Source organism: Giraffa tippelskirchi, chromosome 11, assembly GCF_054371585.1.
Source record: "Giraffa tippelskirchi isolate mGirTip1 chromosome 11, T2T-mGirTip1v1.2.pri, whole genome shotgun sequence".
Taxonomy (NCBI): Eukaryota; Metazoa; Chordata; class Mammalia; order Artiodactyla; family Giraffidae; genus Giraffa; species Giraffa tippelskirchi.
The window spans coordinates 22202414-22274502 of record NC_137285.1 but is presented as its reverse complement, the minus strand read 5'-3'; the positions used below and the strand labels follow the sequence as shown (position 1 = coordinate 22274502).

At 42.6% G+C, this 72089-nt stretch overlaps 1 long non-coding RNA gene across 1 annotated transcript; it reads right to left on the bottom strand.

The window, feature by feature from the left end:
• Positions 1-17440: 17440 nt before the first annotated feature.
• On the bottom strand, positions 17441-47482 carry LOC145526013 (uncharacterized). Its single transcript, XR_014068592.1, has 5 exons — positions 47316-47482; positions 46537-46687; positions 19241-19328; positions 18365-18404; positions 17441-17644 (listed from the first exon to the last, which is right to left on the bottom strand). It is a non-coding gene; the product is annotated as an uncharacterized LOC145526013 (long non-coding RNA).
• Positions 47483-72089: the final 24607 nt, after the last annotated feature.

The window sequence follows — 72089 nt, the reverse complement described above, 5'->3', positions numbered from 1 at the left end:
TCCTTACATCCTAATGGGAGGAGACAAGTCACCATAGGAATGTGATAGGAACAAGTCCCTTCTCAGATACCTTCAGCTCTCAGCCTGCTCACAGCAGGAGTGCACTGCTCCTGTGGTTGAGTGGCCCTGGGACTGGTTCTCTGACCACTTTATAAGCAAAAGTGATGTTTCTCCCTTGCCAGCAGGAACATTTCACTGTTCGTACAAGACCCCCAAGGATGAGTGACATTCAACATGGTAGCTGCTGCTTCAGCCCAGTTCCCTAGGAAATGATGGCCATCAGAGCCACCAAGTTGACCTGAGATGGCCTCAAGGCATGAAATAAGCCTGTGTAATTTAAAGGTACAGAGATTTTAAGGCTGTTTGACATCTTAGCATAAACTAGCCTGTTTAACTGATATAGAGAAAATGCAAAGACAAAGATGTGAAGGAGAGGATGATATTTTAGATACAGTCATGAAGGGAAGCTTCCCTGAGAGCCTGCTATTTGAGCTGCAGTCTCAGGGCCAGAGACATGGGAACATCAGAAGCAAAGGTCCTGGGGTAGAAAACGGCATGTTATGTCCCAGCAGTTTACAAACACACACCCTTACACAAAGACTCACATGGAGAGAGACGAGGAGGCAGGAGATGAGGAAGGGTTCACTGTGGACCCCCTGCAGGTGCATCCAGGAGATCCAGTCCATTGGCAGTTAAGTCCCTTTAGCAAAACATTGCACCATACAAGCACTGGCTGCATTTTCCAGAGAGCATGCTTCTTTGGTCCTTTTTTGAATGCAGATATCTACCACCTTCTGATTGACCACAGGCACAAATTAACAGCAAGATCAATCTCACCTACTAAAATCATTAGAGAACCAAGAATGGTGTTTCTCCCATCAGGTGTTTACCTCTCTAACTAAGGCCCTGAAACTTAGTCGCATTCCTCTGAGTACCCTGCAAGTAGGGCTTCCCAGGTGGCGCAGTGGTAAAGAATCCACCTGCCAATGCAGGAGATGCAAGGGACGCAGTTTCAATCCCCGGGTTGGTAAGATTCCCTGGAGAAGGAAATGGCAACCCACTCCAGCATTCTGGCCTGGAAAATTCCATGGACAGAGGAGCCTGGGGGGCTACAGTTCATGGGGTCACAAAGAGTCAGACGCTCTAAGCAAATGCACACACCGCCAGGTCACATACCTTGTTCATTTACATTTCAAAGTAATCCACTGAGGAAACTACTATGACAATCAAATGGCACAAAATAAAATTGAATTAGAAAAGTTCAGTGGCAAGCTCACGGTATCCAGGCCAATAAGTAGCTGAGCCAAGATTTAAAACCATTCTGACTTCAAAATTCATATTCCTTCTATTGTACCCCATTATCTCCAGGCTAGAATAGCATCCAACTAGGGAGCTTACTTTTCTGGTGCCACTGAAAACAATGCAGGATCTGCATACTTTCAGATGAATTCAACCAATCGATTTATCTCATCCCTCAAAAGTAGGGTGTTAACATAGCAGGCATAACCCTCTGATGGGGCTACTCTCCAGAGATCTAAAGTGAAGTGAAGCACAAGTCGCTCAGTCATGTCCGACTCTTTGCAACCCCATGGACTATACAGTCCACGGAATTCTCCAGGCCAGAATACTGGAGTGGGAGCAGCTTGTCCTTGGTCTCTTCTTGCTGACGATCTTTCAGCTCTACCATCTTCCACCTCCTCTCCCTCCTCCAGTCAGCGACTCTTCTTGCCTGTTCACTTGATGACACCCCTGGATACCAGCTGTTGTACTGGATTACTGTATTTTTCAAGGCACTGTACTGTAAGATTCAAGATGCTTTCTTTATTTTTTGCGTTTGTTTTTTACGTATTATTTGTGTGAAACGTATATCTGATTGTGTTAGTTGGGTACCTGGACTAACTCTGTTGGGCTTTCGAACAAATTGGATTTATGAAGACGATCTTGGAATGGAATACATTCAAATGTAGGGGACTTATCGTAGAGGATAATTGTTGCTTCACTCCTGCTCTAAAGCTTCAAAAGTATCACTGCCCTTCTTTGGGAGGAGTGATACCTTGGATATTTACAATTCTCAAGCCCAAACTAACCTATGAGTTCCTGCTTCAAAGCAAAAGAGAGGAAAATTGTGAATCTCCCTAACGCATTCCATAATATCCTAACCTTGAATTCCTCTCCCTAGTTCACTCTGTTTATTTGATATTTTCATCTGGGTCACAGCATCATTATGACTGAAGATGTTCCCTGAGTGCAAGACAAGGGGACTTTGATTCCTTGTATGTTTGCGTGGCCAGCACCCTTGCGCCCATCCCAAATTCTTCTCATAGTAGTTCCCATGTGAGTGTATAAACTAGCAGGATCCCACGGAGCCTTGGAGGGTGGGGCAGGGGGACAGGGCTTCCTCCAAATCATTTCCTGAGTTGTTTTGCAGGTGTAAAAAAACCTGCCCCTCTCCAACAGACAGAAGATGTTGACTACTTGATGACCATGGGCACCTAGCTCCAGGCCTCCTGGAACCTTGTTGTTGTTCAGTTGCTCAGTCGTGTCTGACTTTTGTGACCCCATGGACTGCAGCACGCCAGGCTTCCCTGTTCTTCATCATCGCCTGGAGTTTACTCAAACTCATGTCCATTGAGTCAGTGATGCCATCCAAACACCTCATCCTCTGTCGTCCTCTTCTCTTGCTTTCAATTCTTCTCAGCATCAGGCTCTTTTCCAAGGAGTCAGTTCTTCGCATCAGGTGGCCAAAGTATTGGAGTTTCAGCTTTAGCATCAGTCCTTCCAATGAATATTCAAGACTGATTTCCTTTAGGATGCACTGGTTTGATCTCCTTGCAGTCCAAGGGACTCTCAAGAGTCTTCTCCAACACCACAGTTCAAAAGCATCAATTCTTTGGCGCTCAGCTTTCTTTCTAGTCCGACTCTCACATCCATACATGACTACTGGAGAAACCATAGCTCTGACTAGATGGACCTTTGTAGGCAAAGTAATGTCTCTGCTTTTTAATATGCTGTCTAGGTTGGTCATAGCTTTTCTTCCAAGGAGCAAGCGTCTTTTAATTTCATGGCTGCAGTTACCACCTGCAGTGATTTTGGAGCCCAGAAAAATAAAGTCTGTTACTGTTTCCATGGTTTTCCCCACAGCCATGAAGTGATGGGACCAAATGCCATGATCTTAGTTTTTTGAATGTTGATTTTTAAGTCAGCTTTTTCACTCTCCTCTTTCACTTTCATCAAGGGGCTCTTTAGTTCTTCACTTTCTGCCATAAGGGTGGTATCATCTGCATATCTGAGGTTATTGATATTTCTCCCAGAAATCTTGATTCCAGCTTGTGCCTCATCCAGCCCGGCACTTCACATGATACACTCTGCATATAAGTTAAACAAGCAGGGTGACAACATACAGCCTTGACATACTTGTTTCCCTATTTGCAACCAGTCCCTTGTTTCATGTCCGGTTCTAACTGTTGCTTCTTGATCTGCATACAGACTTCTTAGGAGGCAGGTAAGGTGGTCTGGTATTCCCATCTCTTGAAGAATTTTCCACAGTTTGTTCTGATCCACACAGTCAAAGGCTTTAGCCTAGTCAATGAAGCAGAATTAAATATTTTTCTGGAATTCTCTTGCTTTTTCTATGATCCAACTGACGTTGGCAATTTGATCTCTGGTTCCTCTGCCTTTTCAAAATCCAGCTTGAACATCTGGAAGTTCTCAGTTCATGTACTTTTGAAGCCTAGCTTGGAGAATTGTTCATGATCTGATCACAGATCCTGCAACCTCCTCTCTCTCACCTGGCTTTTAAAAATGCTTTTGGAAACGCTTGGGGAGGTTGGGGCTTTTAGGGAATGAGCCACCCATCTCCTTGCATGGCCCTGCAGTAAACATTTCTCTGCTCCAAATTCCGACTTTCAGTTTGTTTGGCCTAACTGTGCGTCAGGCACAGGAACTTGCATTCACAAGTGGACTAAAAATAAAACACAGAGCATCTAAATGATGCAATCCCAACCATAATATATTTATTTTGCCTTTGTTCATGCAGAATACAAGCAATCTCAACCTAAAACAGTCTGGCCAGGGAGAGGTACAGGTGAAAGTTTTCAGATTTTAACAATACACTGTGGGCAATTTAAAGTCAAGGACAGTATTTCTTCGCAGGAAATGTGCTAACAAGCTGTGAGTTACTATCAAGCCTCCTCTGGAGTTAAGTCAGTTGGATGCCAGTGCTAATGTCTCCTTAGCAAGAAAGGACTCCAAGCATCAGGACGGAACCTCAAAGTGAAGGAGCCTTGCCCTTTTGCAATGATTAGTGCCTGCTAGGGCTCCTTTGTCTCCTTCAGGGATAGAAGACTTAGCAGTTAGATTCTGAACTCTGAATGCTGCCCTCTGAGCTCCTCTACCCAGGATGAGCTAGGCTGATGTGTAAATCACAGGGTGAAAAAGACGACTGTGTACAGATGGCCTAATCTCAGTCATTTCTCTGTCGGAAACCCGTGCCATTTATTGCTGATACATGCTGATAATCACATTTAAAACGTGATTAAACACCACCAGCCAAGAATGGCTATTATGCTTAACAGAATTATTAGCAAGAGAGTGGAGCTGCAAACTATGCGTGGGGTAAATGGATGTCTCAAATCACACTAACTGATCTATCGTCATTTTGTTTTTAGTGCAATGGTTTGTTACACATATAACTGATAATGCTAAATAGTGAATGTCAAGCTTCAACTGTTAATAGCCTCATTTAAATTAGATTTGTATTTATTGTTCTAATTATTTTCCCAGCCATCTGACCCAGGACATTTCCCTACACCATAGGGAAAGGACTATCTCTGTACCATAAGGATAATTAAAACAAGCTGATTCTTGAAAAGTCAAAATGAGTGCAGGAGGAAACTGGGCAATAGGCATTCTGCCAAAGCCTACCTTTTTCTTTCTTTTCAAGATCACATTTTGAAAACAGTTTAGAAACTGCAAAATAGTCACTTACTAATTAAATGGTCATGAGACCATAATTTCAATTATAAGCACCACTTCCAAATGGACAGTGTAATTGACAGGTCCTCCTTCCAAAGCATCTATCTGCCGAGGTTGATATAAAATCTCACTACTGGAACTTTCCTTGCAGTTCAGTGGTTGGGACTCCAAGCTTGCAGGAGACACAACGATAGATCAAGTTCTATCCTTGATCAGGGAATAGGATCCTGCATGCCACAATGTGGCAAAAATAATAATAATAATAATAAATAAAATAAAAACTCACCACTTCATCTTCCTACACAGCTCTCAAGGGTCTCTGTTTAGACTCACCACTTTAAACAAAACAGTTCCTGAGCACCTGGGGACAAATTCTCCCAGGCTAGAGGCAGCTGCCTGAAGAAGGAAATGGCAACCCATTTCAGTACTCTTGCCTGGAAAATCCTATGGACAGAGGAGCCTGGTAGGCTGCAGTCCATGGGTTCGCTAAGGGTCGGACATGACTGAGCGACTTCACTTTCACTTTTCACTTTCATGCATTGGAGAAGGAAATGGCAACCCACTCCAGTGTTCTTGCCTGGAGAATCCCAGGGACGAGGGAGCCTGGTGGGCTGCCGTCTGTGGGGTCGCACAGAGTCGGACACGACTGAAGTGACTTAGCAGCAGCAGAGGCAGTTGCCAGGAATGAAACTGCTCTACAGTAGAAATATATCCGTTTACAAATCGTAGATCACACGTATTACTGAAGGGTCCACCAGCTGGCTCCCAAATAGTTCTAATCCCAGCTCTGCTCTCTTCCATGTAGTGTGGATGAAGCTGATTCCACTTCTCTAATATAGGAAGGGGCTTATGGCCTTATCAAGCCCATGGGAGCATCCCACCCACCTGGGCAGGAGCCCGTGAGACCCTATGGGGACAGAGGATCATGTGCAGAACATTAAAAGAAACTTCCAGGAATTGTCAGTAGAGAGCACATCTCAGTTCATGGGGGATTTAGAGCTCCAGGGACCTGAGCCTGGAGCTGCCAAGTGTTGGTACATGAACAAACTCTGCCAGAGACACAGGAGGCACGGCCCAGGGATGGTTAAAAAGTTGGTCATGTTGTAAACATTTGAGACCCTGGACCTCTTATGCTTTCATTTTAGGGGTGTTTTGTTTGTTTTTTAAGTCTTTATTGAATTTGTCACAATATTGTTTCCGTTTAATGTTTTGTTTTTTTTGGCCATAAGACATGGGGATTTTAGTTCCCCAACTAGGGATTGAACCTGCCTCGCCTTCATTGGAAGGTAAAGTATTAACTGCTGGACCACCAGGACAGTCCCTGGGTTTTAGTTTTTAATGGACTTTATTTTTTAAGGGAATTTTTAGGCTGATGACAAATTGAGGAGAAAGTACAGAGATTTCCCGTCTACCACTGACTACACACCTTCACAGCCTCCTCCAGTTATCAACATCACGGGTTTGTTACAATCAATGAACTGACAGACATGTCACTGTCACCCAAAGTCCATAGAGTTTATCCTTATCTTATGTTCTACGAGTTTAGGCAGATATATAAAGACATGTATCTACCATTAGAGTATTGTGCAGAGCAGCTTCATTGTCCCAAAAAATCCTCTGTGTTCTGCCTGGCCATCCCTCCCTGCCAACTGTTGGCAACCACTGATCCTCTAACTGTCTCCATAATCTTGCCTTTCCTAGAATGGCATAGAGTTGGAATCACATATTATGTAGCCTTTTCAGATTGGCTTCTTTCACTCTAGAATTTGCATTTAAGCCTCCTGGATGTCTTTCTGTGGCTTGGGAGTTCATTTCTTTTTAGCCCTTAATACCATTCCATTGCCTGGATGGACCCCCGTTTATTTACCCATTCACCTACTAATGGACATCTTGGTTGCATCCACATTTTGGCGTTTATGAACAAAGCTGCTATAAACATCCTTGTGCAGGCTTTTGGGAGGACGTACATTTTCAACTCATTTATGGGCCTGGGCTTTGTAGTTCCACGAGCTTATAATGATCTTCATTACTCAATTCCTGAAGAGTTGAGTTCTCTGACATTTGTCATCACAGGAGTCCTGATTGCACAGTCACTTCCGAGGTTATATGTGATTTGGTCAGAAACTATCTGTGTGACCTCAGATGAATCATTAAACCTCACCCAACCTAGTCTCATCATCTTTAAGGAAGGTCAAGAAGATCCTCGGTCAGCGTATCACAGAATTGTCAACTTCAGAGACTAGCACAGAACAGAGTGACAGGCAGCGTCGGAGGCTGTGGCTCTCTGGGTGTTAAACACGCCCCACACAGCTGTATCTCACAGTCAGCCCAGGTTACACAGAGGCGGGACTCCCTGTCCATGGCTACCTGGCTACCAGGCGCCATCTGAAGGGTCTGGACTTCTGATCCCAGGCCTTCCATGCTGCTTCTTGATCGTAACAAGGCTTGTCCATGCAAAGGAGGTCAGTGTACTAGACCAGCCTAAAACTGAGAGGAATTGAACCAGTGACTATCCCTTTTGCTAAAAGGTAATAAGCTGCCATGGCCGTGGCTACTATGTTCAACAGACAGAGATAGAACATGACCATCATTGCACAAAGTTCTATCGGTCAGGGTTGCTCTGGAGCATCCTGGTATCATTTGAATCACTGTTCAAGCTTCTCTCTCTTTTTCAAATTATTTTTTATTGTGGTGAAAGTCACAGAATATAAAGCATACTATTTTAACTATATTTGACTGTACAGTTCATGGCACTAAGTACATTTACATTGTTGTGCATCCCTCACTATCATCCATCTCCCAAATTTTTCACCTCTCTAAACTGAAACTGTCCCCATTAAACACCAACTACCCATACCCCCTGCCCCCATCCCCTTACCCTCTGGCTGCTGGCATCTACCAATGTACTTTCTTACTATGAATTTGACTATTCTAGGTACCTTGTATAAGTGGAATCAAACACTGGTTAAGCTTCTCTTAATGTTGCTACTGTTGATACTCGACACCCGTGGGTATAAAAAGTGTTGTAAAATTCATGCTGCTTTTTAAGTCAGCATCGGTTGCTAATATAACATCAACTCAGCATGTAATTACATCGTAATATGTTTTAGCTAATATCTGGGGAAAGAAAATGATCAAGGGGGTAAAAATATAAGAAAAAAACATAATGTTCAGTGTAAAAGAAAGAAAGATAAAGATTTTTTAGTAATAATAAAATGGTTGCTTAATTCAGAAAGCTAAGACAAGTTGGAACATGAGTCTTCTAGGAATCACTTCTATTTAAAGCTTGACTTTCTCGCACACGTAACTCTGCGGAAAGGAATCTAAAATTTTATTCTATCAATAATTGCATATATCATGTTGAGACTTGGCAAAATGGTGCAAAATAACTCATGAGGAACATCATGAAACCAGTCTCCCTCACCACACCATTTTGTATTTGGGGATGGATGGGAACTTACTTGATATGGAGTGTTGAGAGTGTTTTGGAACAGGATGTCTGGGCACTTATTTTTTTTAATTTTTATTGAAGTATGGTTGATTTACAATGTTAATATCTGCTGTACAGCAAGGTGATTTAGTTATACAAACACACACACACATATATACATTATTCTTTTTTATATTCTTTTCCATTATGGTTTATCAAAGGATACTGAATATGGCTCTGTGCTATACAGTAGGACCTTGTTCTTTATCCATCCTACATATAAAAGCTGACATCTGCTAACCCCAACCTCCCACTCTACCCCTCCACCACCTCCCTCCCCTTTGGAAACCACCAGTCTATTCTCTATGTTTGTGACTCTGTTTCTTTTTTAAAGATAGGTTCCTTTGTGTCATATTTTAGATTCCATATATAAGTCATATCATATGGTGTATGTCTTTCTCTTTCTGGCTTACTTCACTTAGTGTGATAATCTCTAGTTGCATCCATGGAGCTGCAAATGGCATTGGTTCATTCTTTTTTTATGGCCGAGTACTATTCCATTGTGTATAGGTACCACATCTTCTTTATCCATTCATCTGTCAGTGGACATTTAGGTTGTTTCCTTGTCTTGGCTATTGTGAATAGTGCTGTTATGAAAATAGGGGGACTTGTGCATTTATTTAGCTTTGAGAAACTTACATTCTTTCAGTTTCAGTTAATACTGATAAGCTATTGACATATTTGGTAGAATTCAAACATAATTAACTGGGTATTTGGGATTTTAATCTGCTTCTTTTTTTAAAGTGGATAAAATGGACTTTGCTTCTGTGTGCTGTGCTGACCAGAACTCTAAGTAGAGCTTTGACTCTGATCTAGAAAGGGGCTGTTACCTTAATAAGAATAGAACCCCATCAGAGTTAGTAAAAACAAAGCATAGCATTTATTAACAGCATGCTGGGCTCGCTCATGAAATTGAACATTGTAATAATAAGGCCAGAAGTACACCTACCTTCAGAATGAGAGAGGAAGGAATTTCTTGACCTCCTTATAATGCTCTGCTTTTAACAATAACCTGGGATTTCCACTGTAGTCCATCTGCTTCTCTTTTTTTTTTTTTTTTGGCCACACTGTGCAGCATGCGGGATCTTAGTTCCGCAACCAGGGATCGAACCCGAGCCCCCTGCATTGGAAGCACAGAGTCTTCCTCACCAGGGAAATCCAGTCCATCTGTTTCAAATCATAACCTTGGGTGGGGAGCACTGGAATGACTGTCTCTCTCCCGGAGGCCATTCTGGGTAAAATAAATACGATATGAAAAGCAGAACTATTCTAATTTGCTAAAATGGGAAGATTTCCTCTTGGGCCAATAGTTCAGCTGAAAGGAAAACTCTAAGGGCAGCTCTTGGAATGCCCATGAAGTCAAGTCAATAACAGAGTGCCAGGAAGGTGTAAGAAAAGGGTGAAGATTGGTCGGGGGTAGCAATCATCTTTTTAAAAGAACATGACCATTTTGTTGCTTCCCAGGTAGCTTCCCTGGTACCTCAGCTGGTAAAGAATCTGCCTGCAATGCAGGAGACCCTTGTTTGATTCCTGGGTTGGGAAAATCTGCTGGAGAAGGGATAGGCTACCCACGCCAGTATTCTTGGGCTTCCCTGGTGGGCTCAGCTGGTAAAGAATCAGCCTGCAATGCAGGAGACCTGGGTTCAATTCCTGGGTTGGGAAGATACCCTGGAGAAGGGAAAGGCTACCCGATCCAGTATTCTGGCCTGGAGAATTTCATGGACTGCGTAGTCCATGGGGTTGCAAAGTGTCGGACACGACTGAGTGACTTTCACTTTCAGGTGGCGAAGTGGTAGAGAATCTGCCTGCCAACACAGGACATGCGGGTTCGATCCCTGTATTAAGAAGATCCCCTAGAGAAGGAAATGGCAACCCACTCCAATATTCTCGCTTGGAAATTCCCCTGGACGGAGACCATTTGGTTGCTTATATTTGAGGTCTGTGGTCTTACACCTCTGCTCCTCTCTCTCCTCCCCTGACTCCATAACTGAGGGACAAAAAGGATTTCTCTGGCACATCTATCAGAACTGTTGTCTGGCCCATTAAGATGCTGTGATGGTAGCTCCCTTTCTTTCTTCTCACAACATCCCTTCCAATGGCTGCTTTTAAAATTTTACTTCCTGTCTTGTATCCTCCAGATATTGTTTTATGCCTCTTAGACAGCTAATTAGAAGCATTTGATGTCTGGCAGAGTGTGACTTCATCTCTTCAAACTTGTCTTCCACCTTTAGATGAAAGTCTGAGCTTGAGAGGAAGAAGGGGAGAGACACTTTTGATGATGGCTTGATTCGTTTTTAGGCTCTGGTGTGGCTCCTAGGTTACTGTCATTTGATGCCCTAATTATGTTCGGAAGGTTCTGCAAAGTTGGTACAGTTCATTATGACTGATTCATGTGTGAACTTCATGCACAGAGGTAAGGAACAATGGGCCAGAAACTAGCCCAGATACAAGTTCACTTGTAGGAGTCCATCGGTGCTCTGAGCCGCTAGGGAGCTTTTAATGGAAAACCATCAATACTCTCTACAGGTACATCGTGTTCTCTCATCTTCACGCCTTCTGTCAGAGAGAAGTCCTCTGCACACTTACTGTGGGAAGGTGCATGAGTGCATGTCACACCAAATAGGTGTTGATCCTTGACTGTCTCATTATTTGTAGAAATGTTCCTGTGTGAATTTCAGGTCTTAATTTTCCTCTTTGGTCTTGTAATGGAGGTTTTGTTAAGATACTTAGGTTTTGGGACTTCCCTGGTTGGCTGAGTGGTTAAGACTCTGCGCTCCCAATGCAGGGCACTCAGGTTCAATCCCTGGTCAGGGAACTAGATCCCAAATGCTGCAACTAAGAGTTTTCATGTTGCAACTAAAGATTCCACATCTCACAATACAAGTAGACCCGGCATAGACAAATAAATAAAAATAAATATTTAAAAAAAAAAAAAAAGATACTTAGGTTTTTAAAAACTTTTTACATAGATCTTTTGTAAAGCAGACCAAAACCCTTGACATTATGGGATTCCATTAGCATTTTAAGAAACTATCAGATCATTATATTTTTTCCAGTTTTACAGAGATATAATTGATGTACAGAACTGTATAAGTTTAAATGTACAGCGTAAAGACTTGAATTATATACATCATGCAATGATGACCATAATAAGCTTAGAGAACATCTGTCATCTCATATAGACACACAAAAAAAGAAAAAGACATTTTACGCCTTGAATGAGAACTCAGGATTCACCCTTTTAACAACTTTCATATATAACATACAGCTGTGTTAGTTATATTAATCACGTTATGCATTGTTATTTATCACATGGTTGTTCCATTTTACATTCCCACCAGCAGCACATGGAGTTCTCACCCTTTAGTATATTGGCCAATGCTTCACACAGTCAGCCTGTTAATTTTAGGCAACCTAATGGATATGTTGGCTTCCCAGGTAGCACTAGTGGTAAGGAACCGTCTTCCAATGTAAGAGATATAAGAGACATGAGTTTGATCCCGGGGTCGGGAAGATCCCCTGGAGGAGGGCATGGTAACCCACTCCAGTATTCTTGTCTGGAAAATCCCATGGACAGAGGAGCCTGACAGGCTGCAGTCCATAGAGTCACAAAGAGTCAGACATGACTGAAGTGACTTAGCATACACACACAATGGACGTGTAGTGGTATCTTATTGTGATTTTAGTTTACATTTTCCTAATAACTCATACTGTTTATTCTCCTCATTGTTTGCGGCAGGAGGGTAAGCTAGACTCAGTTATTTATTTATTTAGATAGATAATAGACAGGCATACAGATAAATAGATGATGGATAGATAAGTAGATAGAGGATAGATAATAGATGACAGATTGATAGGTAGATCGATAAAATATAGATAGGTATATAGATGGAGAAACATACAGATGCAATAAAAAACATGACCTTCAAAGTCAGACTTGGGTTTGAGTCTTACCTCCAATACCCTACCTAATACCTGTGTGAACTTAGAAAGGTTACTTAACTGTCTAAGTTTCAATTTCCACATCTTTAAAATGTGAATCAAGTTAATGCTAACCTTAAGAGGTGGTTGGAGGAGTCAACTGAATATATATGTGATGCCCTGAGGAGAGCACAGACCAGACAGTATGTGCTGTGAAAATCCCACATGGTGGAATTCTCCTCCCGTGAGTACACAGGTTCAATATATGCAGCCAGTTGCACATATATACAATTTTTTGACTGGACATGGAATCTCTCAGCCAAGCCAAATGATCTCTAACAGTTTAAGCAGCCCTAGAGTCTAATGTATCAGTCCACCTGTGGTGCAGTCCCAGCAGTGAGTACTGTGATGATCTCTACCCAAATCAAGGCACATGAGTATATGCTGTTAAGATCTGGTTTGAGTGAAGAGTTGTATAATGCAGGCCTACTCGAATGAAACGTTAAGATGTATTGTTTACCTGATGACTTCTCTGCAGAACTCACCAAACCCCAGAGGGTACGGGGAACAAAATGACTGAATTACAATTAAGCTATGGAGTAGAAAATGTGGAGACAGCTATAACTCTAAAACCACCTTTACGCTCTCTATCAGAAGGAAGTCCTCTGAACACTTACTGCCGGAAGGTGCATGCCTGTGCGTGCACTCTGTCGTGTCTGACTCTTTGCAACCCCATGGACTGTAGCCCACCAGGCTCCTCTGTCCATGGGATTTTCCAGGAAAGAATACTGGAGCAGGTTGTCATTTTCTTCTCCAGCGGATCAAACCAGGGATCAAACCTGCGTCTCCTGTGTCTCCTGCATTGGCAGGCAGAGCTTTACCACTGTGCTACCAAGGAAGAAGCTACCATATGTGGATTTGCACTCTGGGCCCCTGAACTGGTGAACTGTAAGGTATCATTTGGCTCAGCCTCAAGATTTCATGACAGCTCTTGCAATTGGGCTCAGATTTTCCTTGGACACACACATTCAATCTTCCATAGAACAAGCCCCTGGCTTCAGTGTGTTCTAGGGGCTTCCACAGCCAGGTCTACTCTCAGTATCAAAGGAAGATGCCATCTTTGCCTCACAGAGATGCTCCATTTGAGAAAATTCCCCAAATTCAAAAGAATCACAGGAGAGGAAGGGAGAACTGACAAAGAACTTCCTGTCACCCTCAGACACTTTGATGTCATTCAACCTCACCTTCAAGTAGGGAAACCATCAAAATATTTCATGTGGCACAGCTGGTGTGCAAGTCTACTGGCTCCGAACTGTAGCTTTTATTTCCCAGTCAGGACTGCAAGGAAAATATTCAGGCTGACAGCTGACTGGGGTAGAAGGAGGGCCTTGCAATCAACTTTATGTCTGTTGGACAAGACTATGTCTTTCTCCTTTAATTCATTCTCCATGAAAAGGAGCATTTAGAGAAACTGACTGTCATCGTAAGGGGTGACTGGCTTCCAAAAGCGAAAAAACACTCCCATAGGAAAGCATAAACTTAAAAGTTATCAAGGGGGCACAAATCATTTTGTTTCTGTCTCATAAATAATTAATAAATCTGGAAAAGGAGCTAACCTCCGCAATGAGACCCCTCCATCATAGTTCGTTTTCAAGATGACATTAACAAGCATCTCTTACGTACAATTTCCCTCCACTATTTCTTGCTCTACAAACTTTAACAATTAAAGATGATTTTTAACTCTATTTTTTATTGAAGGATACTTGATTTCCAATGTTGGGTTAGTTCCTGATGTACAGCAAAGTGAATCAGTTACACTAAATATCTGCATACATGCTAAGGCACTTCAGTTGTATCTGACTCTTTGCAACACTATGCCCAGCTACCCAGCTCCTCTTTCCATGGGATTCTCCAGGCAAGAATACTGGAGTGGGTTGCCATGCCTTCCTCCAGGGGATTGTCCCTCCAGGGTCCCCTGGTGGAATCCTGCACCTAGGAATTGAACCCATGGTGTTTCCTGTGTCTTCTGCATTTGCAGGCAGATTCTTTGCCACCTGGGAAGCCCATATATACATATTTTGTATACATATATATTGTATTATATGTATTCTTTTTCATATTCTTTTCCATTATGGTTTATTACAGGATATGAATATAGTTCCCTGTGCTATACAGTAGGTCTTGTTGTTTATCCACGCTATATGTAAGAGTTTGCATCTGCTAATCTAAAACTCCCAATCCATCCCTCCCTTATCACCTCCCTCCTTGGCAACCACAAGTCTGCTCTCCATGTAAAGATGCTTTTAAGGTACACCTGATAAAGAGCCATCAGGCAGTAGCTCGTATATAGTGATTAGAGGAGAAAAAAAAGACATTTGCAATTAAATCCATTCGTACAATCCATTTCACAGGAGTGTAACTCTGCCATGGGGTGTTCCCATCTCTAAACAGCAAACTGGGATTTTTAACTTCTGCATGTCTTCCAGAAATGATGATGAAAAGATAAAATAAATTGTATTTTAATGCTGGGAACTTATGAAGCCATCCTGGTCTTGGCTACTCACTGCTGCTAGAAACTGCTTCCCAGGGAAAATTTGGTTGCACCAACTGCACAAAAGCTCTTATGGGAAACATGGATGAAAGCTCACAGCTGTGAGGCACAGTAAATGATGCTGAAGTCTTGATACCAGCACACTAACATACCATTCCCGAATGGAAAGAAAAGAAAGGATAACGTGCCTCAACATCCAGACAGCTATTTCATTAAACAGCTGCAGTCGGAGTGTTTTTATTAGAAAATGACATGAAATGAAACAAACAGAAATCGCATCACTTTGAATGGAGGACAAATCAGGGACAGCAACACCAGTGAGATTCTGCTACTGACTATATAGCCTTGTACAAGTCACTATGTGTTTTCCTGTGGCTTCTTATGTAAAATTCCTGTCCCACTCTGGTATGCAGAATAATGGCCTTCTGAGCACCCCCATCACAATCCCTGGGACTGTGAGTAGGTTACATGGAAAAGAGGAATGAAGGCTGCAGATGGAATTCAAGTTACTAGTCAGATGACCCCGAGATGGGGAGATTGTCCTGGATTATCCCAATGTAATCATTTCATCCCAATGTAATACATATTCCAATGTAAACAATTCATTATCCCGTGTAATCATTCAGGAGAGAGGGCAGAAGAGGAATCCAGAGTGATGCAATGTGACCAGGACTAGACACGCTATGGCCAGCTTCAGAGGGAGAAGATGAAGAATGAGAGCGGCTTATAGGAGGCAGAAGGGGCAAGAGATGGGTTCCCCTGCCAAATCGTTAGAAGGAATATAACCCTGCCAACACCTTGATTTTAAACCATGAGACCCTTATCGAGTTCTAGGCGACAAAACCATAAGGTAATTATTTGGTCTGTTCTAAACCACGACGTTTATAGTAACTTGTTACAGTAGAAAAGGAAATTAACACATCTGAGAATCACAAGAGTCTCTAGATGACAGCAGACAACACACACTGAAGAGCAGAAAGCATCAACAAGCTTTAATATTGTTATAAAGTAATATCCATTAGTGGCTGACACAAGGCTATAAATAAATATCTGTTGACTTATATAATGAGGTAAGTTACTTTATGTTAGGAAAGAGAGCCTCTTATGTAACTATGAACAGATATAAACAATTTTGCATTTGTCAGGAGTGGTCAGTGATGGTACCGCAGGCTCCCTACACATGTCGATAGAGGAGGAGGTGTGGCCTAACCTTGACCATGAACGTGGAGTAATATCCATGGGGTTATTTACTAGAAAATTTTGTGCTCTTTCCTAGATACTAAACTGGTGAAAGATAATCCACAGACACTGGTGGCTGTCTTTCAACACATGAGGAAACTACTTTAAAAAGAAGACAGCAGGGGACTTCCCTGGCAGTCCAGTGGTTAAGAATCGGCACTTTCGAGGCAGGGGGCATGGGTTCGATCCCTGCTCAGGGAATTAAGATCCCACCAGCTGTGCAGCCAAAGTATTTTTCAAAATTTAAAATAATAAAAAAGAAGACAACATAGAAGAAAGCAGAGCTCAGAGATGGGGAGAGAAAGAGTCAGAATCCTAAAAACATTCCTTGGGCGCCTGGGTCTACCTGTTCATGACACTATTATAGTCCCCCCTCGCTCTCACCTCAGGCACACACTGTCACCAGCACCCCTTGGGGGAGAGCAAGATAAGGAAACATTGAAAGGTCTTCCTGAAAAAGAGTTTCAAGAAAGAAGCAGCGAAGATTCCCAGAGGTGCTGGAGTGAGTGGTCTCAGGGGAATTCATTCTTGGACTCCTAGAGTTGTAACCGGCAGAATTAGTCTGGAAGATCAAGGGCGACTCCTTTCAGCCCCTGTCAAAGACGCTGGCTGCTGCTGCCTGAGGTTTGGTCCAATATCCAGTCTCTATTTTCCTACTTGCTTATGTATTTATTTAACAGGACAGTGTAGTGAATAACATAAGAGTATGAATTCAACCCCCAGGGCTGTTGGTAACTTCAACTTCTAGTGCATCAGTTTCCCCACCCATAAATGGGTTAATAATGCTACCTACTTCAAAACCCTATATAGCAGGAGGCGTGGGCTTAGCACACAGTAATCCCTGGATGCATGCTTTGGAGCTCCCAAAATTACAGGGAGGGAAAAAGCAGGAAACAGACCACTAAATATGCAGTTATATATTTTGACTTAACAAAATGATTAAATCAGATCATTCTTAAAACCAAAAAACTAATTTGGAAATTTAATTATTTTGAAGGACAGATCCCCTGTGGCTTACTTATTCTGTGATGTTGGAGTGGGAGAAAAAGCTAATAGCTTTCTAATTATATCAATTTTCCATTTTAAAAAATCTGGTTCTCATTTATTAGTCTGTCAAGGGATTACCAAGCTACTCACTTTATGCTCTTAATTCACAAGGCAGGAATAAATTAGTGCAAATTTATTAGATCCTGTTCCCTTAAATTTCCTTTCTAAGTTGAAGCAATTAAACTCATTCCTTTTTATGGAAGTTGTTAACAAACCCATTTATCAGAAATGGGGCTTTATTAAGTTTAGTTGGTAGTTTTCATGAAATAACCTAAGGAACAGTGTACAGATCTCCACACCCGACCTCATCAGCAAAAGAAATGATAAAAAAGAGAAACAAAAGCAAAAAATAGAGTTCATCCACATTGTTGCAAACAGCAGCGTTTCCTTTTGTTCTGGCTGAATAATTCCACTTGTAGAATCTGAAAAAAAACCAAACTCACAGAAACAGAAAACAGATTGACGGTTGCCAGAGGTGGGGAACTGGAAGGTGGGGGAAACAGGTGAAGGGGCCCAAGAATATAAACTATTATTTTGCAACATATACATATATAAAATCACTGCATTGCATCCCATATGGTGTCTATTATATATCATTTACACATGGAATGTAAAAGAAATGATACAAATGAACTTCTTTACAAAACAGAAATAGACCCACAGACATAGAAAACGAATTCATGATTACCAAAGGGGAAAGTGGGGGAGGGATAGATTAGGATTTGGGGATTAACAGATACATACTACCACATATAAAATAGATAACCAACAAGGGCTGTATAGCACAGGGAACTCTACTCAATATTTTGTAATAACCTATAAGAGAAAAGAATCTGAAAAAGAAATATATATATATGTATAACTGAATCATTTTGCTGAAACACCTGAAACTAACAATGTTGTAAACCAACTAGGAAGGTTTGATTGGAAGAATTTTCTTGTTCTGTTTGCAGTACGTAACTAAGAGGGGTGGGTATTGCCAAATAAAGAATGATACAAATATAAATGCAAAACAGAAAGAGACTCATAGACTTAGAGAACCAACTTATGGTTGCCAGGGGTGACAGTTAAGTTTGGGATGGACAAGTACACACTGCTACATTTAAAATGGATAACCAACTGTAACCAATGGATATACCTACTGTATAGCACAGGGAACTCTGCTCAATGACACGTGGCAACCTGGATGGGAGAGGAGTTTGGGGGAGAATGGATACATGTATATGTATGACTTAGTCCCTTCACTGTCCACCTGAAGCTATCACAACATTGTTAATTGGCTGTACCCCAATACAAAATAAAAAGTTTTTAAAAAGAAAGACTGATGTAAATGGAGTCCAGGAAGCTGAGCTTAAAAACCTACACACACACACACACACACACACACACACACACACACATTTAATGAAGAATGAAAAAGCTAAACCCACATAAAGACAAGAAAATAAAACCCATGGAAATGGATGACCTAGGATATCACTGACTAACCTGGGGAAGAGATGAGACACTGTTTTGAAATGCTCTGTGTAGAAACCATTGAATTTGATTGCTCAGAGTCACTTTAAGTTATCAAAGAACTCCTGTCCCAGTTCCGATCTTATTTACTCCCTCCTCCTGGAATGTTCTTCTTCTGAAATCTCTAAATCTGACTCCCTCTTATCATTCAAATTTCTGCTAGTAGGCCAGCATACTCAAGAAGCTTTCTCTGGCCACCCTCCTCATAGCAGGAACACCCACCCAAGTATTTCTCAGTGGAATTACCCAATTTCATTTGCCTAATAAAATTATACTTAGCTTGGACTATCTCAGACATACATTCAGTTACAAGCTTATTGTCTTTCTTTTCTGCTAGAAAATAGCTCCTGGAAATCAGAAGCCCTTCCATCTGTGCTGCATTCCTAGTGTCCAGAAGAGTCTGGAACAATCCAGAAATATTTGTTGAATCGGTGAAGGAACCTAGTTACAACCTAGATGAGTAGACTGGGGCCCAGAAATGGTAAGTATCTTGATGGGGGTACTTCCCTGATGGTCCAGGTTTAAGATTTCATCTTCCAACTCAGAGAGTGCATGGTCCATCCCTGGTGGGAGAGCCAAGATCCCACATGCCTGGAGGCAAAAAAAAAAACAAAACACAAAACAGAAACAATATTGTAACGAATTCAATAGAGACTTTAAAAATGGTCCACATCCAAAAAAAGAAAAATCAAAGTATCTTGACTAGGGTCGCACAGATCACTAGCAGCAAGCTGGGATAAAAAGGCGTGACCCTTGACCTTTAAAGTGCTTGGGTTGAACTCTTGGGGGAAGAATCCTTGCATTTGGGTCCTTTCTCTGTGATAACTTCAATGCTGATAATGTGGAAACACAGAGAGATGTCAAAAATGCATTTTTTTCACACCATCGAGTCTTGCCACCCGGGAAGAAATTAACATTGAGGATTTTCTGAATCGCTAACATTTCACTTCCATGAGAGGTTTGGGGGACTTTTCTTCTCCCACCAACAACATTAGCCATTTAGGAAACGATTTAAAACAAAAGGGCATTTTAGAATATTGCCAATAACAGTTAGCAAATCTCATTAATGAGATACTCTGATGTGGAAATCACCACAATTCTTTTTTGCTGAAAATACTGTAATTAAGCCGTTGTGTGTGTGTGTTATTTAGCAAACGAATAATTACACTATGCCCTTGAGGCTTCCTGCTACTTTGAAGCATCGGGCTAATACCCTTGCCATCTTGTCTGGAACTCAATTTAATGAGCAATATATTCCGAGCCAGGCACAGGGCAATTGACTGCTTTATACAAGAAGATATTAGAGCAACAGCAAAATTACCCAGTGTGCTGCAGGCCATAAAACATGAAGGATGGCGGATACATACTTTGCGTTTAATTCCGAAAAACAGACTGTGGTTAATTCTGCATTGGTCACTGAGCACCTTGTATGTGGCAGCCTCTGTGCTAGACGGCAAGAATACAAGGACAATATAAGATGCTGGGAGGCTTGTCATCTGTTTAAGGGCATTTAAAAAAAAGTCATGACATCAATGTGAAGCAATGATAACATTATCATGCGTGCGTGCTAAGTCACTTCCGTCGAGTTGACTCTGTGCAACCCTATGAGCTGTAGCCTGCCAGGCTCCTCGGCCCATGGGATTTCCCAGGCAAGAATACTGGAATAGGTTGCCATGCCCTCCTCCAGGGGATCTTCTTGACCCAGGGATCTAATGTCTTGTCTCCTGTATTTGGCAGGTGGGTTCTTTATCACTAGTACCACCTAGGAAGCACATTATCCCTTATACCACCTCTGACTTATGCTCTTCCCTAAATCCAAAAGCCAAAGTCATGGTTCATGACTTCACCGAGGAGACATTTGACATGATGAACCCCAAAAAACTTGAATCTGACCCTCCATCACCTTTGCAGCTGTCCAAAGTCCACCCCATTTCTTTCTCAGCCAGGACGTCCCAGAGGTCAGAAGGAGTTCAACTGGTTTCATGTTAATGCCATTCACCACTTGCATTAGCACACTGTTTTAAATAACTGGTAACGTTAAGTTCTTCTGTGACAGCTCTAGATTGGATTTCATAAAATCATGGTCCAGACCTTTCTTGGTAAATAACTTGCATGTGAGCAGCAAGTAGCTCGACCCCAGTGGAAAGGGTTCCTTCAAATTCTACACCAATGTAAACATTAACTAATAGCCTTGGCCCCAAAGAAGCTCTAGAATCATCTACCAATTGCTGTTCCCCCGTTGATTCATGGTTACAAGCTGAGAAAAGTGGAAATGGAGACATGGCTCTGAATGAGGCAGAATGTGCTGGAGGAGGGACCATGTGTTTGATTCAGTGAGAAAAAAACAACAGGTTTTCAGTCAGTCTTGCAGGTCGACTCTTGGCCAGTGAGACGCTGTAATAACATGATGACAAGTAGAAAGCTACGAGTTTGCTCTCCTGTGACCTCCAGAGTGATGTGAGCCAAGGAGAGGGAGAATGGTTTACCTGATGCGGATGGAGGTTCCAACCTGCCTGAACTTCAGGGTCACCAATGCCCAGAACCCAAGCTCTTATGCATCCTCCTCTTCCAAGTGACACTACATTACAAGGTCATGTTGGAAGTAAGAAATTAGGCGGGGGGCCCCAGGAGGGTTAGTTAGTCTCAGGTAAGCACAAAATGGGCTTTCCTAGTAGCTCAGCTGGTAAAGAATCTGCCTGCAGTGCAGGAGACCCCTATTCGATTCCCGGATCAGGAAGATCTGCTGGAGAAGAAATAGGCTACCCACTCCAGTATTCTTGGGCTTCCCTTGTGGCTCAGCTGGTAAAGAATCTGCCTGCAATGCAGGAGAGCTGGGTTCAATCCCTGGGTTGGGAAGATCCCCTGGAGAAGAGAAAGGCTACCCACTCTAGAATTCTGGCCTGGAGAATTCCATGGACCATATAGTCCACGGGGTCACAAAGAGTCGGACATGACTGAGAACAAGATAACGGAGGTGTTCGGGAGGAGAGTGTGTAACAGACAAACGATGAATTTATCAGAAGAGCCACCTGAATTACTCATAAAAGAGGGACTGTAAGAAGCCTTGGGCTCTGTCACTCAGTATCCATCCATTTCTGAAGTGTGTCCCAGGGATTTGGGGCTGATGGAGTGAATATGTAACCACGAGATGGCAGCAGCACACAGTGGGTTTATTTGGGTGCAACTTGGATGAGATTGCAGCAGGGGACCCGCCTGCCTGCCGAGGTAGGGGGCCCACCAGTCAGAAGGAGAGGAGGCTGAGAGGGAGGGGAGTTGGAAAGGACCTCACATTTCTAGGTGCTGTCTCTCAGCACCTGGCAGGAATCACTGAGTCAGAGAGCTCCTAAGGGCAGCAGTGGCTGAGGGTCTTATCTATGGCTGGCAGATGTTGACTGCCATTTCATGAGTTAGGCAAAGCACGCAGGCTTTAAGTGGCTAAAAATCTGTTTATTTGATAAGAAATTCTGGAGAGGGTGTGGAGAAAAGGGAACCCTCCTACGGTGAACAGTATGTAGGTTCCTCGGAAAACTGAAAACAGAACTCCTATATGATCCAGAAACTCCACTCCTGGGCATATATCCAGACAAAACTGTAATTCAAAAAGATACAGGCAACCCTATGTTCACAGCAACGCTGCTCACAACAGCCAAGTCATAGAAACAACCTAAATGTCCATCGACAGATGAATGGATAAAGATGGGGTACCTATATACAATGAAAAACTACCCAGCCATAAAAAAGAATGAAATAATGTCTTTTGTAGCAACATGGATGCAACTGGAGATTATCATACTCAGTGAAGTCAGTCAGAAAGACAAAGACAAATACCGTATAATATCAGTTATATGTGGACTCTAAAATATGACACAAATGAACCTATCTATGAAACAGAAACAGAGAATAGACTGCTGCTTGCCAAAGGGGTGGAGGTGGGAGAGGGATAGATTGGGAGTTTGGGATTAGCACCTGCAAACTGGCACATATACAACAGACTAACAACAAGGTCCTATTGTAGAACACAGTGAACTATATCCAATATCCTGTGATAAATAATACCGGAAAGGAATACGAAAAAGAATGTATATATATATATTTAACTGAGTTACTTTGCTGCACAGTAATAATTAACACAACATTGTAATTCAACTATACTCCAATAAAAAAATTAAAAAAAATTTTTAAATCTTATTTGGGTTATATCTAACTGTATAACCGTACAGCAGCAATTTACACAACATTGTAAATCAACCATATTTTGATTAAAAAATAAAAATTGAATTTTAAATAATCTGTTTATTTGGGTTATATTTAAAACAACTGCATGTATAGAAATTTGATTTGGGTGCCAACAGGCTTTTTACCTAATGAGTTTAGATGTGAAGTGGGCGACGGAAGGCCTATATACAGGGACCATTTTGGCTCATTTATGTAACGAATCTCCTAAACCAAATGTCTATGAATCTTCATTGTCTTATCTGTCCTACCTGATGTGAAAGTAGCATGAGAACTGAAATTAAAACATTCGAAATATAGGATAAACTACAAGGTCCTATTGTATAGTACAGGGAATTATACTCAATAACCTGTGATAAAACATCATGGAAAAGAATGTTAAAAAAAAGAATGTCCATATATATATATATATTTATATACATATATATAACTGGCATATATGTACAATAGAGATTGGCACAACATTGTAAATCAACTATGTTTCAAAAAAATAAAATTAAAACAGCCAGAATAGAAAGATAGTAGGGCTTGTTCTTCGGGTGCGGTGGCCTCGGTGAATTGATTTGGGTTGCCAACAGCAGTGGGAATGGCCTCACTACCCTGCCCGGCTGCTAGTGCTACAAGAAGGGGAAGCAAAACCAAATTAATCTGCCAGCTGACCCCCCAGCCTATGTCCAGAATGGCCTTTCACACCACAATATAAGGCTTAGTTCCTCACAGGACCCTTCCTTCCTGTCAACTATATCGCTAAAATTTTCTGCCTCTAAAAGAAATTTCTGAAGCCAGGAAGGTAAAATGTTCATCTATAACAAATCTAGATGTTGTATAAAAGGATGTTTGTGCATATTTAAGTATAGTTAAAGTAATTCATAATTTTTTTAAAATGTAAAAACACAGTTTCTACTTGGGAGAAAATACTTTGTTTCTAAGGCTAGCATGGTTGAGTTCAACTATGGGTTCACTTCAACCAGGCTGAACCCATAGCATGGTTGAAAGTAGCTATCATTTTTTTTTTTTCTATTTGCTTCCACTTCTGCTTTGTTTCTTAACAGCGATGGTTTTGCTTTCCTTCCCTGGTTGTTTAAGAGCTGCACCTATTTGAGACTTGAACCTTGACTTATCTCCTATCTCTACAAAACCCTGTTAAGTTTCCTATTAGACAAATGATCCCCATTGGAAAGTCATACATATTAACTTCTGTTAGGAAGTATCACCTTCTCAATTTTTAAAAACATGTCAAATTCTTAGAAAGTCTTGGAAAGGTAGTAGAATGGATTTGCATCTTTTATGAGAATTTAACCTTTAGGTGTGCATTAGGTGAAAAAGTGCTAGTATTTAAATTCCGTTGAATATCTCTTAAACCAGACATAAAGCACCTAATATGTAGCTTTTATTAGGAAAGAACCATTGATTTTTTTTTCAGAACTGTGTATGCATACTAAGTCGAGTTAGTCATGTCTAACTCTTTGCAACCCTATGGACTGTAGCCCTCCAAGTTCCTCTATCCAGGGGATTCTCCAGGCAAGAATACTGGAGTGGGTTGCTGTGCCCTCCTCCAGGGGATCTTCCTGACCCAGGGATCGAACCTGTATCTCTTCTATCTCCTGCATTAGCAGGCAGGTTCTTTACCACTAGTGCCACCTGGGAAGTCTTTTTAGGACTAGTTTTCGGTCACTAGCTTATTTGTAGACCTACAAACACCAGAATCACACGTGAAGAGATTAGAGGGCCGTGAACTTGCTGGACAAACTGAAACTAAACAGGGGAAGAACAGAGTCACTTCTCTACCCTACACTTACTCTATAGCAGACGCCTCTAGAATGGACGGTGGTGAGAATCATCTGCATAGTATCTACCTTATTATTTCAGTCTCTCTTTCTCATAAGTGCTCTAAACTAAACGGGTGACTGTTAAATGTGTGTACAACATGAACCCTCTGTATAAGTAATCTGTCTGAGAGTAGCAGAGCCCATCACGACAGAATGGGACACTCTGTCCTCCAGGGTGGGAACGTCCTCCAGAGGAAATGTCCCAGGTGGCAGAACAAGCAGGGCCCGTCCCTGGTGAGATCATTTCTAATATCTCAGAGATCCGGAGGTCAGCGTGGAGCTGGAACCATGCCATAGGCACCCATGTCTCTATGTCTGGCAGGTGGGAGAAAGGATAAAGGGTGAACAGAGGATGCAGAAGAGAATAAAACCAGCATGCACTGAGTGACTTCATTGTGCCAGACACTGATTTCTCAGGATTAATTCTCTTGATCTTCACCAGAAATCTATGAGTTTGTCAGCATGAGTGTTCTCAATCTGGATTCCTATGTGGGAGGGTCACCAGTGATGTTACCTCAAGCCTCTTCTCAGCACAGGGCTCGTACTGCTTGGAATCCATCCAAACCCCTCACACGACCTCCTGAGTCTCATCTTTTTTAGTAATCTGTGTCACCTCTGGGGCTGTTTGAGGTTTTCCTTGTTTGCTTCTTTTTAATGTTCATTTATTTACTTTTGGCCAAACAGCATGCAGGATCTTAATTCCCTGACCAGAGATCTAACCCTGGGTCTACTACATTGGAAGTATGGCGTCTTAGCCACTGGACCACCAAGGAAGTCACATTCTTCATGTTAAACATAGTGGCATCTGCATCTGCTGCTGCTGCTGCTAAGTCGCGTCAGTCGTGTCCGACTCTGTGCGACCCCATAGACGGCAGCCCACCAGGCTCCTCCGTCCCTGGGATTCTCCAGGCAAGAATACTGGAGTGGGTTGCCATTTCCTCCTCCAGTGCATGAAAGTGAAAAGTGAAAGTGAAGTCACTCAGTCGTGTCCAACTCTTCGTGACCCCATGGGCTGCAGCCTACCAGGCTCCTCTGTCCATGGGGTTTCCCAGGCAAGAGCACCGGAGAGGGGTGCCATTGCCTTCTCTGGCATCTGCATCTAGCTGTTCCTAAAAATTACACCAACCTTAGTAAGTGACTGATTAATCTCCTGAAAGTAGCTCTATCTTCCAGGCCTGCTCTCCCCAGAAGCTCCTCTCCCAAAGACTATATATCTGTGTGTGTGTGTGTGTTAGTCACTAAGTCGTGTCCAACTCTTTGCAACCCCAATGACTGTAGCCCACCAGGCTCCTCTGTCCATGGGATTTCCCAGGCAAGAATACTGGAGTGGATTGCCATTCCCTTCCCCAGGGGATCTTCCTGACCCAGGGATCAAACCCAGGTCTCCTGCATTGCAGGTGGATTCTTTACCATCTGAGCCACCGGAGAAGCCCATCCATCTCCATACCAGCCACTATTAATGCTCTCTCATTGCACAAAGGAATGAAGGAAATGGCAACCCACTCCAGTATTCTTGCCTGGAGAATCCCGGGGACGGCGGAGCCTGGTGGGCTGCCGTCTATGGGGTCGCACGGAGTCGGACATGACTGAAGCGACTTAGCAGCAGCAGCATTGCACAAAAAGCAATGTGTCTCAAATTGATCAGTAATGTGACCCTAGCCACTGCTCAATTGTTTCAAAAGTTTTATCTGGATTAATACATGGAAGTATGCAAATAGAACCCCTTGAAAAGGTTTTGGATTTCTAAGGAGGACACCCTCCTCCCTGGGAGAATGTGCCTTTGATCTTAATGGTAACTTGAGTTGGGATTATAATAGGATAAAGTGGGTGGGATCTTTAAAAAAAAAAATCTAGGATTTCAGTGGTGGTCTATTGGTTATTATCCACCTGCAAAAAAAGTGCAGGGGACGTGGGTTCCATCCCTTGGCCAGGAAAATTCCACATGTAAAGGAGCAACTAAGCTCATGCGCCACAACTACTGAGCCCACGCCTTAGAGCCCACGAGGTGCAACTACTGAAGCCTGTGCACGCTAGAGCCCTTGCTCCACAACCAGATAAATCATCACAGTGAAAGCAGCCCCTACTTGCTGCAGCGAGAAAAAAGCCAGCACGCAGCAACAAAGACGCAGCACAGCCAAAAATTAAACAAGAAAACTTTACTTAGGGCTCTGCTATTCTTCCAGACCATAAAGAAGCACAAACTCTTCTTCCTGGGGTGGACCGCTGAGCTTTTCACTGTTAAGGTCAAGGCAGGCTCTGTATGATGTTTCTGGCCACATAAGAAGGTGTTTATTTCCCCTGAGAGTTGCTTCCCAATGACACAGACATCAATCATTCAGGACACACAGCCCTGTACGTGCCAGCTGGTGTCACGGGTTCTCCACAGGACAAGTCCCGTGGGTGGCCTGCGTCTTCTTTGGTCCCATGTTACCTGTCAGAACACTCCTGAGTCTTGCTTGCTGTCTTTCTCTCATCTCTTCCACTTTGGCAACACTGCCCTTCACTACATGGTTTACACTTCCATCACTCACATTTCTTCACAATAAGAGTGTCTAAAAATATTTCAAATAAAGAGGCTTTTTTTTTTCTTTTACAACAGAATCCACTAAGTCTTTTCTTATAAACACCTTTTTTAATTAGTAGATTTTATTTTTTAAGATAAATTTCAGGTTTACAGATAAAAAAGAAGAGCAGGAAATGTAGGAAATTCTCATCCATGACCACCCTCACATTGAAAAAGTTCTTTAGGGCATTTACTGTATTGTTGAAACTACACTGCACCCAGGGTTGATAAAATGCAGAGATCGCAATTTTCATGCTGTGCTCTCTTGGGAATAAGTTCATATCCACCCAGTTTGCAGCCCAATACATTCATTCTGTGAGCAGACATGACATCTCACTTGATAGCATCATCCAACAATAACCAACAAAAAGAGGCAATTATTTATTCACATCTCAAAGTGGATTTTACAAGGATATTAGCCAGGCATGAAATATAAATCAAAAGGAAAAAAAAAAGCACTTCTTATAGCACAGGTGGGGCTTCCCTGGTGGCTCAGACGGTAAAGTGTCTGCCTGCAATACGGGAGACCCTAGTTTGATCCCTGGGTTGGGAAGATCCCCTGGAGAAGGAAATGGCAACCCACTCCAGTACTCTTGTCTGGAAAATTCCATGGACGGAAAAGCCTGATAGGCTACAGTCCATGGGGTCGCAAAGAGTCGGACATGACAGAGCAACTTCACTTTCACTTTCACAGCCCAGGTGGGCTCAAATAAGTAACAGGAAGAAACAGAAAAAAAGACTAAAATGTTTAAAAGGTCTCATATCTTTGTTACTTTGGTAAAAAATTTTTCCCCCCTCACATAACCTTCTATCCCAGGTTAAGAATATTAGAATTCATCCTCACAAACCAAAATGATGATAACTATTTGCATTATTTTTTTCTTTTTAAAATATTATAACTCAATCTGTCATGTAATCAAATAAAATACATATTAAAAATTTACAGGTATTTATTGGGCAGGAATGCAGAAATGTCAGTAACAACATTATTGTCCAGGCAACAAATTAAGAAATAACCAAACTGAGTTATTTTCAAAGCTAATTTTCATATTGTGGGAAAGATTTTTCTTCCATAATTAAAATGAGTTGCATGAAGACAAGGTCCCCTCTTGCTGAAATGACTGTGTATTCGTGATGTCTGGAGGCTCTGCAGACATCTTGAGATCATGGGGGAGTCAGCCTACTGACGTGGTTGAATGAAAAGGCACAGAAAGCCACTGGATGGCAGAATTAACTTGGCTGCAGAATTAACCAACCATGGAACTACTCACCTCTGGACTTATAAGAGATAATAATCTCCTCTTTTTTCAACCACTATTAACCAAGTATCCTATCTTTTGCAACTGAAAGCAAGCTACAGAAGTAAAGGCTCTTTCCCCTGTATCTTTCTCTCAAGTTTTGAAACTGTTCAGCAGCAGAGATTCCCCAAAGTGACACAGTTTAAATGAGGTGGCAGTTTTCCAGTCTCTTTCAGTAGCTGTAATGGATGTTGAACTGAATATGGATCTCAAAATAGGAAGCATTAGACTGCTTGGTCACTTTCTCCTTTAGAAATAAAACTTGAAAAGGAGGCAGAAGACAACTCTGGATGGTGTCTGCTTTGGTCTTCTAAGAATGTAGCGTCTCTGTTTATACCCACTGGAAAAGGCAAGCTCTACCCATCATGCAATTCCTCATTCATTCGTTCAGTTAGTGAGTCGTTTACACAAAATAGTTTATTAAGCATTACTTTGTTTCCAACACTGGGAATTTAAAAGTGCTTACAGCCTAGAGAAACAGATAAGAGATTGTTACAAAATATATGGTGATAAGCACCAAACCCCAAACTGAATGACCTGTGAATTGACACTAATTTTAAAGCAGGTTTAGCCCATTGGGCTGATCACTTGAGCAGCCCCTAGAAATGCTTTCAGTGAATGGGAAAGACAAGAGGATTCTGTAGATGGCTTTTGCAACAGGGACCACAACTCATTTTGGCTGTTGGATGCTTTGATGTGAAGCTATCATCAATCACATTTTTTTCCACTTGCTTCCAGGTGAGCCCCCTCAACTCCAAGAATGACCTTCTAGACAGAGAAGAGATGTCCACCAGAAACTCAAAGTTCACCTGGGTTACTATTTTGAAGTCATGAGATATTTTCAGTCTTAGTAAGAGCCAGGAGGTACCCAGATGTTCAAGAAGCAAGATGACAAGTGTAAGCACAAGGGGCCAATGACTCCATAGCTGCCGTGACCCCAGCTTTGCGTGTCAAATTATATATCCTGCTTCATCTCTCTAACCATTCCTAATGTTTGCGTTTCAGTCCTCCACTCTGTGCCGCAAAACACGGTGATAACAATAGTGATACATCTAAAAAATACTGTTTTCAGAATCTTCTCTACAGCAAATGTGAACCCAAGTAACTTGCCACCTTAAGTCTAGTTAAATCATCTGGATATAAAAGGCCAAAGAATACCAGCCTCACACGCCTGCCATGAAGCCATTCAGAAGCTGTAGGACTGGGGCTTCCCTGGTGGTTCAGCAGTTAAGATTCTGCACTTCCACTCTAAGGGGTGTGTGTTTAATCCCTGGTCAGGGAACTAAGATCCCACCTTCTGCACAGTGTGGCCAAAAAGTAAAGAAGAAGAAGCAGAGGAAGCTGTAGGTGATTGACAGATCAGATAGATCTAACAGCTAGAAAAATCAGTAATGTTATAGTTGACCTGAACATCACAATTGGCTTGAACCAACTGGCTAATACTTCATCCAGCAATGGCAGCATACACACACTCTTCAAGCTCACATAAATACTCACCAAAACAAAACATATTCTCAGCCATAAAACACAGCTTAACAAATCAAATAAGAATAATAGAAATCATATAAACTATCCTCTCAGACCACAATTAACAAGGAATCAATTTAAAAATGAAGAAAATTTTAAATTTAATTTAAATTTAAATTATTTAAAAAGTATACAGATTGGAAAGAAAGAAATCAAACTCTCTTTACTTATAGAAGACATAATTATCCATGTAGAAAATGCCATATAATCGACAGGGAATTCTCTGAAGGAATAAGCAAGTACAGCTAAGTTGCAGGATAGTGGGTCAATATATAAAATTCAATTATTTTCTTATATGTCAGCAGTGAAAAATTGGAATTTGAATTAAATAAAATAGTAGAGATGTAAATTAGTATATTCAACACAGGAGCAATCACAGTATACATTTTTATACAATCTGATAGTACCGAGAACATTCTTTGGAATGCCAGAACCATACTGAAAGAGCACCTAGTAATCGCTTTTGTTCTTTTCAAAATCTTTGATAAATTTTCTTACCAGTGTTTTTCCTTGTCATCATAACTTATTTCCAATGATTATTTTGGATTAAAAAAGTATAGTATCAAAAACAAAGAAGAAGCTGTAGGACTGAGCTGTGCTGACAAACTATTAATAAATAGAGCACATTACCTATTACATTGAGGAGCATCATGCTACACAAGCACAATGATTCATTGTTTTGTCATCAAGCCTTGTCGACATCTCCCACCCCCTCAAGGGTTCCCGCTGTTCTGTGTGTCTGAGCTGCCACCACACAGGTGGAAGTTCTCTTAAATACAGCTTGTTTCTGTCTCCCAGGATTTTCCATTGGTCTTTGTCTCTGACTTTCACAGTCAGGTCTTTGTTTCTGCACTCTCTTCAGTATGCTCATGGGAAAATGTATCCAAATATCCCTTTGGTTCTAAACAGATGGTGAACTATGAGTTAAGAGCTGGTCCCTGGGGAAAGACAATCTTATGTTTCCCCTTTTCCTCTGGAGTTATGGGCAGGCTGACCAAAAATGGTTTTGTCTTTGAAAACAGCATTTTGTTTACTAACACCCTGAAGTAGGAGCTCTAGCATTTTGCTACATGTGTTCATTTTCTGCTTCAGAAAAATGATGGTGATGAGATAGATATGTCTGGCAGGTGTGGATGGGGTCTGTGGGGTTGGTTCTTCCTGTGAGGATGGAGATGGGTCCCCAAGAACTGGGAAGATTTGAGAGGCCACAGGGGCCCTGCAAACCCAGAGATGGCACCGTCAGGGGGACCAAAGAGGAAGGTGGGCTATGTTGACCACATTGAGACCAAACCAGATACCTGCAAGGCTACTGGCACTGCTTTCCTTTCCTGATAAATAAGACAAACATCAGGGGTTGGCTCCTTCTGAGAAACTTCTTGCCTTAAATATGGCTGTGATGCTTGGAATTCCAGCAACCATTCTGTGACCATGAGGGAAAGTCAGAGCCCATCAGGTAGATTGCAGGCCTAATATTTTGGAACACTGACACCAGAAGTTGCCTAGATCCAGACATCTTGCCATGTGAGCAAAATCAAACATGATCTCAAGTAGGTCAAGCCACTTGAATTATCTCTACTTGCAGTGAAAGCATTTCAAATAGACATCAGCAGTGTGTACTGGGTTTAAGATTATCTCAACATTCTGAGATTTTATCATCTAAAATTAAAAAGAAGATCAGATATCTCTTATATCCAGTAGCACTGGAAACTGATTCTAAGGCAATTCCCAATCTGGCAACTTGGAGAAGGAGGAGGAAGAAGAGATTAAAACACACAGTCACAGTGGAGGTGCTTTGATTTAGATGCTGGTAACAGTATCTAAAAGCCAGTCTATCACATTCTCTTCTTCCATCACAGTACTATGAAATGTAATCTTTCAACATTACTAACAAAAGAGTTCAGCCAAGGCAAGGAAATCCTACTAATGATGCAGTTTGGAGTATGATCTGAAATTCTTAAAAAGACGAGGCAGCCACTATTGGCTCCTTCCTCAAGTGACACTAATTATGCAACTAATTTAGGAACTAATTAATTATATAACTAAATGACACCCACATTCTTGAATCCTGATCTTTTGATTTCCTCATGTCAGTCCACTTTTTATAGACTCAAAAAAAGCAAAGAACAATGTTTCCTATTCTATGACTAGCTATAATTAACTCCCAAAATATCTGTCCTTCAGTCACATACAGCACTTTTTACAGTCATTGGGGGCATCACTGATAAAGTACACATTGGCACTGCATTCTAAGAACTCTTAATAAGGCAAGGCTTAGATGTTTCCTCTCCATTCAAAGTTCATTCCTCAGCCTGTGAGTAATGGTTGTATTTTTAACCAAGCTCAACCATTGCGATCAGAGATTCGAGATTGAGTTTCTTACAGAAAACAAGAATGAGCTGGGTTTTTCTTGTACACATATACATGTAGGCTGTCCTTTTTCTTTGGATCTGAGCCCAAACATTACAGTGCATTGTGCTCTAATTGCAATAAAATTTCTGACACAATATCCATTATATGCAAAATTTACATACAAATGGCGTACAACTGCTGCTACCCCTGGGTCTGTGGATCTACTGGTCAGCAAAGCCTCTTAGGGGCTTTATTAACATTCTCAGTGATAGAAATGCTGTATCTGATTCTATGGATTTTAGCCCTGCAATCTAGCCCTGATGCAATATAGAATCTGACTCTTCATGGCTTTTTTTTTTTTCCCACAACAGGAAATTGCCAAAATTAAGTTATTGAATTTATGCTGTAAGAAGCATTGGAAATATCTACCCAGTATCAATTTTCATCAAGCCACAAATGTACTTTTCCTTTTCATCTTGGTAGCTTACCAGCTAGGAGTCCAAAAGGGTGCAAGTTGACCACATCAACTTAGTGCAAAAGGGTGGTCCAAAAGGGTGCAAGTTGAAAACGTCAAAATACTGGCTGCTGCTGCTGCTAAGTCTCTTCAGTCGTGTCCGACTCTGTGCGACCCCATAGATGGCAGCCCACCAGGCTCCCCCATCCCTGGGATTCTCCAGGCAAGAACACTGGAGTGGGTTGCCATTTCCTTCTCCAATGCATGAAAATGAAAAGTGAAAGTGAAGTCGCTCAGTCGTGTCTGACTCTTAGCGACCCCATGGACTGCAGCCTATCAGGCTCCTCCATCCATAGGATTTTTCAGGCAAGAGTACTGGAGTGGCGTGCCATTGCCTTCCCCCAAAATACTGGACCTTGGTCCAAAAGGGTGCAAGTTGAAAACGTCAAAATACTGGCCAACAGCTGTTAAGTCTAGGCCAGAAAAAAAAGGGATGGGAGGTGGGTGGAGATACTCCTCTGGTAGTCCAGTAGTTAAGAATCCACCTGCCAATGTAGGGGACATAGGTTTGATCCCTGGTCTGGAAAGATCCCACATGCCACAGAGCATGTAAGCCCATGCATCACAACTACCGAGCCCGTGAGCCCTAAGGCCCATGCACTGCAACAACAGAAGGCACCACAATGAGAAGCCCGCAAGCCACAACTAGAGAGTAGCCCCTGCTTTCTGCAACTAGAGAAAGCCCGCATGCAGCAATGATGACCCAGTGTAACCAAAAGTAAATAAAAATAAATAGATAATTTTTTTAAGGGATAGAGGAGGGGAAAGTGGGGAGGACTCTACAGTAGAAGCTGCATTAAGAAGCCCTGGATGAAAAGCCCAGAAACTTCCTTCATGAGATAATCTTCCCTCCTGTCTCCCAATTTCAGGAGGAACCTTGGCAATCTCACAGACTCACAGAACTGATGAATGACAGGCACTGCCAAGTCCCCATCACCTTTAAGACCAGCTGCCTTCTATTTCCATATAGGAAAAACATCCTTTTTGAAGGTGAGCTGAACTGAGGTGCACATCATACAAGCCCAGTTCAAATACCACTGAATTTCCTTGTGCCTCAGTGGAATTCAAGTTTCAAAAGTTATTTCAGATTTTTTTGAGAAATTAAAAAAAATTATTAACTCAATTAAAAAAGTAGCAATTAACCCTTGTGTGTGTGTGTTAGTTGCTCAGTCTTGTGCAACTCTTTGCAACCCCATGGACTGTAGCCTGCCAGGCTCCTCTGTCCTTGGGATTCTCTAAGCAAGAATACTGGAGTGGGTTACCATTCCTTTCTCCAGGGGATCTTCCTGACCCAGGGACTAAACCTGGGTCTCCCTCAATGCAGGCAGATTCTTTACTGTCTGAGTCACTGCTGCTGCGGCTGCTACTGCTAAGTCGCTTCAGTAGTGTCCGACTCTGTGTGACCCCATAGACGGCAGCCCAGCAGGCTCCGCCGTCTCTGGGATTCTCCAGGCAAGAATACTGGAGTGGGTTGCCATTTCCTTCTCCAGTGAATGAAAGGGAAAAGGGAAAGTGAAGTTGCTTAGTCGTGTCCGACTCTTAGAGACCCCATGGACTGTAGCCTACCAGGCTCCTCCGTCCATGGGATTTTCCAGGCAAGAGTACTGGAGTGGGGTGCCATTGCCTTCTCCGGTCTGAGTCACTAGGAAAGCCCAATAAATCCTTGTGTTAATATAATTAAAAATGACTACTTTTCAAAACAAGCAAGGTGATAAGAGTGGTATAGTTTTGCATTTTAGCCAGTCTCTCACGTCTGGCTTAACAGAAGATGGCTAGATTCTCATATCAGTTTCTGTATTCAATCTGTTGCAATATCATACAGCTTCTGGAAAATACCACAGTACACACAGTAAAGAACAAAAGTGAAAAAGCGAATAACATTTTTGCTGCTGCTATTGACAATGATGATGAAAGAATCTTAGGGACTCCAAGAGTCCCTAAAGCTCTTATCGAGAACCACTAATTATTTATTTATTTGTTTTTATTGATATACAGTATTATATAGGTTCAGTTCAGTTCAGTTCAGTCTCTCAGTCATGTCTGACTCATTGTGACCCCATGGACTATAGCACGCCAGGCTTCCCTGTCCATCACCAGCTCCCTGAGCTTGCTCAAACTCATGTCCATCGAGTCGGTGATGCCATCCAACCATCTCATCCTCTGTCATCCCCTTCACCTCCTTCCTTCAGTCTTTCCCAGCACCAGGGTCTTTTCCAATGAGTCAGCTCTTCCCATCAGGTGGCCAAAGTATTGGAGTTTCAACTTCAGCATCAGTCCTTCTAGTGAATATTCAGGACTGATATCCCTTAGGATGGACTGGTTGGATCTCCTTGCTGTCCAAGAGACTCTCAAGAGTCTTCTCCAACACCACAATTCAAAAGCATCAATTCTTCAGTGCTCAGCTTTCCTTATAGTCCAACTCTCACATGCATACATGACTACTGGAAAAACCATTCACAATTTTTAAGGTTATCCTCCATTTATAGTTATTATAAAATATTGGCTATATTCCCTGTGTTATGCAATATATCCTAGCAGTTTATTTTACATACAATATTTTGTAGGTCTTCATCCCCTACCCCAATCTTGCCCCCCATTCCCTCTCCCCACTGGAAATCACTAGTTTGGAGAACCACTGCCTTAGATCAACATCATTCCATTGATTAGCAGCATCCTCTGGGTATAACAGGCCATTTATCAGTGGTCTCATGCCCATGGTGTGGGAAAGCCTTTCCTAGGAGGCTCTGCTTAGTTCAGGTTCACTTAACACCTTCTGCCTTGTATGTTTCATTCAATCCTGTGGCAACTTTGCCAGAAGAAGCAAATGGCCTGTTTTTAATGCTTCTAAACTGGTTCCACCAAACCTTGGTGAAAAGTGTCAAAACCAAGGCTTGAAGAAATTGTGTTACATTCAAGATGTAACTGCTGGTAAGCGAAACCAGAATACAGGTTATACAGTCACGGAAGATAATCATAGACTAGCCTCCACCCCTCAAGAGCCTTCTTGATGGTTTGGCTGAACTGTGTCTGTGGTTCACATATTAATTCTCTTCATCTTCCCTAATGGAGGGAGAGATCCAGGTATTCCAGATCTTAAGGAAAAAGATACTGCAAAGAGATGAATTTCAGGAAGTGAGAGGGTCCTTTTTTTCCTTGCTAACACTTTCTTCCACACCTGTCCTAAAGGGAACTCCCTAACAAGAAAATTCAAAGTCCAGACCAGGATCCTGTGCATCATCCCTCTGCCAGGCAGAGGCACCAACAAATTGACCCATCTCACAACTAAAATCTGCCCTCTCAAAATCTTCAAATCAGTGGGAAATGATTATGAAAAAATTCAGAGATAGGACAAGACCGGGTGCTCTGACTTGGAGAAACTTGAACTTAATAAGATTTATCAAATCATATTTTATTCCTTCCTATCACCAGGTACCACAGCATATGAGTTGACTGTAGATCCAGAAGCTGAAGAAAAATCCCACAAAATGTTTGCCAAATATTTACATGTCACGAAATGTTCTTAGCCCTGGGAAAACTCAAGTAATTCAGGCATCCTCTCTGCCTGGATGAAGCCGACATTCTAGTGAGGGCCACTGATACTAAATAAATAACATATAGGAGTATTTCAGGGAGTGATGAATGCTATGAAGAAAATAAAGCTGGGTAATGAGAGAGAATGACTGGGGTGGGATTTCCTTGGAAAACTCTTTAGAAAGAGATGATTAAACTCACTGATGAGGAGAAACTAGTCGTGCAAAGACAGAAGAAAATAACATTCTAGACCAAGAGAACAAAAGCAAAATGTCTTGAAATAGGAACCAGCTTGGTGATCCACAAAACCCACAGAAGGCCCTCATGGCTGGAACACGGGAGGAAGGGGATGGGGTGTTATGAGCCCAGATGAGGGAAGTTAACAATGTTTGGCGAAGGATCTGAGTTTGCGAGCACTCGGTTTGAATTTTCTTCATGTTCTGCCACTACTCATCTATTCGCAATCAAATCCTTCTCAAATTAGCAGAGAAAACATTGGCTTCTCAATTTGACACCTGGGCAAAATTTCCAACATTCAAAATTTCTACAATTCAAAAAATGAAGTCAGGGGGCTTTCCTGGCGGCCCAGTGGTAAAGAATCTGCCTGCCAAGGCAGGAGACACAAGTTTGAGCCCTGGTCCGGAAAGATCGCACATGCCATGGAGCAACTAAGCCCGTGCGCCACAACCACTGAGTCGGTGCTCTAGAGCCTGGGAGCCACAAGTACCGAGGCTGTGTGCCACAGCTATGGAAGTCTGTGCGCTCCAGAGCCTGTGCACCACAAGAGAAACCACTGCAGTGAGAAGGGCATGCAGAGAGCAGCCCTGGCTCACTGCAACCAGAGCAGCAAAGAAATCCAGCACAGCCCGAAATAAATAAATTATTTAAAAAGTTAAGTCAGATCCCAAGCAATTCAAAATGATCACTCTGCTGACTCCATAAAATTTCTTTCCTCCAGAGAAACAGCTCCCAAGATTGATCCCGACATCCCAACCCCAAGAGCAGGTGGAAAAAAAAAACCTTCAGCCAAACCCCACAGACTACAAGTACGCTATAAAAGTTTTGATTCCCATTTATAGAGAAAGCTCCAATGTTTTTATTAAGCCTGAAATGCAAGCACATTACTATGTTGAGAACAAAATCACCGCTAAGGACCCTGGAGGCTCATGCAAGATTTTTAATATGGTATTTCAAATTTAATTCAATTCAGCAAATATTTAATGAGCTCTAACAAGCTGCCAATCTTGAGTCAGGGATGGAGAAGCAACCAGTCAGCAACTGTCTGCAAGGAGCGCATAATCAAAGGATGACACAAATTTAAATGATAAGTTCTAGTGTTTTGAATAAAATATAAAGGGGACGAAGAAGGGAGTGTGAACAATTATTTGCAAGGCTTTGTGGATTTAGACTGCATGGCTCAAAAAATGGTGCCAAGTAGCATAATTAAAATATAATTAAAATATATAATTTCATAATTAGGGATTTAAATTATAATAGTATGTAATACACCATCTTCTTTTCATTCATTAAGTGGTCTTTGCAGTCCTCTGTCTAAATGACACTGAATAACAGTCAGTGGAGCTACCACACTAAACAGAACACAACAGAAGCAGAGGAGCTTTTTAATGAAATTAATAGAGATAAAGTTATATTCCATTTATAGAAGAAACCCAATTGTCACCAAACAATACCCCTCTAATCAGGAAACAGAAATCCTTTTGAGGTCCTCAGGAAGCAGCTGTCTTTATCTCCGACTCTGGAATTCAGAGCCTCACTTCTGCCTCTACCCAGAGGTGAGTTTCTTTCAGCAATCATGAAACAGAAAAGTGAGTCACTCAATCGTGTTGGATTCTTTGCATCCCTATGGACTATACAGGCCAGAATACTGGAGTGGGTAGCCTTTCCCTTCTGCAGGGGATCTTTCCAACCCAGGAATCGAACCGGGGTCTCCTGCATTGCAGGTGGATTTTTTACCAACCGAGCTATCAGGGAAGCCCCTGAAACAGAAAACAAGATCCAAATTCGATATTTGGTCTCTTTCTACTTCATCCCACGAGCGGGAGGAGGAGGGGGTGGATTTGCTCCTTCTGTGCTTTGAGCCTCTCTCATCTCCCTCCGCACACAGGGATCTCCCAGGAAATACTCCTGCCACAGGGCCTTGACACTTCAGGGCTTTGTGGCTTCATCTGTAATCCTTTCCCTGGACCTCTCTGTAGCTGGCGTCTTCCTACTGTTCAGGCCTCTGCTTCATCTCTTTTCTCTTTTAAATTTTATTTATTTATTTATTATTTTTGCCTGCACTGGGCCTTCGTTGCTGTGCACCCAGGCTACTCTCTGTTGCAGTGAGCGGGATTTGCATTGCAGTGGCTTCTCTTATTTCGGAGCCCAGGCAATAGGGCTTGGGCTCAGGAGTTGTGGCACACGAGATACAGTTGCCCCAAGGCATGTGAAATCTCCACCGACCTGGGATCAAACCCTGGCATTGGCAGATGGATACTTAACCACTGGACCACCAGGGAAGTCCTGCTTCATCTCTTAACAGAGCTGTCCTTCCTAGAGGATGTTTTCTGGATACATTCTCCTCCCTGCTAATGGCTATCACCTAACACTGGGGCTTACTCTTATCACTTTCTACCATTTGAAATTAGCCCGTGGATTTCTCTACAGTTTTGTTTAGAGGCTGACCTTCCTGATTCAGTGTAAACACCTTGAGTGTGAGACCTGGTCGGCCTTGGTTAGTGCGATATCCACATGGCCTAGAACTGAGCCTTAAACAGAGAAAGCCCTCCAGGCTCCCCACACTGCATAAGAGAAACCAAGGCAGAGGAGTGAGGTGGCTAGTTCGGAGTTGCAGAGCTGGAGGGTATGGCTCTAGGATTCCTTCCCAGATGGTCCTAACCAGTGGGCTGCACTGCCTCTCACTCATGCCCAAGTGAGAAGGCACTCACAGAAGAGGTAGGGTGCCAGTCTTGTTGGGCCAAGCTGGGAACTATGGGAGTGTTAGTTGCTCAGTCGTGTCCCAACTCTTTGCGACCCCATCAGGCTCCTCTGTCCAAGGGATTCTCCAGGCAAGAATACTGGAGTGGGTTGCCATTCCCTTCTCCAAGGGATCTTCCTGACCCAGGGATCGAACCTGGGTCTCCAGCATTGCAGGCAGATTCTGTACTGTCTCAGCCACCAGAAATACACCTGCTCTCTTAGCACCAGGCTGCCAGTATATATGGAGAGATCAGGAGGGCAGAAGCTCACTCACAAGAGAAGGTGGACTCCATGACCATCCATGATATTTTAGCATTTTGATTCACTTTTGTGGTAGACAATGTCCCCCAAAAGATGCCCATCAATTAATCCCTGAAACCTGTGAATATGTTATATCCTGTGGCAAAGGGATCTTTGTAGATGGAATTGATGTTAGAGACTTCAAAACAGGGAGATTTATTCTCAGTTATCCCCGAGGGCATGATATAATTTCATGGATGATTAAAAGTGGAAGAGGAAGGCTAAAGAGTCAGGTAGAGAGACACAGTAGCAGGTGAAGAGGCAGGAGAGATTGGAAGCATGGGAGGAACCCAACTCACCATGGTTGGCTTTGAAGATGGAGGAAGGGGACTCTGACACAAATAATGAGAGCATCCTTTGGAAGCTGAGGACAGTGATCAGCCAGCCAAGAAACAGAGACCATAGCCCACAAGAAACAACCTGAATGAGCAAAAAATTTACTCCGGAAGGAAAGCAGTGCTGCTGACACCTGAATGGGACTCAGATTAGACTCTTTTTCTTTTTATAATACTTTAAAAAAAATATTTATATGTTTATCTGGCTGTGTCGGGTCTCAGCTGCGGCACACAACATCTTTTTTGTGTCATGTGGGATCTTTCACTGTGGCGTGTGGACTCGGTAGTTGCGGCAAGCGGGCTTAGTTGCTCCGTAGCATATGGGATCTTAGTTCCCCGACCAGGGATGGCACCTGTGTCCCTTGCATTGGAAGGTGGATTCTTAATCAGTGGACCACGAGGGAAGTCTCAGGTTGGACTTCTGACCTGCAGAACTGTGAGGCAGTGAGCGTGTGTTGTGTTCCGGTGTTATGGCAGGAACAAATGACTAATGGAGATTTACAGAGAAAATACTGTTTAGCCTAGAGGACAGGGTTGGTCAAGCTTTGGGAGACTCATGAGTCACTACGTGTATCTCTGTAAGGAGAACAGCAGGGGCTGCATCAGATGTGTTCATCAATGAGCTGCAACATGTTTGGTAGGTCAGGAACATTAAAAACAGACAGTGCACTGAACCCCTTCTCCTCTGAGGGCACTGCCACAGATGGGCCTTCCTGCCTTGGAGACATCCCAGGCACAGGCTTGTGTATGAAAGTGAAATTTACTCGCTCAGTCATGTCCAACTCTTTGGGATCCCATGGACTGTAGCCTGCTAGGCTCCTCTGTCGGTGGAATTCTTCAGGCAAGAGTATTAAAGTGGGCTGCCATTTCCTCCTCCAGGGGACCTTCTCAATCCAGGGATTAAACCCAGGTCTCCTGCACTGCAGGCAGATTCTTTACTGGTTGAGCCACCAAGGAAGCCCAGGCTTGTATATAATTAACCATAACATCAAAAGAAAGCACCCCAGAGAAGGGAGCCCAATATGTTTCCTGTGAGCTCAGGCTCCTGGTATCCTGTTCCCAGAAACCATCCAGCCTGGAACCCCACAAGGATGAAAAGCTTTTAGGAGTTTTCAAGATGCTGAAATAGGCAGAGTTGAAATCCCAGGAAGTGGAACTTCCAATCCCATCTTACTAATGCCTCACAAAGAGGAGTGGACCTTTACCAGCTTATATTCATCAAGCTAAGCTTTGCTTATCACCCCAAGCCTCCTCCTCCAGGAAGGCTCCTCTGGTTTTCCAAGTGGATTGCACTGTCCTCTTTCTTCTCTTTCTTAGGTCACTTGCTGTCCACATCACTTCCTCTGGGGCTTGAACAGTAGCTTGGAGGGTCAGAGAACTCCCAGTTCAGAGGTTTCCATCTCGCTTGCAGCTGCCATGGAGGTTCTCTGCTGACTTATGCTGACAGACAAGTCTTCTTTGGTTCAGTAAGAAAATTCTGATGCCTTCTATGGAAGCTCATTAGTACTGCTTCATCTCATTCTATAACTCCGAAAATAGAATGTTAAATTCTGCTATCATATCTATTTCTGGATTCATTTATTCAAAAACCACATTTTTGCCAAGGGAAGACTATTTGTTAATTTACACATTTGCCCTCTCTCTACCTCTAAAGAATCTGTGAGTTTCATGAGGGTCAGGATTATTTATCAGAGAAAAAAATAAAGAGAGAGAGAGTAGAGAGAGACAGTAAACAAAAGGGAGGAAGGGAAGGAAAGAAGGAAGGAGTTAAGAGAAGGGAGGGGGGAAAATTAACCAGAATTTGCACATAAGAGATGGTCAGAAAAATACTTGTAAAATGAAAATCGCACTCTAGCCAACTCTAGGAACTACACAGCTAGGTGGACAACCCCCAAAGGAGTCAGCGATTAACAGATTCCTTGAGTCTGAATCAGGAATCTTGAACCACTGGGGCTGACCATCAAGGGGCTGGCTTAGGTATCTAAGCCTCATTTATCCTAATTTCTGATGATGAAGAAGTTGGGGGCCAGTTGGTCCAAGGGCAGCCATTGCTCCTGGTTCTAGATATAGTTCTGGTGATGCACAGACCAGATCTTAAATAACACCGAGTCACCGTGTGAGACAGCTATCTCCTTCAAGTTCTCCTTCAACCCTCTGCACTGAGACATCAAGGAGAAAGTCTAACCCTTCTCTAACACCGGCTCTTCTCTGAAAGAGAAAGACAGCGGGCCTCCAGTCCAGGCCCTTTTGTAGGTCACAGTACCTAGGTGGAATCCAACATTGTTTCTTTGCATATGTGGTATTTATATTTATGATTATCTCTTCTTTATCACAAGCCAGTTTTCTGTTTATGGTGGTGGATGTCAAGTTTCCTTTTCAGATGAATTTATATGTTTTTTCAAGTGAGCTGACTTAAAGATAAATGGTAAGCCACTAATTACACATGGAGTGCATATCATGGTTAAGATTAAGAAGATGGCCCATCCTTGATACAGCAAAAAAAGAAGACCATCAAAATGGTGGATGGTTGCCATACGGAAACATATGGAGACCTCCCTGGTGGTCCAGTGGGTAAGACTTCGCCCTCCAACATATGTACGGGGTGTGGTTTCAATCCCTGACTGGGGAGTTAAGACCTCACAGGCCTCAGGGCAAAAAAATCAAAATGTTAAAAAAAAGAAGCAATATTGTAACAAATTCAATAAAGACTTTTAAAATGGTCCACATCAACAACAACAAGAAAAAATCTTTAAAAAGAAGAAAAGAAACACAGGACAAAGCACATCAGTATATCTGAAATGATAACTCAGCTCTAATGACAGACAGGAGGAAGAAACCTTTCCCAGAATTAGACAAACACTCTAAAGGCCCCATGCTCATTATAGTTTTATTTGCTGTATCACCCATTCATTCTGGTGTTGACAATCCCACATACTTTATTTTTGGATCAGAGTCTTACACTACTAAATTCAACTGTTCACCCAATAAATATGTATTGACCACTGAGAGGACATGTGCAAGCCCAAAGCTACACAGATAGTTTAGGGGTGATTGGCATTCACATCTTTGTAGCCAGAATTTGGCCCTCACTCACTCCAAACCTCTCTGCCCCAATGTCCTATGAGATTCCTCAGATCTGAAGGGTCCCTCTGTGATGGGAGGAAGAACTGTGATTAGAAGTCAGGAATGAACTTCCCCAGGATCTCTTTCAAACTTTCTTGGTACCAAGACCAATCCAATCCCAATGCAATGTTGCCCAGCCCCCACCCAGAACCACACATGTTATGGCCAGTGTTGAAAGCTTCTCAGGACATTGTCAGATTCAGGTACCGACACTTAACCTGAAACCAATTACATGGGGGGTTTTTGTTGGTGGTGGTGGTGGTTTTTAATATCTATTTATTTGGCCGCTCCAGATCTTTCGTTGGGGCATACAAACTCTTAGCTGCACTATGTGAGCTCTAGTTTCCTGACTAGGGATCAAACCCCCCCTGCATTGACAGCCCCCGGACCACTAGGGAAGTTCCACCAATTATACGTTTTGGAAGAAGAAATTAAATTCCGCCTGAAATGGGCAGTTGTGAAATTCAAACTGAAACAGCGATGTAACTAACATGTGAGCAGAAAATTCACGATATAGAAAAATGGCTCACAAACATATGAAAAAGGGTTCAGACTAACTTATAATTAGATGAAGTTTAAAACAACATCAAGATACCATTTCTCACCTAACAGACGCAAAAATTAAAAAGCACGCCAACACATTCTGTTGGCAAGGCTGCAGGGAAACGGGCATTCTCGTGTGTGGATGGCAAGAGTTCCAGTTGGCACCATCCTTCTGGAGGGAAATTGGTAATACTTAAGAACACTCCACATGTACTTATATTTTGACCCAGAAATTCCACTTCTAGGAAGTCACCCTGAAGATATTCCTCCAAATAGATACAAAATCCATGTACACAAGTTTACTCCTTATAGCACTGTTTGTACCTACAAAATATTGGAAACAATAAAAAAGAAAATTCCTATGTAGGGGAGGGATTGAATAGCTGGTGGCAGTATATCTATATTATACAGCTATAAAAAAAGAATAGAGAGGGGGGCTTCCCTAGTGGCTCAGTGGTAAAGAATCCGCCTGCCAATGCAAGGGACGTGGGTTCAATCCCTAGTCCGGGAAGATCCCACATGCTGTGGGGAAACTAAGCCTGTGCCCCACAACTACTGAAGCCCATGTGCCTAGAGCCTGTGCTCCACACGCAACAAGACATTCCACTGCAACAAGAAACCTGAGCACCGCAACTAGAGAGGAGCCCCTGCTCACCGCAACTGGAAAAGGCCCACACACAGCAATGAAGATCCAGTACAACATAAATAAATAAATCTTAAAAAAAAAAAAAAGGAACGGTTGTGGGATGTTAACAACAGGGGAAGCTGAGTAGTAGTGTAGGGCTAGGCAATCCTTAAAACTTCTGGTATAGTACAAGAATATTTTCCATTTAAACTGAGCAGACACACAGTCAGCCAGACTTCAGACTGAAACATTCAGATTGAACCTTCAAAGTAAACCTTTAAATTCTCCTTGCATTTCAAATACCGAAAAGACAAGTAAAGGCGAAGCAAATCTTAAATAAACTTTAATTATGGATAGGTTTATGACATCTCCTAAAGACTGATTTACAAGAAATTTAAGACTGTGTCCTCTCTCTCTTGAATCATGTGGCACATCCCTCCGGGAATTCTAGGAGGTTTAGACTTCTGGCCCCTCATACCTCAAGCAAAACGTAAGACAAATTTTGTCTGAAAGCTTATATGGAAAGTCATAAACATCAGCTGGCAGATCCTCATTTTGTCACAGAGCCAGCTGACCACAAAATGCTACATCAGAATTTAGAAACACGTTATGAAGCCACAGGGACGTAAATTGATAAATGCCTCATGACTGGACAAGCTATCCTCCCTCTGTTTAATCTTAAAATTCAGTGCAGTAGCATCAGTCTTCTTTCCATCACTGGGTGTCACAACCGATGTCCATGTACTGAATGAGAAATGAAGCTCTATTTGGTCCCATATTTCCTAAGATCGCTTTCACACTTGTCACTACTCTGACTAGGACCCCAGGAAAGAACTAAGTGCAGAGTTTTGGAAAGAGAGCCAGAGACCATGGTGTGCACCAGAGAGAAGCTTCTGGGTGAGTATCTCCCAACCGGGCAGTGCCAACAATGCTGGCTCTGTGGGAGGCCCAGAGAGAGCTTCAAGGGCAACACTCATAACCTTCTGGAATTCAGTAATTCACCAGCACCATGAATTCTTAGTGACCAATAATCTCCTCTCTAGCTCTATAAATCTGTCATTTCAAGAACTGTTAAATACATGGAAACACAGGACATATGGCCTTTTTTTGGTGGGGGGATAGGGCATTCACTCAACAGAAAACACTTGAGATCAATTCAAGTTGTTGTATAACAGTCCATTCCTATGGATGTTCTTCGTGTTAACTATGAACTTGTTAAAGAACATGTGGATTGTTTCCAGTTTGGGGTTATTATGAATAAAGCTGCTATCAACATTCATGTACAGATTTTAGTGTGGATACAAGTTTTCATCTACCTGGGACAAATAAATGCCCAGAAGTACCATTACTGGCTTGCATGGTAAATGTGTGCTTGGATTTTAAAGAAAGTGCCCAACTATTTTCCAGATTGGCTGCACCATTTTATATTCCCACCAGCATGCATGAGAGAAGGAAAGAGCCTTCTGGACAGGAGCTGGTATCCTCATTCAGACAGGAGTTCCAATCCAATGACACAGTCTGACATTAGAAAAGCACAACAATTTGCCCATGATGCTTGGTCTTCCTAATCTATTTTTACAGCATAGAGAAAAATCTGTTCTTTAGAACAGCTCAGGCAAATTATATATCTCACGTGGGCTCTTGACTTTCAACTAAAATTAAACTTATGCATTTGCTTTAAAGGATTTAAAACTGACATTCAGCTCAGAAATACAACTTTCTTCCAAAGGAAAAATAGTAGCCCATAATGAAGGCTAGTATGTACAATCAGCAGCCAGTTAGCTTTGAATATACATTGTTGTTGCGTTGCTCTTGTTTAGTTGCTCAGTCATGTCCGATTCTTTGCAACCCCATGGACTGTAGCCCACCAGGTTCCTCTGTCCACGGGATTTCCCAGGCAAGAATACTGGAATGGGTTACCATTTCCTCCTCCAGGGGATCTTTCTAACCCAGGAATGCAACCCTCATCTCTTGCATTGGCAGGCGGATTCTTTACCACTGAGCTACCAAGGAAGCACTTGAATATAAGTAATGATGCATAACAACTCACCTCTGGATTGTGAACTTGAGCTCCTCAGAAGACACTGTGGCTTCTTCTAGGAAGGCAATCTCTGCTCTGAGGATGGGACACATCACAGGAAGAGAATTCATGGTGAGAACAATCTTTGTAAGATGTCAGTGACCTCCACGGTCTTCGACGGCTAAGCAGGAGGATGAAGGAAGGAAAAAGAAAGATGCTGTGCTATATCAAAAAGCAGTTTACAAATGAGGCTGAGAAATCTGAGCTACTTTTCATTAGATGTCATATAAATGTGAAAATAATTTGTTCTGTCACTTGCAAGCACATGACTCTCCACGGTACATGAGTAATGCAGCTGCATCCTTGGTGAAAGCCTGCATACTACAGAGTGTAAGGTGGAATTTGCATGAGTGTATAATTTGCATATGGCTAAAATGTATTCGCATGGCCTATTCTATCCTCTTCTCTCTCACAGAGTTCATTTTCTGAGAACAGCCAGGACCCTGGACCCACACATCTCTTCTTTTTAAATCTCATACCCCTTCATCTTTGGGTAAATCTGCCTTGGGGTCCAGGTCTCTGCCGACTTAGACTCTCAGCCTCTGGACCTCAGAGCTGGGATCCGTTAACGTCCAACTAGTAAAAGGGTTTGGTTAAAGTCAGTCACAGAAATTAACTCAAGGACCCTCCTGAGACACACAGCAAAGGGAAAACCCGCTCCAAGGAGAAAATCTGATGCTAATGCAAGAAGCTTGGAGACCAGTACCCGGGGGCTGCCTGAGCCCACACGAGAAAGGAGAGAAACCCACCCAGATCTCGCAGTCTGCTCACAAGTTGAGAGGAGGTCTCGCCAAAGCCAAGGATCTTCTGTCCTGCCATCTTAGATCTGGGGCCCAGAGATTCCCCTGAAGCCCTGCCCTGAAACCAACACTTGCTTCTCATTGGGCAGATTGCGGTCATGTGACCATTCCTTTCTGCAAGGGTGTCTGGGAAATGTATTTTATTCTAAGCTGGGCGTGTGTGTGTGTGTGCGCGCACGCGCGCGCGCATGGCGGGAGGCGATGGGGTGGGGTGCACTCAATCGTGTCCCACTCTTTGGGACTCTATGGACTGTAGCCCACGAGGCTCCTCTGTCCACGGGATTTCCCAGGCAAGAGTACTGGAGTGGGTTGTCATTTCCTTCTCCGGGGGATCTTCCCCACCCAGGGATTGAACCCGAGTCTCTTGCGTCTCCTCCATTAACAGGCAGATGCTTTACCACTAGCTGCCACCTGGGAAGCTGGGCGTACTGACAGGCAAACACTATGTGGATGCTACAGGTAAAGAAGAGAGGAAGATGGTTACAGGTAGAGTAACTGTTGGGCCTTCCTCGTGGCTCAGCAGTAAAGAATCTGCCTGTAAAGCAGGAGACCACCTGCGATGCGGGAGAGGAGGATTCAATCCCCGGGTGAGGAAGATTCCCTGGAGAAGAAAATGGCAACCCACTCCAGTATTCTTGGGAAATTAGTCTGGGAAATTAAGAAACAGCCCTACTAGGAGGTAATCTAGGAGCCTTACTAGTTTAAAATGGCTCCCCGTTAGGAGCAGGGAGAAATGGAGGACAATTTTGCTTTTCATTATATCCCTTTCTGGATAATTGATGTTTGACGCTAAATAAATCGCATGTAGTCCCATGAGCTGAGAGAACTTAGCAATACTTCAATTCCATGTGCGGTTTCAACATGCAGTTTCCCCCCTCTTGGCCCCGTTTGATAATTACACTTGATGTATTTGTTCTAGTTACCCAGCAATTTTCTCTGATCTGGATTCCTGGTTGACTTGAAATAGAATTTCTCAAAGTGTTTCTTTCTTTCTATACGGTCTCCTAGAATAAAAATATCCATCTGCAGTGGAAATGTATATGTGGGGGGGGGGGCGGTAGCATTAGAATAGTGATGAAGAAATAACTTTCTCAAGATGAGGACTCTTGTCACCGAGTGTTGGCTGGACCGATTGTGGAGTGACTCTTTCAAATAGCAGATCTTAGAAGACTGTTTCACCTGACCTTGGCACCTTATTTTATTTTTTTCATGTAAGGGCCTGCTTAATTGAGGATAAATTTCAGGGACACTACACAGTCCATTTTGTTTAAACAGCTTACAAAAATCCATTCTCTTCATACAAGGATATCAATTTCTAGAGTCTGCAAGTATGGGGTCAAAATTACTCCTGAAAAGTACCCTACATTGCCCATAAAAAACAGAATGATTTCACCTCTTAGTAGATTCAAAATAGCCAGCTTTTTCTCAAGTGTTGTGTTAGACTGTTGTTTCTTTGGCCCATCTGTATATGAACCTGAGTTTCAGCACATTAAAAACAAAACAAAAATGATATATACACACACACACATAACACATGCACACACACACATAGACTGAAACCCCTTTCAAGACTAGGCTGACAGAATTTCAAGTTTCAAAGAGAATGCATTTCTCTTGAATTTCAGTTGTGCATAAGAACTTCTGAAAAGCAAATGTAACTTTTTAACATCAGTTGGCAGTGTGTCTGTGTTTCTATCATAGTGCTTCAAGCCCAGCTTAAAGAGTCTCAGGAAAGAGAGAAAAAAAGATTCCCATTAAGTTGAATTTGGTTTTTTGAACATCAGGTTGCACAGGGGCTGGAGTGGAACCTGGGCCCGGAAGCAAGACTCAGAGATGCTCTGGCCCCACTGACAGTTTCACACATGTGGCCCCATAGACCCTTCACCCCAGGGCAGGCAGCAAGAAAAACACATTTTCGCTTTTTGTCCTCCTGCATCCCCGGACCCTGGCAGAAGTTGCGCCCTACCCAGAGGGGCTAAAGCCTGGCTCCTAGCTAGTCCCTAGAGCCACCGAAGCCAGTGCTGAGCAAGAAAGAGCGCTTGATGCCAGCTGTGCCTGGAGCTTGACGATCACTCTCCTCGCCCCACCTGCCTAATCCGCACGGTGACCTCAGCCCCAAGGTGCAGTGTGAAAATAACAATGGTGTATCACCAGCTGGTCGGCTAGCCAATGCTCCAGGCTTTGAGCTGTGTCGGAGGTCCCATGATTCTACTCCAAGAGGCAGCGCATTCCCCTTGTGGACAGGGAACTGGGGTGAAAGGTTTCAGGTATGGGACCCCTGGGAAGCCCTGTTCGGTTGCAGCAGCCACCAGCGTCTTTGGGCCCGACCAGCTCCTACCTGCAACTCCTAAATCACATCGGACCAAATCTGGGGTGTTAGGAGGAGCCCCCGAATTCTGCCAAGCTCGGGTTTGAAGTAGCTGAGTTGTGAGCGCGCCTTCCTCGGTGGTCCAAGAGCTGCTCTAGGACCTGGGGTTGGACGCAAGGGGTGCAAAAAGCCAGGCTCTTCTCCTGTGCTCCGCACTCCCAGTTTGACAAGCTAAAGGTGCAGGTAGGGGGTGGGGGCGCTAGATGAGACCCCAAGCTTTGCGGAAAGGGATTTCACATAGCCGGACCCCACTTCACGGATCCTAAGTGCCAAAAGGTGTTCAGTGTGGGGTGGGGGTAGACCCCGGGGAAACCCGAGTTAACAGGTAAACGCACTCCCTCGGCCACGCCCCCTCCTCACTTCAGGGAACAGAACATGGTCCGATGCTAGGTGCATCAGATGGTTTCAGGTTGAAGATCCTAGAAGGACCAAATTTACCCCCATTCCCCACCTGCCTGCCCCAGGGTCCGCCCACCCAGGGAACTGGCCCCGCAGAGGCGGAGGCGCTGCTGTTGGCGTCAGCGCCCCCTAGGTTTCCTCAACAAATTCCAAGTTCTAGAGACAGACACCTCCGCCGCCTCCTTACCTCCGTCCTGCAGTGCACCCCGCATAGCCCCGGGGCCCTGTGTTTGGAGCGCATCCTGCAGCCCTCGGGTTCACGCCGCCGGCCAGCGGCTTCCCCTGACCCCCAATCGACACGGGCAGCTGAATTGGGCGGGTCTGGCTGGTTCTCCGAAGGACGAGCCGGATCCCCGCTGAGTGGTCCTAGCCCGGGCGGCTCCGGCCCTGGCGGCTGTCGGCGCCGGGAAACCACAACTTTTCTCCACCTTCTGTGGCCTCACGCGCTCTGAGAGCCATCAGAGTTTCAGCTCCGCCCCACCACGCCCCTGCCCCGGTCCCGCCCCTCTCTGGCCACGCCCCAGCCACGCCCACGAGTGCGCAGTCCTGGACCTGCTCCATCCAGGGTGCGAGTTGAAAGTGCGCCCACCTGCAGGCGAGCTTCCCTCGAGGGCACTTTGGGAGAGAACGGGAAGCGGAGAGAGGACGCTCAGAAGTTCTCTTTTGTGCTGCTAAACCCTACTTTATTCATCCCTTTGCCTTACCTTTCTGAGGCGTAGCAAGTTCTGATCCGGTTCTCCAGGTCGGGAGAGGGAAAGTGGGGAGGATGGTGGACACTGGCCTCGAGATGTTCAGATGTCTGGAATTAGAACGGGGTAAAAACTGTGTGTGTGTGTGTGTGCGTGCGCGTGTGTGTGTCTGTGTGTAAAAGCACGCAATTCTATGTGGCTACACAGCACTGGGAAATCGTGGCTTCCTCAGGAAGGGGGCTGGACGGTTGAGATTAGAGAGAAAGGAATTCTACTTGGCCTGGAGAAGAGAGTAGCTTTTCAACCAAAAAGGTTAACTGTAAAATACTAATTCTTATAGTTCTAGATGCGAGCAGAGAACTAATTTTTAAATAAATTATGGTAATTCTCCAGTTTTCCACTTCATACTGCTAATTCCCAATGCATCCCTTTCCCAGCCCCTACCCCCTCACTGGCAACCACAAGTCTATTCTCCATCTTTGAGTCTGTCTCTTTTTCAGAGATATGTTCCTTTGTGTCGTATTTTAGATTCCATATATAAGGGATATTATGTGATATTTGTCTGATTTACTTCATTTAGTATGATCATCTCTAGGTGCATCCATGTTGCTGCAAATGGCATTATTTCATTCTTTTTATGGCTGAATAATATTCCATTGTGTGTATATGCATTATATATGCCACATTTTCTTTACCTTTCCATCTGTTGATGGACATTTAGGTAGTTTCCACGTCTCAGCTATTGTAATAGTGCTGCTGTGAACATAGGAGTGCATATATTTTTTGTGAATTATAGTCTTTGGAATATGTTTAAAATCATATTCACTATTTAAGCCTCTCAAAATCACTGGAAAATGGGAAATAAAATGTATTCTATTATTTCAGACTGAGGGATTGGCTTTTTGACTTTCCCTCCTGTCAGGAAATATAATTTTTAAGAAGCCAGAAAAAATGTGCCTTTTGGTCTTACTCCCTGATCTACTTTCGTTTTGCAGGTTCATGATTTACTATTCTCTACACTTGTTATTTCTTTCCTTTATGCATTGAATGTCACCCTCCCAGCTGGAAAGTCAAATTCAGATTCTGGATTAAAATGCAAGGAGCTGGGACTTCCCTGGTGGTCCAGTGGTTAAGAATCTGCATGCTAATGCAGGGAACACAAGTTCAATCCCTCGTCTGGGAAGATCCCATGTGTCACAGGGCGACTAAGCCCATGCGCCACAACTACTGAGCCTGTGCGCCCTGGAGTCCACGGTCCACAACAGTCTCAACTAGAGAATAGCCCTTGCTGGCCACAACTAGAGAAGAGGCCCTGCTGGCCACAACTAAAGAAAGCTGGCACATGGCAACAAAGACCCAGTACAGCCAAAAATAATTAACTAAAAAAAAAAATTTTAATGCATTGAACTTATGATCAGGGAGGTCTCAGTCTGTCCAGTGTCACATAGTGACACTCCCTCCTGTGTGGATGAAGGCTTCTGTCACCCCAGTCTATCTTTCTTATGAGCCATTATAATTCATTTAATCCTTACAACAACCTTATGGGATTGCTATTTGTATGGTCACTTTGTTGAAGAATTTAGATACGATGTAATGGTTTTTACTGAGTATTTTCTAACAGGCAATTTACTATCTATACCTTATGTATGTTTTTGGTTATTTGCTTTTGTTCTCTTTTCAACTCTTCTCTGCCTTGCCTCCCATTGAAAATGTAAGCTCCCAGTGGATAGCTTTCTATCTCCTCACCCCTGAATTCTCAACAACTGAAACAATGCTTACAGTGGAGTCAACAGTTGCCAACTTTATGAATCTTGTGTAAGTGGGTTGCCATTTCCTTCTCCAAGGGATGTTCCTGACCCAGGGATGGAACCTGGGTCTCCCACATTGCAGCCAGATTCTTTACCATCTGAAGCACTAAGGAAGTCCCATATTTGTTAGTACCCTGACTCATTTCTGGGCTTCCCTGGTGGCTCAGACAGTAAAGAATCTGGCTGCAATTCACGAGACCTGGGTTTGATCCCTGGGTTGGGAGGATTGCCTGGAGAAGGACATGGCAACTCACTCCAGTATTTTTGCCTGGAGAATTTCATGGACAGAGGAACCTGGTGGACTATAGTCCATGGGGTCGCAAAGAGCTGGACATGACTGAGCAACTAACACTTTCACTTTGACTCATTTTACCAATGAGGGAATCTAGATTGAGAAATGACAAGCAAAAATCACCTACTGGTTATAAAAGTAATGATAATACTTATTCAGTACTTGCTTAAGGTACTATTCTAAAAATAGTACTTGAGTTAAGCCAGATAGATCTCATAAACACCTAGGTGCATATGCTCTTATTACACCAATTACAGGCCAGCAACTGAGATCTAAGATGGTTGAATAAGTTACCCTGAATCACACTACTAATGCCTGGTGGAGCTGGCAATCAGACTGAAGTAGTAGGCTGCCTCCAGAGACCACATTCGTAGCCCCCTCAAAGACTTACATGTACTAAGAAGTGTCTGGGAATCATACATGTTCATTACACTAGGTATCTTGATTACACTAGTCTGTGTTGACTCTCCCCTTCCCAGGTCAACTCTTCTGTGTCTGTTCTTGTCAACTCAGTTTTTTCTACCTTGAACAGAAGAAACACATAGATTTATCACTCCTACTGATCCGTGCAGGAAAGCACCCCAAAGAAGTTAGCTGGGATTGAAATCTACTCTGAAGTCAGCCTCTGTGGACATCACCGTCCCCAGGGGGCCAGCTCACCCAGCTTCCCAGGATAAGATGCAGGCAGCTTTTGCCTGTGCAGTCAACTTTTATGACTGATGCCCAGTCGCCCATGCCTGGTCATTAGCCTGTTCCCTCTTGATCTCTGCTTTGAAGCATAGCTCTTGGCAGGTTATCAGCAGCCTGGATGGTCTGCTCACATCCTTCCACTCTGAGTTGAACAGCAGAAAACTACTGATTTAGCCATTTAGTGTCCAAATGTGCATAATAGAGTTCAGATTTGCTTGCGAATGGAATTAGTTAATTCATCACCCTGTCAGTCTTTTTATCCAGTTTGCACACATTACAATCAGAGCTAATACTCAAATTCTCCCTCTTCTGAGCTGGTTTTACACATATTAACCCATTTAATTCTCCCCACAACACTATCAGGTTACTATAATTTCTAATTCTTTTTGAAGGTGAAGGAATGTAGACACAGATGTTTAGTCTATAAAAACCAGTCTTTAGAACACGTGGGATTCAAACTCAGGCAACTGGGCTATAGAGTTCACATTTCAAAACATCACTAGTCTGCCCCTCTCTATAACAGTAAGTCCCCTCATACGAACCTTCAAGTTGCAAACTTTCAAAAATGCAAATGTGCGTTGGCTTGTCCAATCATTTTAAATTAGCTCATGGGTCTGGTATACATTGTTCTGTGTGTGCATCTTCTACGAGAGGTTGTGCTTTTGTGTACTTTACTGTACAGTAATGTATAGAGGACAGTAGTATAGTAGCTATATAGATAGAATTGAATCCAGCAAGGAATCAGAACCTGTGACATCAACATCAGGCATGAGTGAAATCACAGCTTGCCCTCCATCTCCTATTGCTGATGATCCTTCAGCTCTACCATCTCCCACCCCCTCTCCCTCCTCCAGGAAGTAACTCTTCTTGACCGTTCACTGGATGCCAACCCCTGATGCTAGCTGTTGTACTGTAATACTGTACTCTTCAAGGTCCTGTACTGTAAAATTAAAAGTGTTTTCTTTATTTCTTGTGTTTGTTTTGTATGTATTATTTGTGTGAAAAGAATTATAAACTATTTATAATACTTATTATTATACTGCATTATAGTACTTTATCACTATAACACTTTATTCATTCAATACTATATAGCCAATTGTGTTAGTTGGGTACCTAGGCTAACTTTGTTGGAAGTACAAACAAGTTGGACTTATGAACGAAGTCTTGGAATGGAACACGTTAGTACGTAGGGAACTTACTGTACTTCCTTAAAAATATGACATCTGAGTTGGGAAAAACTCTCTTCTGCATTTTCCTTTATTCTCACATTCACTGAATTCTTCTGGCCACCAGATGTGTGGGTTTTCCCCACCAAGCAACTTTCCAGTTCTCTGTGGACACCAAGCAGATGTCCTAGTCAACTGGAAAAAAATGCACGACCTGAAAGTTGAGAATTATGTTTTATTTGGCTGACAAAACTGAGGACTTAGGCTAAGGAGATGTCCTCTCAGATAGCTCTGAGGGACTGCTCTGAAGAGGTAAGGGAGGAGCCAGGATATACAGGAATTTTTGCAATAAGAAACATGATAGAACATCAAAAGATTACTGCTAATTAGAGACAAAGCAGATAATTCAAGTTAATGAATTTAGCACTTTTCTATATATGGGAAGATGCAAGAGTCTGGGCTTGCTGGAATCATTCCTTTGATATGCAACTGAGCTATCTAGGGCTAGTATCCTGCTTTTCTCTATCTTGAATCCCCTCTGGGTGCTCAGTCTGAGGCTGTTACAGTGGTAGTCACAGGATTCTTTTTTTACTGATATGGCAGTTGACAATTTTCACCCACACCTAGGATTCAGTCCAACTCAGACACTATCTACCTGGAAATAGAAACTTCCACGCAGAAGGGATATGTGTCATTTCCACATTTACATTCCTTTGACCTGCACAAGTTATATGACCATGCCTAAATACAAAAGGACTGGAGAGTGCTTAAAAAGAGAGAGAGGAGGCTTTCCAGGTGGCGCTAGTGGTAAAGAATCTGCCTGTCAATGCAGGAGCCACAGGAGATGCGGGTTTGATCCCTGGATCTGGAAGATCCCCTGGAGTAGTAAATGGCATCCCACTTCAGTATTCTTGCCTGGAACATTGCATGAACAGAGGAACCTGGAGGGTCCGTTGGGCCCCAAAGAGTCAGACATGGCTGAGAGTCTGAGCATGCACGTACGCTAAACTTGGTGGAAATTCTTTAAATGTTGCTGTTGTTGTTCAGTCACTAAGTCATGCCCAACTCTAGAAAAGAGAGAGAGTCACCATATTTGAGAAGAGCCCCAATCATACCTCCCTTCTCTTTGTCACCTTTAGATGAGGGCAGAGTCCAGATGAGAGTGCTACGTGGAGAGTTTTGGATATTTATCCCCAGATAATAATCTTTGGTGATGCCGCACACATACTAAGGGGGCACATTCTGGTTTGCTTTTTCAATATTGAAGTGAGTTGTTTTCCCTAAATTCAGAGAACATAGAGTATACAAATGTTTATTAATTTCACTCTGCATTTTTTGCTTAACAAAAGGAAAGTGGAAACATATTTTCTTAGCCCAGCTGCAGTTATCCTTCCTGCATCACTATTTTGGTAGAAATTATAGGCACTGTCTTGGATAAAGCATTTCAAGCTGAGTTTTTAAGTTAAATGGGAGTCAGCATCAGGAAGTCCCAGGGAGTCAAAATCTGGGAGTCGAATGCATACTGCTTAGGATCATTGTGTCTTCTTGCAGAATTGACCCTTTTACTGTCACATCCCTCCTTATCTCAATAATGTCTCTTATTGTGAAGTCTGCTTGTTGTTCCTTCGTTCAGTCTTGTCTGACTCTTTTTGACCCCAAGGACTGCAGCATTCAAGGCTTCTCTGTCCTTCACCATCTTCCGGAGCTTACTCAAACTCATGTCCACTGAGTCGGTGATGCCATCCAAACATCTCGTCCTCTGTCATCCCCTTCTCCTCCTGCCTTCAATCTTTCCCAGCATCAGGGGCTTTTCTACTGAGTCAGTTCTTCGCATCAGGTGGCCAAAGTATTGGAGCTTCAGCTTTAGCAACAGTCCTTCCAATGAATATTCAAAGGATTGATTTCCGTTAGGATTGATTGGCTTTATCTCCTCAAGAGTCTTCTCCAACACCACAGTTCAAAAGCATCAATTTTCCAGCGCTCAGTCTTCTTTATGGTCCAACTCTCACATCTATACATGACTACTGGAGAAACCATAGCTTTGACTATATAGACCTTTATCGGAAAAGTAATGTCTCTGCTTTTTAATATGTTTTCTAGGTTTGTCATGGCTTTTCTTCCAAGGAGCAAGCATCTTTTAATCTCATGGCTGCAGTCACCATCTGCAGTGATTTTGGAGCCCAAGAAAATAAAGTCTGTCACTGTTTCCATTGTTTCACCATCTATTTGCCATGAAGTGATGGGACCAGATGCCATGATCTTCGTATTTTGAATGTTGAGTTTTAAGCCAGGTTTTTCACTCTCCTCTTTCACTTTCATCAAGAGGCTCTTTAGTACCTCTTTGCTTTCTGCTATCAGAGTGGTGTCATCTGCATATCTGAGGTTATTAGTATTTCTCCCAGCAATCTTGATTCCAGCTTGTGCTTCATCCAGCCCAGCATTTTGCATGATGTACTCTACATATAAATTAAATAAGCAGGGTGACAATATACAGGCTTGACATATTCCTTTCCCAATTTGGAAGCAGTCCATTGTACAACATCCAGTTCTAGCTGTTGCTTCTTGACCTGCATACAGACTTCTCAGGAAGCAGGAGGCAGGTAAGGTGGTCTGGTATTCCCATCCCTTCAAGAATTTTCCACAGTGTAGTCTGATATTAATATAGATATTTATTTTTTTCTTTTGTTTACCATGAGTCCAATATATCATAAATTTTTTTAATTGCAGTAAAAATATGGCTTTATAGGTAAAGTATGCTAGAAGCAGAAGTAACCAACACCTTATTCATTGATCCCTGAAGCCTCATGTAGAACAGAGGTCCATAGGGTTGCAAAGAATCGGACATCACTGAAGTAACTTAGCACACATGCACGCGGGCAGGCTATTCCAAACCCTCCAGTCTCCTTCGTGCCTCAAGAACAGTGTTCACGTGTGCTAAGTCACTTCAGTCATGTCCGACTATATGTGACCCTATGGATGGACTGTAGCCAGCCAGGCTCCTGTGTCCATGGGGTTCTCCAGGCAAGAATACTGGAGTGGATTGCCATGCCCTCCTCCAGGGGATCTTTCCAATCCAGGGATCGAACCCCCGTCTCTTCAGTCTCCTGCATTGGCAGGTGCGTTCTTTACCACTAGTGCCACCTGGGAAGCCCCGCAAGAATAGCTACTCTGTTCAATTTTAGGCCTGACAGTTCCTGGATTTGCCAGAATGTATGCGTCTCCTTGAACTCGTCACAGTGAAGGAGTGAGTCTCATGACAGTGTTGATATATGAGATGGTAAAACCCAAAGATGGGGGGAAAGTCTGGGTTTTGAGGATATCACTGAGCTATGTAATCAATCAGCCTAGGAGCTGGCCCCTTGATACTTGAGATACTAAATATTGAATTTCATTTGGGTCATGTCTGTGAGAGATCTGTGGCCAAGCTAAATACTCAAGCACAGGACTATTTAGACGTGCACACTCAGTCAGGCTATGCTATTTACTGGCCACCTGACTTGAGGCATCCACTTGTCCTCACTGGTCTCTTTTTCTTGTGTCTGTAAACTAAGTGTCTAACTCCAGACAATCTCCAAGCACTTGTGAGGTCTACAGTTTTAACCTCTTGAAGTTTAATTCAGCAAGTCTTCAAGAATTGAAGCACTAGGAACTTCCCTGTTTGTCTAGTGGTTAAGAATCCACCTTGCTATGCATGGGACATGGGTTTGATCCCTGGTCAGGGAGCTATTGATAAGATCCCACATGCTGCCGCAACTTCTGAGCTTACTTGCTCTGGGTCTTGTGTGCCACAACTAGAGAGTCTGTGCACTGCAACTAAAACACAAAGAGCTAAATAAATAATAAAATTAATTTATTAATTTAAAAAGAATAAGAAAAATACAAGTTTTATTAAAAAAGAATTAAAGCACTAGATTTTCCTAGCAGCGAACTTAATTTGGTGAGAATAACTTGGAGGGAGCAGCTGGTATACCCTGGGCCTTGCAAACAAACCATCTTCCTTAATCTAGCATAGTAACTCTACCAGATACTATTGTCCCATTTTACAGATAATATAGCCAAGGCCCAGAGGAGTTTAGTCACTTGCCCAAAGGCACACAGCTGAATATTGACAGAGCAGAATTTGGAAGCCAGGTCTGTCTGAATCCCAACACCTGTGATTTATTTACTTCCCAATCTGAGAAAAGAATCACCTTTCTCGAAGACATTCGTGAGAGGTAATTTGACACACCATATGTATTTTCAGATTTCACCATGATTTGCAAAATATTTGCACATCTAGATAACATCATAAAACCAAGATGCCTAGAATGATGGGAAAACACCAGCTGAGTCTTTGACGTGTGGCAGTGCTCTTGGTCCCCAGGCCACAGTCATTCTCTTGCAGGTAGACTGAGTCATTATTAGAAAATTCAGTGCCAGAGGTAGGACTCGATATAATAATTCTCATTAGCACTAAATCTAATCAGGTCATTCAGCTGTTTGATCAATATGACCGGATGATGCAATTCATAAGCTCTGGAGACGTGACTCAGGACTTGATTGATTTAATTAGGTGAATAAATTATACTTTATTGGCAACTTTGTAAATGAGATCCATTGTGTTTGGTTTTTCTGTAATAAAAAGAGGTATACATAATGTTCTGGAGGAAATGTCCAAGTAATTTTAAATGAGTGTTTGAATTTCTGAGCCATAAATTCAACCCTACAGTATTTCTTCCATTCACATACACGTTTACCATCAGCCTTACCACAAACATGAACAGGGTCATAAGGAAAATCAATACCTCTGTGAGATGACTAGTAGATTTATTTTTTAAAATATTCATTTATTTGGCAGTGCTGAGTCTTAGCTGTGGCACATGGGATCTTTGATCTCTGTTGTGGGATCTGGTTCCCTGACCAGGGATCAAACCCAAAGCCCCCTGCATTGGGAGTGTGAAGTCTTAGCCACTGGACCACCAGGGAAGTCCCTGGTAAACTTAGACCAATTGTGTATCTTGCTCCCGGGATGTTGTCCTCTCCATTGGGTCTGGTTTGGGGAATTCGGGATACTTGACAGCTTCTGCTTCCATAGATATGAAATAGGAACTCCGGACTGTGGCCACTTTGAAGGTATTTTCTCCAGGCCTGCAGAATGGAGCAAAAACTTCAAAGTTAAAGATCCTAAACCCTACTAAAAAGACCAGCTATTTTTTAGTCGCTAAGTCAAGTCCAACTCTTTGCAACCCCATGGACTCTAGCATACCAGGCTCCTCTGTCCTCTACCATCTCCCAGAGTTTGCTCAAATTCATGTTCATTGAGTCAGTGGTGCTATCTTACCATCTCATCCTCTGCCACCCCCTTCTCCTATTGCTTTCAAACTTTCCCAGCATCAGGGTCTTTTCCAGTGAGTCAGCTCTTCACATCAGGTGGCCAAAGTATTGCAGTTTCAGCTTCAGCCACAGTACTTCCAATGAATATTCAGGGTTGACTTCCTTTAAGATGACTGGTTTGATCTCCTTGCAGTCCAAGGGACTCTCAAGAGTCTTCTCCAGCACCAGAAAGACCAAAAACACCAGAGGGCCTCTTTAATAATTATAATAACCAAATCCAAATGTGAAAACCCTTCCTCGAACAAAAAGGCAAATTCTTTGTTGAGGGTTATCCTACTGAGCCTGATTTATGAAATGAGAACCAGATCAAACTGAACTCACTCAACCAGCTTGGGAGGATGAGCTAATGATATTATTTCTGTGACTTCTCACCTGGCAAATGGATAGAGTAAGATGATGCAATTTGCTGAGGGGATGTGAAAGTCGTTCAGTCATGTCCGACTCTTTGCATCCCCATGGGCTATACCGTACATAGAATTTTCCAGGCCAGAATAATGGAGTGGGTAGCCTTTCCCTTCTCCAAGGGATTTTCCCAACCCAGGGAACAAACCCAGGTCTCCTGCATTGTAGTCGGATTCTTTACCATCTGAGCCACCAGGGCAGCCCAAGAATACTGGAGAGGTTAGCCTAATTCTTCTCCAGCAGATCTTCCTGACCCAGGAATCAACCCGGTGTCTCCTGCATTACAGGTGGATTCTTTACCAGTGGAGCTACCAGGGAAGGTGAGGGGACCAGAGCTCTGAATTCAGATGTGCTGTAGAGGGTGGAGGAGGAGACAAGAAGATGAGTCATTCACGTGGACTAGAAGGAGCTGTGTGATGCAGCTGAAACCCCTGACACGACAGGGAAAAGATTTTCATTTTCACCTCCCCCAGATGTGCCCCTGGACGCTGAGAACTCAGAAGCCCAGGAGTGATTGCCTCTCGCCAACTTCTCCATCTCTGATCAAGCCAGCAAGTGTGCCTACGGGATGGATTAGAACATTCATGGAGATCACAAAGATAAACAGCGGGACTTCCCTGGTGGCTCAGTGGTAAAAAATCTGACTGCCAAAGCGGGAGACACAGGATCAATCCCTGATCTGGGAAGCTCCCACATGCCTTGGAGCAACTAAGCCTGAGTGCCAAAATTATTGAGCCAGCATTCTAGAGCCCAGGAGTCACAACTACTGAGCCCACATGACACAACTACTGAAGCCTGAACGCCTAAAGCCTGTGCTCCGCAACAAGAGAAGCCGCTGCAATGAGAAGCCTGTGCACCGAAACTAGAGACTAGCCCCCGCTCACTGCAACTAGAGAAAGCCAGCACCGAAATGAGGACCCAGCAGAGCCAAAAAATAAACTAATTAAATTTTTTTAAAAATGCACAGGGGTAAGGTACCAGGTAGGATGGGGCAGAATTAGCAAAACCGCTTATTAGAGTTAGCTAAAACAAACAAGGGTTTGTTTGACTCACGTAACAAAGAGTATGGAGTTAGGGAGAACAGGATTCATACAGTGGCTCAATTGTCATAAGAAATGATTCAGCCATAAAAAGGAATGAAAATGGATCCTTTGTGAAGATGTGGATGGACCTAGAGACCTCCATACCAAGTCAGAAAGAAAATAAGTCAGGAAGGAAAAAACAAATGTTACATATTAATGCATATATATGTAATCTAGAAAAATGATACAGATGATCTTATTTACAAAACAGAAATAGAGACGCAGCTGTAGAGAACAAACGTGTGGGCACCAGGAGGAGACAGAAAGAGGTGGGATGAATTGTGAGATTGGGATTGAAGTATGTACATTACTGATACTATGTATGAGACAGATAACAAAGGAGAACCTACTATAGCACAGGGAACCCTAGTCAGCGCTATGTAGTGACCTGAAAGGGTTGGAAATACAAAAGGGAGGAGATATGTGTACATGCATAGCTGATTCGTTGTGCTATATAGTAGAAACTAACCCAACGTTCTTATGCTTCTATACTTCAATAAAAATTAATTTAAAATAAAAATTTTAAATATTAAAAACAAATACCTAAGATCATTGCATTTTTCTGCCCCCATCATCAGTAGGTTGGCTTATGTCTTCCTAGTGAAATGGCTGTTGTACCTCCTGGTATCTTGTCTATTTTCTAGGCAGGTGGAGGGGAGGAGGGCAGAGGGCAGCAAGCCTGCCTATGGAGCTTGGGGTTTTTAGGAAGGGACGTCCCCACCACCAGATGTTTCACTAGACTCTGGGTCACAGGCCCACCAGTGAGTACATCCGGGAGTGTGACCACTGTGATGTCTCAGCAGGCTGACTTTACTAGGCTGTGTGAACCAGAGGAGGCAGGAGGGAGGAGAGTCTTTGCCAAGCTGGCCACTGCCTAGCATCCAGCAAGACTAACTGCTCCACCCATGGACCTGGCTTCCGAGAGGGGGTGGGAAGGAGGGGGTCTAAACAGCCCACTGAGAGGGAGGAAGGAAGTAGAATTGACCCCCAACTCCCACCTTCCATTGGTCATAGCTTCACTCCATGTGTGTGAACCCCTTGCATGTCTGATGTGTACCTGGGTGCCGAGTGGTCCTGACTCCTCCAGCATCCTTCGTCTCTGGCCGATAGGGGCACCTGGGGCAGAGGGGAGGAGCCTCAGCTCAGGTTGTTCCAAAAGGTGTGCCAGGCTGTGCCCCTAAGGCATGGCCAGTAGGAAATCACATGTGTTGTGTCTTCCTGATGTCAGTCCAAGTGCTCCAGGGGCAGGTGGCATTCCTGCATCCTGGAAGTTAAAGTCTTAGTCTCTCAGTTGTGTCTCACTCCTTGCGACTCTATGGACTGTAACCCACCAGGCTCCTCTGTCCGTGGGATTTCCCAGGCAAGAATACTGGAGTGGGGTGCCATGCCCTACTCCAGGCCCTCTTCCCCACCCACGGATTGAACTCGGGTCTCTTGTGTTGCAGGCAAATTGTTTACCGTCTGGACCACCATGAAAGCCCCTCCATCTCACCCTTATTATCCAGCACCAAACAAACCCCCAAAGTAAAAATCAAATGACCTACTGTATAGCACAGGAAACTCTACCCAATAATCTGTAATAACATATATGGGAAAAGAATCTAAAAAAGAGTGGATATATGCGTAACTGATTCGCTTTGCTGTACCACCGGAAACTTAACACAATGTTAAAAAGCAACTATATTCTAATCAAAAGTAAAATTTAGATTAAAAATAATCAAATGATTCCAAAAGATCAGTCTTTGGTTTTCTTTTTATGTCAGATTATTTGACTTGTTTCGGTTTTATTGTTTTAAAAAAACCATTTGGATTTTGAAATAGCCATTGTCCACCTTAGAGAAGTACACACAAATCCCATTTCCTCCGTTAGCACTGTCTTTAGAATGTATCTCAAGTGGGAAACTTGGATGTATCGACACAAGCCAAGCAGTCACATCAACTTTTAAACAACGACTCACGAGGACATTTGAGATTATTGTGTGAAAGATGTTTTTGTCAGCAGCTCAGTGACTGCTTCTGAAATCAGACAGTAGTGACAGGAGTTAGGTTTCTTTTAATGGATTGAAATTTCTGTGTAGATCTGTTCTAGAAGGACAAACCAATAACACGTCTGCTTCTTTATGGTGAATATTGGTTCTTCACAGAATATTCTGGGGTTTTTAGTTTCATTTTAACAGACCAAAGCAAAGTCCCGGCTTTTTTTAAAAAGCAATTTTTCTACCCAGAACTTTTTTAAAAAAGAGGAGACATCTGTAACAGAAACACTGATAATTGGGTCCACGTGTCCCTGGGGAATTGAATCCTCTTTTGAGATCAATAAGAAGAGATGCTTGTGATGAAAACTCCAGCAGGGGATGTGCTGTGAAATTAGTTTGAAATCTCCCAAAGCTTTCACAGATGCAGGGATTGGACTCTGGGTCACCAACATTCTCCCTGGTTTTAATATATTTCAGAGAAAAATCATCCCACCAATTCAGAAAGCCCTGGAAGCTCTGAATGTATGTTTCCTGTATCCGATTCTGTACTCTTGCAAGCTACTTGGTACCATGTCCCTGGTGGTTCAGCTGGTAAAGCATCTGCCTGCAATGCAGGAGACCTGGATTCAGTCCCTGGGTCAGGAAGATCCCTTGGAGAAGGAAATGGCCACTCACTTCAATATTCTTGCCTGGGGAACTCCCATGCGCAGAGGAGCCTGGTGGGCTGCAGTCCATGGGATGGAAAAGAGTCAGACGCGACTGAGTGACTAACACTTTCACTTTCCCATTGTAACTAGTCTAACTATCCTTGAATTAGAGATACCATTTTAGTTTGGGAGGAGCAGATGTACCGTAGCATGAATCACTTCCCCAGCTGAACCCAACTTTGACAAGCCTTTATGTATGAAAGCTGACATTTGGAGAATTAATAAATACTGGGATGCTTATTCACATTCCAAAAGAGATTCCCTTTCTTTCTTCGAATGTTAGCTCTCCTAGTCCACAACGTTATATTTGCTTACAGATCACAAGCTATAAAAGTCAAGCCTAAAACTGACACTTCAGGTGGAGCTGAACGGGATTTAAAAGCTGACTTGTGCAAGCATGAGCAATGTAAAGAGGAGGTGTTAGGTTTGCGTTGGAGATTCCGAATCAGAATCTGTTTCTGTTAATTTTAAAAAGAGGAATACGATTTACCAGAATCATACCCCAGTGACTGAAGGAGGTGTCTGTGACTTGAAATGCCTTTTCACTTCTCTTTGAAAGGAACATAGATATTAAAATGAAGTCTGAGGGGACTCCCTTGGTGGTCCTATTGTAAAGAATCCACCTTCCAGTGTAAGAGGGATTCGGGTTCAATCCCTGATCTGGAAACTAAGATCCCACATGCCACAGGGCAAATAAGCCTGCATGCCACAATTCGAGAAGTCTGCAGGCCTTAACAAAGACCCAGCTTAGCCAAAAAGAAAAAAAAAAAAGAGGCCTGTCCCCAGGGATCTCTTCCTCTACAACCCCCCCCCCCGCAACCCGCCCCCGAAAAAACAAAATACAGGTAAATTCTGCCAAACACTTTTTTTCTTTGCTCTGGACTTTTTTTTTTTTTTTTTTTTTACCATTTTTAAAATTGAAGTGCAGTTAATTTACAATGTTGTATTAGTTTCAGGTATACAGCCAAGTCATTCAGATATATACTGTATATATGCATATATATTGTATAACAAAATAGGTCCTTGTTGCTTGTTTATTTTTATATATAGTAGTGTGTATATGGGGCTTCCTGGGTAGCTCAGGTGGTAAAGAATCCACCTGCAATGCGGGAAACCTGGGTTCAATCCCTGGGTTAGGAAGATTCCCTGGAGAAAGGCATGGCAACTCACTCCAGTGTTCTTGCCTGGAGAACCCCATGGACAGAGGAGCCTGGCGGGCCACAGTCCATAGAGTCACAAAGAGTCGGACACAACTGAAGCAACTGAGCATGCATGCACCACCCTATCCCGCTACCCTCTTTGGTAAGCATGTTTCCTTTCTATGTCTGGGAGACTATTCATGTTTTGTAAATAAATTCATTTATTAATATTATAATATATTAATTAATTATATATTATATTAATTATAATATTATAATCAATAAATTATTGTTTATTATATTATATATTGATTGTTAATGTCATTTTTAAAGATTCCACATATAAGTGGTATCATATGATATTTGTCTTTGGCTTACTTCGCTTAGTATGATAATCTCTAGGTCCATTAATGTCGCTGCAAGTGGCATTACTCTATCTTTGTGGCTGAATAATATTGCACTGTGTATATACACCACATCTTCTTTACTCATTCATTTGCCGATGGACACTTAGGTGGCTTCCGTGTCTTAGTTATTGTAGGTAGTACTGCTATGAATATTGGGGTGCATATATCTTTTTGAATTAGAGTTTTATCCAGGCATATGCCCAGTAGTGGGACTGAGGGATAATACGACAACTCTATTTTTAGTTAGCCTTTTAAGGAACCTCCATACTGTTCTCCATAGTGGTTGTACCAACTTACATTCCCATCAACAATGTAGGAGGGTTCCCTTTTCTCTACACTCTCTCCAGCATTTATTATTTGTAAACTTTTTAACGATGGTCATTGTGATTGGTGTGGGATGATACCTCATTTTAGTTTTGATCTGCATTTCTCTAAGTAACGATACTGAGCATCTTTTCATGGGCCTGTTGGCCTTCTATATGTCTTTTTTGGAGAAATGTCTATTTAGGTCTTCTGTCCATTTTTTGATTGAGTTGTTTGGGGGTTTTATATTAAAATTGTTTAAGCTGTTTTTTGTATATCTTGAAAATTAATCACTTGTCTGTAACATCATTTGAAAACATCTTGTCCTAGTTCATAGATTATCTTTACATTTTGTTTATTGTTTAAGCTGGCTTTAGAAAAGGTGGAGGAACCAGAGATTAAATTGCCAACATCTGTTGGATCATAGAAAAAGCAAGCGAATTCCAGAAAAACATCTACTTTTGTTTCATTGACTACACTCAGGCCTTTGACTATGTGGATCACAGTAAACTATGGAAAATTCCACAAAAGACGGGAATACCAGACCACCTTACCTGCCTCCTGAGAGATCTGTATGCAGGTCAAGAAGCAACAGTTAGAACCAGACATGGAGCAATGAACTGGTTCCATACTGGGAAGGAGTCCGTCAAGGTTGTATATTGTCATCCTGCTTATTTAACTTACATGCAGAGTACATCATGCGAAATGCCAGGCTGGGTGAAGCACAAGCTGGAATCAAGATTGCCAGGAGAAATATCAATAACCTGAGTTATGCAGATGACACCACCCTTATGGCAGAAAGCAAAGGGGAACTGAAGAACCTCTTGATGAACGTTAAAGAGGAGAGTGAAAAAGCTGACTTAAAACTCAACATTCAGAAAACTAAGATCATGGCATCCGATCCCATCACTTCATGGCAAATAGATGGGGAAACAATGGAAACAGTGACAGACTTTATTTTCTTGGGCTCCAAAATCACTGCAGATGGTGACTGCTGCTATGAAATTAAAAGATGCTTGCTCCTTGGAAGAAAAGCTATGACCAATGTAGATAGGATATTAAAAAAGCAGAGACATTACTTTGCCAACAAAGTTCCATCCAGTCAAAGCGATGATTTTTCCAGGAGTCATGTATGGATGTGAGAGTTGGACTATAAAGAAAACTGAGTGCCGAAGAATTGATGCTTTTGAACTGTGGTGTTGGAGAAGACTCTTGAGCGTCCCTTGGACTGCAAGGAGATTCAACCAGTCAATGCTGAAGGAAAGCAGTGCTGAATATTCATTGGAAGGACTGATGCTGAAGCTGAAGCTCCAATACTTTGGCCACCTGATGTGGAAAACTGACTCACTGGGAAAAACCCAGATGTTAGGAAAGATTGAAGGCAGGAGGAGAAAGGGAGGACAGAGGATGATACGGTTGGATGGCATCACTGAGTGGATGGACATGAGTTTGAGCAAATTCCAGAAGTTGGTGATGGACAGGGAGGCCTGGTGTGCTGCAGTCTATGGGGTTGCAAACAGTTGGACACGACTGAGTGACTGAACTGAACTGATAGTTTCCTTACTGTGCAAAACAGAGACCTCGTGTTCTACTGTTATTGTTGGTGGTGGTCCCAAGAAAAGTGAAGGAATGGGTGGAGAGACTGAGAAACCTTCCACAAGGGTCCAGGAGCTACCAACAAAATATAAGATGTTCTTCAACCAAACTTTCCCACTTCATCCTGCCTCCTCTTCCCCTTCCTTCCTACAGCCCCACACCTGGTATGGCCTCAACTTTCTCTTTTGTCAGTGTGTCACATACATATTTTGGCAAAAATCAGTTCTGTTAGAAATATCCCCCTAACTGGAGGTAGCTTGTTGTTAGAGGGGTCTGGGGCATGTGCCTTACATCTATGAAGCAAAGTTGTTAATAAGGCAACTATCAAGGTTGCTTCCGGCATGAGTGTTCTGTTATTCTAATTTAAAATCCATAACCTGATGCACTAAAAAGTGAAGATAGTCTTTATTTTGCTGTGTTTTCAGACATAAGGGACAAGCTATGAATAACCTCATTTAAAATTTTAAGCTTCCAAATCTCTATTTTGGAAGCTATTTCAAGTTCCCCACACTCCCCAAAGAATCTCTTCTTTAGCAGGAGGAAAGAAATATAGAAGGGGAGGAAAGGAAAAATAAGTTTAAGTTGGTTCCAAACAGGGTAGTTTGAGGACAAAGTCACTAGATTTAGCAAAGAAAATAGAGGGCACTTGTTTCCTTTTTTGAATTTTGGATAAACTACAAATTTTTTTTAGCATAAGTATATCCCCTGTAATATTTGAGATATACTAAAACAAATAAACAGAACACAAAGTTGTTTTTATGAAATTCAAATTTAACTAGATACCCTACATATTTTATGTGGCAATCTTATTTAAAATTAACTAAGTAGTTTGCAAAAATTCTGTGCTTAGCAAATGCTAGCTCCCTGTTATTCATTTAGTGTGCCTTGCAAAATTGTTTATTTTCTGGTCTATAAGGCATAACCGAGTATAAAACACAATCCTATCTCTTTAAGACAAATATCTATGGGGGAAAATCCAAATACTTTACATCATCCATGGATGGGAAATGATTTTAAAATTGTTTTATAGAAAAAATAAGTGATGTTGCTCATGTAAATACAATATGCTGTACATTACATATGAGGAAACAGTTCTAGAGTTGAAATAATAGACAACCAGTGTTGAAAAATTATAAAATCACATAGTTAAAAAATATACATCACATCAATGAATAATAGTGGAATACAGAAGAAGAAATACCACAAATACGCTAGTAAATTGAATCTATTCCTTATATGTATCATTATGAAGACAAATGCCAGTATGATAGTTCCTAGAATATTGGTGACTAAAAAGCAAAGCACACTATAAAATAAGCAACAATAGCATGAATTCCTATATTATACTTGGAGTCAGGGTAAATCAAGCAACAAAACCAACAAAAATGTAAATTTTCAGTGAATTCACAGCGAGGTTGTCAGATTAATGTAGACAAAACTAATATTTCAATAGAAAATACGGATGGGGGAAAACCCAACTTGATGAAATCCCAAGGCATGCTCATGCAAGCAGAAAAATATGTATATTTTCCAATTAGTATAGAACAGGCCATAGGGGATCATTAAATGAAATCTTGGGAAAGCTAGCTTGATCATGGACTTGCAAGAATTTCTATCACTGTTTGAGACATACCTTGCAGCAGTAATAAATATAAACTAAATACAGACAGGAAGTCACCCAAATGCTACCTGTAATTGTCTGGGTATCCCATGTCTTAGTATTTATGCAAAGCAAATAATCCTAAGATATGGGGTTGCTGTTTTTGAGGTTCTAGGTTTGCACTCTTGGCCACTGGGAGCCAACAACATGGCTGCTGTCTTCAAATCCACTATCCAGCTCATATCAGAGATGGGAGGCAAATACTGGCTTTCAACTTATAACGTGGGTTGCTGGGATACACAGTAATTTTTTAATATTTATTATTTTTATTTATTTACTTGGCTGTGACAGGTCTTAGTTGTGGCACATGGGATCTTTAGTTGTGGCATACAAACTCTTAGTTGTGGCATGTGGGATCTAGTTCCCTGACCAGGGATAGAACTCGGGCACCCTGCACAGGGAGCCTGGAATCTTAGCCACCGAACCACAGGAAAGTCCCTATATGGTAATTATTAGATGAGATGCTTTTGGGGAAAGCTAGGAAACATGTCACAACTTTAATGAAGTGAAGTGAGAATTTTGGTTAGAGAGGCTGATCAGCAATAAAACGTAAACAACAATAATTACATGTCAGCTATAAATTTCTTAATTCAGACCTGATTAAAAGGAAAGACAAAACCACAGAATTTTCTAACAACTTTGAGAGAAATAGTAAGAAGCTATCAACATGATGTATACATAAATAAAAGGAGGGACTTCCCTGGTGGTCCAGTGACTGGGATGCTGAGCTCCCAATGCAGGGGGCACAGGTTTGATCCCTGGTTGGGGAATAAAGATCTCACATCCTGTATGGCTTAGCCAGAAAAAAAAAAAAAAAAAAACGGTAAATAAAAGGAAATCTAGCCAGTATTTACATTCCACTTTTATCTTAACATTTAAATCAGGTTTATTCTTATTCTCTACCATGTCATCATAAATTTGAGTCTATTTCTAGAAAAAAAGTAAATGATGTTCTTGTAATATTGACAGATTTATTCAATGATTAAAAAGATTTCATTTTTATCCATGAGACTGAGTGCTGTTACTGAAAATTATACTTATTAGACAATGTTTGGAAAACAAACAGATGACTTGACTTTAATGATATAAGCTAAGGTGGAAGCAGTGACAGATTATCTGTTCTTGGGCTCTAAAATCCCTGTGGATGGTGACTGCAGCCATGAAATTAGAAGACGATTGTCTCTTGGCAGGAAAGCGATGACAAACCTAGACAGTGTATGAAAAAGCAAAGATATCACTTTGCCGACAAAGGTCCGTATAGTTAAGGATATGGTCTTTCCAGTAGTCATGTACAGATGTGCGAGTTGGACCATAAAGAAGGCAGAACACCAAAGAATTGATGCTTTTGAACTCTGGTGCTGGAGAAGACTCTTGAGAGTCCCTTGGAACTGCAAGGAGATCCAACCAGTCAATCCTAAAGGAAATCAACCCTGAGTATTCATTGGAAGGACTGATGCTGAAGCTGAAGCTCCAATACTTTGGCCACCTGATGCAAACAGACAACTCACTGGAAAAGACCCTGATGCTGGGAAAGTTTGAAGGTAGAAGGAGAAGAGGGCAGCAGGGGATGAGATGGTTGGAATGGCATCATCGATTCAATGGACATGAACTTGGGCAAACTCTGGCAGATGGTGAGGGATAGGGAGGCCTGGCATGCTGCAGTTCATGGGGTCACAAAGAGTCAGACACAACTTGGCAACTGAACACACACACAAGTTTTCCAAAGGGAGCTGATTTTACTCAAGAAATTAGGATTATTAAACCACTGACTCTGATCTCACAAATCTAGCTCTAGTCAGTTCAACCAGGACAAAAAGACTAAACAAAATCCTCCTCCCCCTTTTCTTATGTGACCCAAAGTCAGTAAGAGCGCTGCCCAGTTAGACAGTGGAATGAAAATATTGAACAGTAACATTGGGCAATTTCTGGATGATCCAGGAGGCAAAATTTTTAGAGTATTTAATCTTGTAACCCATCACCCTGAGAGCTAATTACATTGAATTTAGACAACTTGAGAACTTTCATTTTCATTTTGCAGAAGGAAACAGTAAAGGTCAATTGCAATTGCTCTATGCCCCTACATTATTGCATCTAAAAGCTTCTGAGAAGCCCTTCCTGACCCTGAGAGCCCTAACTTGAATCATCCTCCCAGCCCCACTCCCACCTTCCAGTTGTTTGTTGTTAAGTTGTGTGACTGTTTTGTGATCCATGAACTAACTTTGCTGTGCCTTTCTCTAATTCTGGAACTAGGAGCAGTATAACTGTCTTCTGTTATGCTGAAGACATATGCTGGTCTCTCCAGCACCCTCTACTGTCAAAGCTTTAGTGTCAATGGGTAAAGGGAGAAAAAAATGAAGGGCTCAGATCCATTTTTGCAGACTGTGCTATACAAGGTTCTCCAGAGAACCAGTTGGATATCTGGATAGAAGTATACAGGAGGGGATTTAGTATAGGAGGTGGCTCATCTAGTTCCCAGGTGGCACTAGTAGTAAAGACCCCATCTGCCAATGCAGGAAACATAAGAGACACGGATTTGATCCTTGAGTCAGGAAGATTCACTGGAGAAGGACATGACAACCCACTCCAGTATTCTTGTCTGGAGAATCCTATGGACAGAGGAGTATGGTGGGATTGAAGCCACTAAGCATGCATGTGCCTTGTTTCCA